The sequence below is a fragment of the Calypte anna genome, chromosome 2 (genome assembly GCF_003957555.1).
Source record: "Calypte anna isolate BGI_N300 chromosome 2, bCalAnn1_v1.p, whole genome shotgun sequence".
NCBI lineage: Eukaryota > Metazoa > Chordata > Aves > Apodiformes > Trochilidae > Calypte > Calypte anna.
The window spans coordinates 25,633,398-25,697,710 of NC_044245.1; the positions used below are offsets into that span (position 1 = coordinate 25,633,398).

The 64,313-nt window shown below is 47.1% G+C and overlaps 2 protein-coding genes across 2 annotated transcripts; one reads left to right on the forward strand and one right to left on the reverse strand.

Moving 5' to 3' along the window:
* Window positions 1-19,977: 19,977 nt before the first annotated feature.
* Window positions 19,978-23,493, forward strand: DLX6 (distal-less homeobox 6). Its single transcript, XM_030445598.1, has 3 exons — window positions 19,978-20,338; window positions 21,297-21,490; window positions 23,242-23,493. Exons 1-3 carry the CDS (start codon window positions 19,978-19,980, stop codon window positions 23,491-23,493), a joined length of 807 nt encoding a protein of 268 aa, XP_030301458.1.
* Window positions 23,494-32,304: 8,811 nt separating this feature from the next.
* On the reverse strand, window positions 32,305-35,021 carry DLX5 (distal-less homeobox 5). Its single transcript, XM_008494159.2, has 3 exons — window positions 34,596-35,021; window positions 33,233-33,417; window positions 32,305-32,994 (listed from the first exon to the last, which is right to left on the reverse strand). The coding sequence occupies exons 1-3, from the start codon at window positions 34,948-34,950 to the stop codon at window positions 32,662-32,664; spliced, it is 873 nt and encodes a 290-aa protein (XP_008492381.1). The 5' UTR covers window positions 34,951-35,021; the 3' UTR covers window positions 32,305-32,661.
* Between the last annotated feature and the right edge of the window lie 29,292 nt (window positions 35,022-64,313).

The following is a 64,313-nucleotide window of genomic DNA, read 5'->3' on the forward strand; positions in this document are numbered from 1 at the left end:
GCAAAGAACAGTTTCCCTAGAGCTAATGCACATGAAGTCAGCAGACATAAAAACATGGAACTAAATCTATGTGGTAAAACTTATGTACAGCCCTTCTGCAAGAAGCAGTTTATTCTTACAACCTAGTGGTGGCTGAGGACCGTCTTCTTCATCCTCTGAGACATAACTTTGCTGACCCTGAGAGGCAGACTCCTCTTTATGGTAGCAGATACCTGCCTTTTGCTCCAGGAGCAATTTTTTTTTTTTTTTTTAAATCCTTTTCCAGTGCTCTCAAGAAGGTCCTGTGTCAGCCTTAACTCACACAGACACAAACCTGTGTGGTCTGCCAACTAAGAGATAGAAAACTGGACCAAAACACAGCTGTAACAGTAGCAAGTGTGTGTATGTATAGTGTGAAATAAATTGTATGCTATTGTACTATTAAGCTACTGTTTCTGTACTGAAGTCTTCATAATAATAGCACTTTGGATAATAAAAAAACATCTTACTGAGGGAAATTAACTAGTGAAAGTGGGCTCAGGATAGACCTTTGTCCCTATTCTGAGGTCAGAGCTTACAATCTCAGAAGCTGACTGCTGAGTTCTGTTTTTCTCCACTGACAAATTAGCTCATCTCTCCCTCTATGTCTCGTGTTATTTATTTTACTTGTACGCAGACTTCAGATAAGATCAGTCCATCAGTATGTTGGACTCTGTACAAACAGGGAGTGAGAGCATCTCCACTACACAGTTTATGATCTGGACAGGGAAGGGAGAAGAGGGAAGTAAAGGTTCCTCCCTTTTTACATGGGGAACAAATTCTCTGATCCCCAGAGATATTTAAGTGCTTTGGTGATTTGGATCTAATAGGTCAGACTCGTGACCACAGTAAAATACCTTCAAGCATCAGCTGATCTGCCATCTCCATGCATATCTTCTTCCTGCACAGTAAGGATGAAGTAACTAGACCTGTTTCATTACAGGTTAAATCAGCACTGCCACTGTATGCCCAACATTGCTAACAAAAACCTATTCCTGCTAAGTGACCTGCACTGGGGAGCTGGTGAAGATTAAAAACAATCTAGCAAAAAAAGAAAACTGAAAAACCTCCTGTATTTTAAGCCAGATTAGTTGCCTTCTTAGGGATACAATCTGATGGCAGCAGAGTTGGTTGCACTGCCTTAATTTGCTGGCCTCAATACACTTTGAACCACATCAGCTTGTGTTTGCTCTGGGTAAAAGTGCACACAAGGACAGTGACTGCTGTTCAAATGAGACACAATAGCTTGTTAAATTGTCATAAACTGATCATGTCTGAGTCCCAGATGGCTTACCCGATGTCACCCAGCAGTTTGAGACACACCCAGCAACTGAACATCTCCGGAGTCCAGCCTGGTATCAAATACAATGGCACTTTCCCTCTCTAATTGTGACCAATTGTCACTGTCTTCTGGTGGGTGTAACCAGGAGAAAATGGACATGGGGGTAAACTGGGACTGTCCTGTGAGCCCTTCCAGTTTCAGCTGAGGCGTGATGGCAAGGCTTCATCAGGAAAAGCCTATGGTTCCACTAGGTCATGTCTCTCTGAAGGCAATAAACAACTGGCTATTGTTGAGTAACTCAGAAAGAAAATTTTGTGATCCATGTAGGTGTTGCTCCAGACAACATGTTTCAGGGAGACTGAGCATCTGTTACAGAACTAAAAAGCATTTTTGGCACTATAAAATCTTGCTCAACTCAACACCTTCCTTTCCTGTGCACTGGAGTGCCAGAGTGCTATGGCTAGTATCTGAAAAGCAACATGGGAGATGTAAAAATGAAATAGGAGGGCAGAGGGATCCAGTGTTGGAGGAACACGCTTTCCACAAGCCATGTAAACCCTAATTAATAGACAAAGGGCTCTATTCTTTGCCTGCATTTAACTCCCCCGTTTTGCTTCTCTTCCCTTCAGCTGTACTCCTTTTTCCCCTCCAGTTTGCAGTAGCATGTACAGGGTCTGATGAAAGCCCACACAAATCAATGGCAACACTCCCATTTACTTCAATGGGCTTTGTAAGAAGCAAAAAGAGAAGAGAATAGGTGATTATTTTTTCTTTCCAAATGACGAGCCTCCCCCAGTAAAACAATCCATACAGTAATCATAAGTGCTTTATATTGTGCAGTGCATGGGCATAATTACTTCAGCCCTCTAAACAGTTAGCAGCAGTTGGTCTCCCTAATGCCTGGAAAATTATTTTAAATAGACTTCATATCTACGAAGCAGGATTTTTTTTTAGATTGTAAATACCTAGGGTCAGCTCTCAGCAGTTGTTACCAGTGTCTTTGCACTGACTTAAAAACCGATAGTCAATTTGCACATATAAAACAACTGGTCCAAACCAGCACCTCCTGCACAGTCAAAATTATTGTGATATCCATGAGCAGTTCTCTCCAAGCCATAAATATAGGGTCAACCCTGCTGCTGCCCTTCAGCCAATTATCCAGGCATGATCTTGATTAATGACTCACCTGACTTTCCTTTGGATTCAAGCAGACTATCATTCTGTACCTCTACCAAATCCCCATCTACCCTTCTCTACAACAAAGCATGAAAAGATGCCTCCACCTCTTGCTTCACTGATGTAAAACTTTACTGTGAAGACTAAAGATCCCAAGTATATTTAAAACATTTCCCTCATCACTGCCTGCAAGTTTATCTGCTTAACCAAGGGCTATGATACAGAGGAGGGCAGGGAATTTGTCACTAATAAGTGTACTAGCATGCTCTGGACATCTAAACCATGTTTGTTCTGAAAAGCTGCACACTTTTTGACAACATTTAGACAAGAATGGTCCAACTGTATTGAAGTTCAGGTCTTATGCAAATGCTTTTATTTGAAATGGTGTATGGAATATTATGTTTCTAATCCTTCCACTAAAATATGATTTGTGGTTGTTCTTCAGAACATCTGCCTGATTAAACATCCTTAAAAAACATACATGTGATTGTAATAAAGAAAAATAAAAAGGTTTCTTTTAATAGTAATTAAGTAGCAATTAAGCATAATTATTACAATTTGTATCTAATTTATAATATCTGTAGAATGAACAGATGTAATTTGTCCTTCAATAGTCAACAGTGCTTGGCTTAAGCAGAGCCACCTTACAATTCCCTTCTCATTTACAACAGAAAAGGACACTGTGGATGGTGAGCCAAGGGGTGGGAACATTCAGCTGTGGGGTAGGAACTGCTCAGTCATCTGGAAGCATGTGAAAATACCTGTACAGACAACTTAAGGTTTTCCTACTGTCTTCAGCAGAGGAATCTTCCCTTCAAGTCAACTGATAAAAATCTTCAGGTTTTTAACCTCAAGTAGGAGGAGTTGCCACTTTTGTGTAGCTGGTACAATAACAGTTCTGTGTTGCAATCAACCTTTGCAAAATGTGCTTTTCTCTGTACATGCATTTTTCTATAAAATATTAATAAAATTAATTAAAAAGTAATTTTCATGTGGTGGTTGGGGGAATTCATTAAAAAGCTAGGAAAATCTACATAGTTTACTGATGTACTGAGTAACTCACAGAGAAAAAAAAAGTTTTGATCACAAATTCTAGGCTAGTTTTCTTTAACTCCACAGTTTTTAAATAACTAGGAATCATCATGGGCATGATCTTGACCTACCTGGAGGCAGCCATCTGGCTGCTTTCTGCCCTTAATGCTTTTAAATAAAGCTATTATGGAATTTTATCTGTTGTCTGACCTTCCTTAAGGTCCATCTGAGCCATACATGACTTGATTGTAAAAAATTAGTCTTTACATGCAGCTGATTACCACAGAGCTGTGTTTGGAATGTTAGGTAATGAGTGTCTATAGAAGAACCTGAGAAAGGTCTCTAGAATAACCCAGTATAAAGCAGATACCTTTACAGACCAGAAGCTTTACTATTTGTATAACAATGGCAAATTACTACAACAGGCCTCTTGCAAAGGTGACCTCACAGATCTGGTTCAAGGAGAAGTAAAAACAACTTTTAATGGATCCAGAGTGTCCTTTAAGCTCTCAAGGCTAAATGAACATGCCCTGCCCTTACCTTGATGCCATACCAGACTAAGAGTTGATGCCCCAAGCATTTCTGCCACTTGAGGAAGAGGATGGCCAAAGCAAGCTGCAAGCATGCACAGCAGGAGCTGCAGCGAACTGGTGTGCTAGTATTCTACCTGCCAAGCCTGAATCTAGTATTGCTTGGGACTTGGAAAGGCAAAAGAACCTGTTGAGGTATTAAAATTTAGCTTGTTCCAGCTAGCATTACTTTGGGGAACCAAACAGACCTGTAGTTTTCTCAGTGACAGAAGCCTCACATAGTTTCTGGGATGTGTGAGGAATTCATGGATTTCTTATTCCCTGTGGGAACAATGGAAGTCTGTGAAAAGATTGTTATACAGCAGAAGCCTTATGGTTTTAAACTGAAGTTGATGGTTTCCTGATGGAATGTACCATTAAAACCTAGTCATTTGAAAGTGGTAGTAAGGAGACAGATGCATATTCAAATGTTTATCTCTTTAATTTTCCAACACCTAATCTCTTAAACGAGTATAATCAGAAGAGGCATTCTAATTCTCTTGTGGGGAAGAGAAGGCGCCAGAGATCAAGTGATAACCAGGCTGTGTCTCAAGCCATTCTCATGAGACTTTGACTGTGTATGAATCCAAATTGGAGAGAAGAGTTTTTTTAGCTACTATGTCTGCCAGAATTCAAGCAGCAGACACACTTCTGCTCTCATGGCACAAGCCCTAACTATGGACAACCTAAGTTTCAAAAAAAAAACCAAAAAACCAAACTTCTCTGAAGTCATATTTGAGTGTTTTGCTTTGGTTTACATACAGATCCAGATCTTTCTCACACATGGATACCTCGAAGCTAAAAGAACAATAGGATTGTGAAGTTAGTCACTCAAAAGGCAAAAAAAGTGCCAGACATGAGGCTACATATGCAATCCAAATTCAGTTTTTTATGTGAGGTCATGATTAGGCATGTTTTAATTACATGGCCACATACACTTTTTCTACAGGACAAAGTGTGAGCTTGACTTATTAGAGAAGCAAAGACTAATATCATCTGTTGTGCTGGACAGTCCTGGGGAAAGACAGAATCACCAGGTCTGCATGGGTCAAACAACCCAGCTCTGCCTTGGATGTTGAAGGTGGAAGGCTGTGAAATGCCCAGCTGCCATCTCAACAGGTTTCTTCCCTCCACCTTGCCAGTAACCTCCTGCACAGACACAGAGGTAGCAGGCTAGGAGTGCAGCAGCGTGGCTAAACACCACCAAGAGAATTGCTGACAAACAGGGGCAGCTTGCAGCCAAGGTTGCTCCCTAGCCTATGACCCGTTTTGTTTTCAGTAGGAATCTGGTTCACATTACAAGTACAGTACTAACAGAGTTGAGGTGGGTTTTGGCTTTGGTGGGGTTTTTTTGGGTCGTTCTGGGATTTGCTGGCAGTTCCATGGCTTTTGTCACCTCTTCCCTAAATATTTCTTTGTTCAGCTTTGTGCCTTTGAAACTTTATACCCAGGTCTAGTTATCTTGGCTGTTCTAGCCCTCTGAACAAAGTAGTGACTATCTTCTAATAAAGTGTGGACTACTCACTTAGGCCTGGAGTTTTCTTAAAAAAAAAAAAAAAAAACGACCCCCAGATAATTGTTACAACTCTTATCATCTGCTGCCTGAAATTAAGCTAGCAACTGCAGCAGCTATTACAGATATTTGGGTTGACTTCTACAATCACTTCAATGTGCAGGCGCTGGCTTCCTTAAGCCCAAATCGAATCACAACATTAAGGATGGCAGGGGGTGGGAAGGCAAGAAAGAGGCTCTCATCTCCTAGATAACAGCAGGAGACTGGGCCAGAGCGGCTTTCATCTCTCCTCTAGAATCATCATTTATCCCTTTCTGTTGCCAGCAAGGCACCTGGCAAGGGAAGCCCGGACTCCCCCGACGGAGCTCCCCAGCAAAGCGCTCCTCTCCCTGGCGGGGCCGGCCTGGCCGGAGCGACCCAATTTGCGCTGGGATCGCCCATCAGGCATCGAAGCGGAACCCGTGTCGGTCCCCGGCGCTTGCACCAGGCACGACAAAACTCGGGGAGCCGATGGCAAACAGGCTGCAGAGACCTGAGGAGGCTTCTGTCAAAGGCGGAGAGCAGCCGCGGGCGGGGGAGGCGGCACTTTCCCCGGCGTGGCGGGTTTCCGCCGCCCGCCAGGCGCCAGGCCCGCGGGGCCCGGGAAGTCCCCCCCAGGTGCGCCGCTCCCGGAGGCCCCGCAGCCGCTCCCGCCTGCTCCCCGGCAGGACGGCTCCGTGCCGCCGCCCGGGGCTCGCCTGCGGACACCGCGCCCCCGCCGGGGCCGGGCTGCCTCCGGAGCGCGGCGGGGGAACCGGGGAGGGGGTCCTCCCGTCTCCCCTCGTTTCTTCAGCCCGGACCTGCGGGGCCCGCGCTGCCGCTGCCCCCGGAGCGCCCCGCCAGGGCATCCCGCCGCGAGGGCCCCTGCCCGCCCCCCCCGGCGCTCAGGTGTCTGCGGACAGGTGTCCGTGCCCCCGGGCCACCCCGCGGCAGGGAGGGCGGGGGGCTGCCGGGGCAGCTCCCTTCGGCGGGTGGAAGAGCTGGGCCTCGGTTCCCCGCGTTCAGCCTAATCTAATAGCAGCAGTGATTAAACTTCGTTATTATTTGCGCGCTGATCTTTTCGGCTGATGGGAGATTTAAAAATCGATAGTAAAGTCGCATGCCTGACTGCTTGGGCACTTATGGAAAAGCTGTTGGGCAAGGCCAATAAATCAATCCTCCTCTTTCTTCCTCTGTCCTGTTTCTTTTCTGCCTCCAGGATTTTCTTCTTTGCAGAAGGGAGCCACATCTAACAAGGTGCCACTATCAAACACATCATACTTGAAGCCAACGTGCTAATTATAGATTAATAAGAGGTAAAGCTCAGTTGAAATGGCACAGTGAAAAAAATCCAAGCCGATCAAATTTAGAACGTCATCAAATGTATTATGGTCTCTTAAAATCCTGTGTTTAAGAGGATGCCGCATAATCTTTCTAAACCCCATGATTCATGAGCATCAGCCTTTGCTGGGAGAAGTGAAGTTAGAATTCATTTAAAGTTATTTTGTGGTAACCGGGCTCTCAGACCTCTGAGAGTTTTTACAGCCCCAGCCGAGGTATGTCCAATATTTCCAGCCTGACACAGCAGAAGCCTGCAGACGGAACGAGTAAATGAACTGGAAGTGTTTAACAGGCTTCACACGTCTCATTTATTTGGATTTGAACTGAGGAGCTAAGCTGAGCCTGGAATCACTAGCGAAGGAAGAGCATAATTACTTGTCATTATATTCATTCCGATTTATAAATAATGTTTCTGGCTTTATTTTATTCAATGCTTAATTTAAAAATAATGATTAAAAATTAGCCCTTGGGCTACGTTCTGGATTATAGCCAGATGCTTTATTGCTTCTCCTTGGGACTCTGGAAATATCTAAATGGACTGGGAGGGAAAAATTAAGATTTTTTCCCACTCGATTAGCTATGCAGGAAGGACAGTGCCATGTCTCAAGCATTTCAGTTTTTAATTCTTCTGAAACAACAAGTTGTTTCACCAGAATCAACACGTAAATGTTGGGAGAAATTGCACTTGCTGAAAAGGTGATGGTGCGTGTCTTTGGTGTCCTCTCTGCCTCGCAGGGAGAAGATCCCACAGCACTGCATTGCTGGGTCTGTCTGCATACACACACACAGGTAAGGAAATCGTAGGTGGCTGCATATCTGCACACACAGGTAAATTTCTCTAATATGTTTATATGTTCAGTGGCTGTAACAGCAGCAAAATAAGTGTTCCCTGATTTAGAGCACTTCACAGGTACTGCAAACACTGATGAACCAAAATCCTTATGTAGAAAATGAATAGTTCCCTTACATATACACACATACACACCCCCACAAAAGAGAAAGGAGGAAAAACAGAGAGAGAAAGAAAGGAGAGGAAAGGGGAACTCGATTTATTCTCATTTGTTTATCTCTAGATTTTTTTCCCCCCTTTCTGCGAATTCATTTGAATAGCTTTCAAGCTGCAAAATGGAAATGTGGCTCCTGCCCTCTATTTCAGCAGCAGCGTCCTGGCAACAGAGCAATTTTCTATCATCAAGGATAAATGGCATCGAACAGAACATTCTGATAAAAAAGAAAAAAAAAAAAAAAGCTTTAGCCCAAGAAGCCCATGATTGCTGCCCTTCCTGTCTGTCATCCCTTTACAAAATCCTCTCCTCCAAACCTGAGCTGCATGCTGTCAGAGCTAATAATGTCTTCTAAAGAAAAGGGGAAGAAACAGCATTCATGCACAATGTTCCCATTTATTACATAGAGTGCTTATTTTAAAATTGCAAATATCTTTGTTTGGTTCACTGCAAATTAAAACCAAGATGTAGGAAGTTACACGATGCAACAATTATTCATGTCACAGCAGAGCATCAGACCCTGTTATCACGCTTTCTATTGGTTAATATATGTTTGTGTGCGTGTGAGTGTGCATGCGTTGTGTGTATGTGTGTAACACAGGGAATATCTCATCTTGTGAAAATAAAAGCCACTTCAGGTAAGTCTGTGTTTCCTTGTTTTAGAGCAATGGGGGGGGGGCAAAAGCCATTACTGTTATGCAGTAGGAAGAGGCTGTGCATGTGCTGTCTGTGTGGTTCCGTGAGGGGTCAAATGCGTCTTACCCACAAGAAGCCTGCCAGGGGAGGATGCCCAGGGCTCGGGGTATCTCCCGGTGCACCCTCTGCCCGAGCTCCCACTTCTCGCCCCAGCAGCACCCCTGCGAACTCCCCCCCAGGGCTGGTGCATTCACCCAGGGTGCCCTCGCTGTCTGGCTATGAAAGGGCCCTCCGAAATACACGAACCTCTTATCTTCAGCTTTCAGAGATTATTCCGGGGAGGGGGCATTGCAGTGGACGGAGCTGTGGCGAGGATCCCCCCCCCCCGCCCTGCCCAAGGGACCGCGACGCCGTGAGGTGACACAGGCCGAGGAGAAGCAGAGGAGGGCATGGCCCGCCACTGCCCGAGCGGCGGGGAGGCAACACCGGAACCTGCCGCTCAACCGAAGGGCCGGGAGTGGAGGGAAGGACCCAGGGCCGCCGCCGGCTGCCCGCACCCCGGCACCTGCACCGGTGAGGAACAGCCCTACCGGGAAGGTTAAGAAGAACCCGTTAGGCGGGCTGACTTCACCGGGGGCTTCGCCCTGTATTGGGGCTTTTCCTAGCGCAGAGGCGCAAGGCCTCGGCTGGCAGATCCAGGGCCTCTCTCTCCCGCAGGAGGGGCACGGGCAGTGCGGGGAGCGCTTCGCCCCCGCCCGCCGCTACCGCACCTCGCGCGCGGCCGTCAGGGCCGGTAAGGCCTCGGAGGCCCGGTGCCGCGCGCATGCCCCGCGCCGCAGTCACGTGCCTCGCGGTACCGGCGGTAAGGGCGGTGAGCAGGGCCCGCTGGGCCCCCGCCGAGGGAACCGGGCGCGGGAGGAGGCAGCGCTGACCGGGGAGTCCCGGCCAAAGGCCCGGCCGCGCCGTCCGGAGACCCGGCCCCTAGGAGCCTGGTGGGTGTCCCTCCCGGGGGACACCCGAGCAGAGCTCTCGTCATCGCCTTCAAGAGGGAGGCCGCGGGCTGCCGGGGGCCTCCCGGGCGGCTGCCACTGCCCTCGACGTGCGCACAGGGACAGGGACACGGCACCTCGGCAGCTGCAGCCGCAATTCTGCTTCCCTCGGAGAGGCTTACCCGGGCACGGCCAAGCAACCCTCCCCAATGAACGGAAACACCCTCAAATCACCCATTTTAAAAGCTGGCGTCGTGGGCTATGCCACGGTGCTGATATTCCTCCTTTCCTTTTCCTCACACACATGGGCTACGATAGCACTGACTGGGCACTGAGGATTGGGGCAGCACAACCGGTCCCGACCCAGTTTAATGGGAACTCTTGAAGTTTAGATCAGCGTCCCGACAACTTGTATAACACTTATTTCATGCACGGGCCACAGACCACCCGACGGAAAAAAAAAAAACAAAACAAACAAACAAAAACCTATGAACACAAGAAGTATGTGTGTTCTTTTTTATCCCTCCATATGCATATAAAATTAAGCGAACCCTTCAAAGTTTATTTCAAAGGCGGTGAAGTCCATGAAAGACTTCTTGCCCTATTATAGCCGAAAGCTGCAGGCAGACCATTTGATTTATTTTTATTTTTCAAAGGAATGGAGAAAGTCATCCGATTAGTAGTGGTATTATTATAATCTCCATTCTCAAACCTTGAAAGACCCTTGTAAACAATCGGCTCCTTCTCCAGCCCGGTTCCCACCGCCGTTTAGTAATGACTGGAAGATTAATGAGGTTTTTTTTAGCAACACCTGTCTTTTCAAGCTGTCGACACAACCAATTAATACTTTTAATTACTGCTACAAGGAGACTAACCAGAACCTTTCTGATTTGATTTGGCCGCTGAATTTTACCCCCTCTGAAGCGAAGCAGCCCCGACGAGAGGGCAAGTTGACCGGGTCGAGGAGGGGGGGTTAGAATTGGGAGAGGTGGGTTTACTGTGACTGTATTTTGCTTCAGGATGAAAGGTGGGATTATTTGTTCGGAGGAAAAATTTTGTTTCTGTTTATTTCGCTTTAATTTTTCCCTCGCCTTTGGAAATATTTTGCCATCTCTTTCGAGCAGAAGAAAATAGAAACGCTGGCTAAGAGGACCCCAAACCACACGAGTCTCCCGGCTCCCCGAAAACTGTCTGTCCGGGGACGTCGGGGGAAAGGATGGAGAGAGAGAGCAGGCTTTTAGACGAAAGTTACAAAGGGGGAATTAGTGCGAGGGCAGGCGACCCGTCTCTCACCTAGTTTAGGGCACTTTTTAGGAGTTATTTCAACGAAAGAGCGAGCGCCCCGCCGGCAGCACTCGAACACCGCAGAGTGGGACTGCGAGCTCACCTCAGGGCTGAGCTATTCCCGTCCTGCACCCCCATCGCCTCCGGGAACCCTGGTCTTCATTTGAGTAATTGAGTTAAGCAGAAGCTGGGGCAACAACTAGATCAGAAAGTGTATTCTTCGTTCAAACTGCACGGGTGCTACCAGAAGCTCACAGGCGGCCGTGAGGGTGCCGGAAGGGCGTGATGCCCGCAGACCCACGAACCCTTTTTTAGCCATGGGGTGCGGGGGTCTAAGTGCCCGCTCCCAGAGACCAGACGGAAGTACTTGGAAATGGGGCTTCCCAGGGTCCTCGATCTTCTCCCAGAGGGATTGCACAGGACGGGATCAAATCTTTCCCGCACGCGCGCCTTCCCAAGGCAAGGTGAGGTGGGCAGCAGCGTGAGGAAATCAAGCGGGAGTACATGGCTCTGGATGCTTAACCCTGGCCTGTCCTCTGCGTGCTTTCCCCTCTCCCCTCTCTTTCGGTCAGTTCCTCTGACCGAAAGTGGGGAGCTGGAGAGCAGAAAGCGGTGGTCTTTGGGTTAATCAGGCACCTCTCCTCCTAGTAAAGCACCCCGTGTCTGCTCTCCTTTGTGTTACCTCTTGTGCTGCCCAGGCCTGGCAGAGTTATGCCGTAAAGGCGATGTCCCACATTAAAACAATATGAATTCGCGGACAGATCTTGAAATATCTTGAATATGAATGAGGTATGTGGTCGTAGGACTGCTTTTAAGCTGTACTTCTCCGAATATGGCTTTAATTAAATGTCTTCCGGCTCTAAAAGATTACATGTTGTTCAAAATATACCCTAGCATGAAATTTACTTCCACGATACGAAATTAGGTTACTTATAAATGTCTTCATTTAAAAAAGAAAATCGCTTCTCTTCGTTCTGGTTTCTGTTTTGCTGAACAGAGAGCTCCAACGAAGAAAGAGGGTTGGATAATATATTTATAGAAGCACGTGTAACAAAACCTGCCAGAAGCAGAGTGGGTGAAGGCTGCTTGCTCAAATGCAGACAATTCACAAAACAGGCAAGTTAATCCAGATCTGATTTGTTTCAGATCCAGCTGTCAGAACTTCAGGATACCTCCCGTGTCTCACGCTGCAGATATCTAAAGTGCTCTTACCTCCTCCCCCACTTTGTCCTTCCCTCCTGTATGTATTCCCCGCGAAGGATGCTCGAGGGAGGAGGAGGAGTGGGAGAGGGGTCAGGGCAAACAGGTGGAGAAAGGTGACGATCTCCACTCGCGAAAAATAAAAAATTATTATGGGCGGGTTGGAGGTAGAGGATAGCTTGGTGGTGAGGCTAGGACCAGTTAATCGGGCAAAGCAGTTTCACTTCTCCAGTGAAATCGCTCTCGGTGTCCACAGCTTTCCTGCTCCGGACGGTGGATGCAGGCGGAATTCACATTGCTGGAGGCGATGCTCAGTTTGTTTCTTTTTACGTCCTCAGATACGGGACCTCACTTAGCTGAGTTTCTATAGCGAGATCAGATAATGGATCCCTCTGGATTACCTTTCTAAATTAACTTTTAGACTTGTTTTTATAGTCCGTTGAGACCCTGACAAAAGAGACTGTATCTAAGATACAGATACGAGATAAACATATAAAGCAATCTCATTACACGGGAATGAGTGAAGAACTCTCCGTGCAACCTTCTCTAGATAACAAGGCTACCTGAAGAAACAAGTAAAACCGAGATATTTACTTCTTTTCCTATTAAATAAACCTCAACAACTGCATTGACTTTGCTCACTGTTTACTACATTTCCATTCAATATTCGGGTAAATGCATCCCTAAAGGTAGAGTAAATAATTGCACTGATCTCAACAGGGGAAATGTGTAGGCATTTCAAGTGTGCTAAAAATAAACGGAGGCGAAACAGACTGAAGAGACAGGACATCGCGCTCGTTTTCCGTAATTAAAGCTTCTACTTTAGCCCGCCGGAATGCGAGGCATGCCGAGCGCAGCCGGGGTGACACGTTCCCCGCGGCTGTCACGGGGACAGGACGCGAGTGGCCGTGGGGAGGCGGGCACCTACCGCGGCTGGGCTGGCCAGGGCTCGGCGCGGCTCTGGGCTCGGGGGAAAAACCGGCCGCTACCGCAGGAGAAATTGCAGCCTCTCTGCTGACTTAAAAAAGCCTCGAGTTTTCATTCGCCTCTGAGCCTTTCCAAGATGGGTACTTAAGAGCGGTGGGGGTTTTTGCGTGTTTTTTCTTTTAATTGGATGGCGGCGTCTTCTGCTACCACGAGAGAGTGTTTTAGGGTTTTTTTAATTGTTGTTGTTGTTTCTTTCATTTGAAAAGAAAACAAAACAACAGAAGTCCCCGCTAAAGTCAACATCTCTGCTTCAGCAGCACCCGAGCAGACAAGGGCGCCTGCCAAGGAAAAACCTCACTCACAGAAGGAGAGAGGTCTGCAAATCAAGGCTGCATGCCGGGAGGCTCCCCCCCGACCCACGGAGGGGAAAGTTGCCCCACGCCGGTCTCACATAAGGCTACGGATGATGGGCGAAGGAGGCAAACCCACCCTCTCAGACTCTCCGCGGGGATCCCGCATGCTGGGGCCAGGCTCACCGTGTGGGCAGAGCTGGAGAGACCTGTCCCCGGGGTTTCGGTGGATGCGCACCGGGCCAGGTGCGGGGAGTGGCAGTCGGACAGGTCCTCCACGGAGGTCCTGTCCACTAGCCAGGTGGCCACTCACCTGAAGCCTAACACTGTTCTAAAGCAGATAAATCCACATGCTAACACCCCCTTACACACACGCACCCCGTCTGGGAAAACAACCAACGACAACAACAGGACAAAACATTAACCAAACATAAAGCCCCAGCCCCCGACCCTCTGCAGAGCCACACACTGAATAAATCTGGCTGTAAGGTTTTAATTACAGCGAAGGCTTCTGTACAAATCTGTACAAGAGACAGTGGCTCGTTCCCTCTGGATCTTTCCCCTTCTGATTCCTCCTATTTTGACCCACGGTACAACATAGAGAGCGGCGTGTGTGATCCATCTGCGAAGCCGGGCTAAGGTTTTTACCCCCCCTCCGCTTCCCTGCCACTTCCTTCACACTCGCGGTATGGAAAGCCATTGACGCCTGCTTGTCTGTTATAATGTTAGTGGGCTGAAACCCAGAGGAGGCTCCGCTCGGCTCTCGCTCTCGCACTTGCAGCGCTCAAATTCCCCAGCCTCTTCGTAAAATAGCTTCCTTTCAGCCTAAGGAAGAGACCTCCTTTTGCGGGAGCCTTTTCTCACTGCTCAACTGCTATCAAGACAATGACACTATGATATGCTGGCAGAAAGAAAGAAGGCCTTATGTTTTGGGGTGAACAGGCCTGAGAAAAAGGGGGGGGAAATGCCATCAGCGGATGCGAGGCGAGATACTGTTTTGTAACCTCTTTGGGAGCTGTAAATAACGCGGGCATGGCCGCGCTGCAGGAGCAGGATGGCGGGGCAGCCGAGCGGAGCCGTGCCCAGCCCCGTTGCGGCCGTGCACAACCGCATGGTGCGGCGTGGAGCCCCGCGGACACCTGCGCAGCCCCACGGCCCTCCGGGGCAGGGACGCAGGTTCAGCAGCCGCCGAAACCGCGCTCCAGGCGGCGAGAGTCCCGTGTCTCTGCGGAGGGAGCCGGTCCGCAAAAATAGTGTTGGAGAGGATCGACGCCAGCGGGAATATTCTGTCTTTCCACTTCTCTTGAGATTTTTCTATCACGACTCTGCAGGAGACCCCTACTCTCTCCCGAACTTCTTTCGATTGCTTCGTGCATTCCATTCTATCACTAAAAAACCAAGGGAACCCACAGTAACCTTTTATTTCCCCCGCCCCCTCACTTCTCTGCCCCTTTAAAGAAATCCTATTGCAAGATCCACTTCATGCACGTAAGATTGGGCTTCCCGCGGAAAAAACACACGCACTAGCATCATTCCTGAAGTGAGCTTCTTTCGGATTTTCCCAGCCACCCTAGTCGAGATGGGACAAGAAAACATTTTCCCGGACTCTGGCGTGAACTGGGTAGCAGGGGATATGTACTCCCAGAGAGCAGCCCTCAGCCCCTGCGCACTTCTGCGGGCAGGAACCACCCCAACGAGAGCATTCTGGGGGATCCTCGCCTGATGAGCACCATCAGCTATCACACCCCCCCAACAACCCAACAAACAAGCTAAACAACAAGAGAGGGACTCTTCTGGCAGACCCCACCCGGGAAAACACCAGAGCAAGACTTCCCGAGAAGAAGGGGATGAGAAACGGAACGAGAATGTTTGTTTTCCCCTGTTGTTGTTGAACGCATGAATGAATGCATGAATGAATGGAACAGAAGGTGCTCGGAGGCATATAGGAAGCCTCTGGCCGCTTATATTAACTTCCTATTATACCCTAAAAATAGAACATGGTTTCCTGTTGCTCGTCAGCTCCTTCCAAATGTTGTGTCTGTTGTGTGACATCTTTCAGCTCATAAATTTGACTTTAAGCCACGCACACAGGCTTTGGTCTTTTAAAAGTACAGTCCGCAAACATCATTAAAGCGACGCGGTTTAAGGTGACACGGAGGACCAGCAGCACCAAGTCACCCAGTCCTGGGGAGTGGGGAACCCGGTGCGCGGTGCCACGCTCTCCGCCCTTCACAGAGGAGCACCGGAGGAGTGGGGGATGTGTTCGGGAGCGTGTGAAGGCCGCACTACCCCAGCGGCTCTCAGCCACTTTAGGGAAGGAGAAGGGCTGGCCCTGATCCTGCTCTGGGTTCAAAGGCCTCTGCACTTCATGAGAGAGAGTGCGACTTGAGGAGCGCATCTCCAGGGAAGAGTAAACAGGGGAATGACAAAGGGTGACGCATGGCTGAGGGTGCGCGGGCAGGGCGCGGTGTTCCCCGCGGTCCGGAGTATCCTTATCACCCTCGGTCAGAGCCTCGGCTTCTAGGAACTCGTGTTTGGCCGCGGTAGGAGCGGAGAAGCCAGGAAGTGGGGTGGCAGGGCTTGAGCTCCTCATGCCTTTCCCTGGGAAGGGATAAGTGCTCTCAGGCAGAGGTGCAGGGGCTCCAGCCCCAGGGCAATCCCTGCCGCCCCCTAACTTACACCCTTGTCCACCTGGTTGCCTGCCCAGCCCTGCACTTCTCTTGTCCATCTTCCCCCGTGGGCTTCCACCCCCGGAGCCCCACGCCCCTCTTGTGGCTGCTGCCTGCTCGTTTTCAGAGGCAATTCAATGCGAGTGGCCTAGGAGGTAAGGGCGTCCTCCCCCTCTCTTTTTTCGTGAGTCACCCACTCTGGAAATGAGTATCCCACTGTTCCGCTGCATCCGGAGCTATTGATTCAGGTCTAATTTCCTCAGAAGGAGGCGGTATCGGAGCTCTGTTGCACAACAGCCGGAGCCAGGGAGGGCCAGTGCCCGGCAGGGCAGAGCCCCGGTGGGCACGGACCTCCCGGCCGCCCTGGCACCTGCCGCACCGCTGCCACACAGCGGGCCCGGGCCGTGCCTGCCCCTCGGCGAAGAAATACACCCATAGGTGCTTCCTCTAACAGTGCACGACTCGGGTTCCTGTTGCCCCACCGACCACCGGCCCCCTTTGCCCTCCGATCCCCGGTGCGGGTAAAGCAAGGGGGATCAAGGTGGAGGGCAACAGGGCGCAGAGCAGCTCCATTGAGCAGGACCGGAGCCGTCCCGAGCCGTGCCGGGCAGCCGGGCCACATTACCCGCCGTACCCGAGCCCCGCCGCCCCCCCTCAACTACCTCCCTCCCTTTAGGTGCGGATCCTTTCTGCCAGAGGCCACGAGGAAAAGGGATATGGATGGGGATAAAAACAAAACAAAACAAAACAAAACAATAAATATTGACAAGCGGCGTGACTCCTTTGCAGCTGAGTCATTAACATCGACCAATCACCTGCAACTCCATACCGAGAGATTTGCCTAATTAAATTGGGGAAAATTATCGGTGTGAGGCTGGATGGAGTCAACTGTCCTGACGACAGACGAGGATGTCTGAGCACCGCGGGGAAGAGCAGCGCCGTGTGCGCAGCGCTTCCCTTTTGCTGGCGCCCACCGACGGCTCACTGGAGGCTCCCGCATCCCCGCTCACCCCGTCCCGCACTCTCTGCATGTCCCGTGGGTGCGACACCCTCTGGCCCCGCCACAGTTCGTCCCTCAGCCAGGCTAAGCAAGGGACGAATATGTAACTCCTTTTGCTGCTTATCGAAAGGAGCAGCTCCTGAGGGCTCTACCTGCCTTTTCTTCTTTTTCACTTCATGCTGCCTGAGTCAGACGCCTTATTCTCCTCGCTAAGGCAGCATCTAGGTATTATTTCAAACTGATCTCTCTTGCCCAACTTTCCCCTTTTCCCAGATTATGAGGCACGAATTATTTCGAAATAAGAAAGCACCGTGTTGCAAACACTCCCCAGCCCATTTTCTGCCACCTTTTGTTATGCATGTTCGTGCTACTAGAGAAAATGCTAGTATGTGCACCTGCGAAAAACCTCGTTCATGATGTTAACATGAGCTGGAGGGTATAAAGCAATAAAACTGCCAAATGTACCTGTTCCTTTTGAGTACATTACCTACACCTATGAATAAAGACTCTCAGTAGGAATTCCTTCTCTTCCCCCTTCTCTGTATTTTTATTCATTGTAGATTTGTAAACGCCTGGATCGGGTTACCCTTTCGCGTGTTAAAGTGGAACTCTTGTTAAAGCAGGAGAACAAGACAAGACACTTACAACTGCATTCAGAGTTACTGAACCGGCTCCAGAGGCTCAAGAACTGAAACAACGATGAGAGGGGATAAGGGGGCATAAAACATCCCAGACGCGCAGGAAAAAAAGATTCCCCCAGCCCCAATCCCACTAAAATAAGTCATCTGAATTATTAGCTCCGAAAGTCTGTGGGTTATGTTCTGTCACCGATCGAGCACCGCTTCGCATCCCCCTGTCCCTCCCCCCTCCGTGGACAGTGCGATGCTCAAAGAGGGGGCTCGCATCCCCCGGCTTCCCAGACCTCATGACACAGCTGGGGAAAAGCAAACCCCAAAAATAAATGAAGAGCGAGGGGAAGAAATCTCAGAGTGAAAAGTAAAACCCGTCTAAATAATTCCAAAGAAGACGCTTTAAGGGGAAAAAAATGGAAAAGAAAAAAAAAAAGAAAAAATCCTAAACCAACCCAAAACCAAGCAGCCAACCAAAACAACAGTAAAACCCAAAACAACAACAACCAAACTACCAAACTGCAAAATCTAGAAACCAGTCCCCAGGCTTTGAGAGGCAGTGTCACGACCTGTGCTGGGTCTGGGGATGTCTCTGGGCTGTGCGGGGTTTTGCGAGCCGCGGCAGCTGGTGCCGGTGTTGGTTTTCAAAGCCCGAAGCCTTCAGACCGTGTCCCCATCTAGAGCAACTTTCGGATTTCTCTAGGCTTAGCGAGTTCCGCCGGGTCCTTCCTACCTCAGTCCTCTCCGGTGGGATCTGCCTCTGGAGCTCATGTTTAGCTGGGCGCGAGGAGACTTAAGCGAAGGAAAGGGGTAAAAAAAAGAGAGGGAGTGAGAGAGAGAGGGGAGAGAGAGGAGAGGGGAGAGAGAGATCTTCCGCCGTGCTGGATCAAACTTAATATCTTTCCCCAGTCCATCTTTGAAAGAGAAGTGGTAATACCACCTGGATGTTCGGATATAAATCCCCTTGCAAATAATAAATGGATTAATAATAACAAGGTATGAAGTTCTTTTTATAGAAAAAATGAGAGAATTGAAACTAAATGCGGCAGTTAGACAACCATTTTGATAAGAGGATAATTGAGGCGACACTGGTGTATAATTAGAGGATAATTTATGCTATATCCACTTTTATTCCACCTCCCAAAATAAACCCAGTCCATAATCATTACAGGCAAATTGTTCTGAATTTTATAGCAGCAATTTGAACAAAGTACTGCAGTTAATCATGGGAGATTTTTGTGTATTCCTGATTAGAAGTCTAATTGCCTCCTTCCAGAAAGTAAAAATAACTGTAAAACGACTCTATTTTTATCATTAACAATGTTGACAATAAAATAAAATCAACTGGAATTGTAATCTAAAGACAAATTTAGGGCGCAGGCACTTTTATTTTTTTCCTTGGGTCGTTTATATCCTAATCAAGCTTTTGCCAAAACCGCCAACCGCACGTAGCCATTTGCATATATTTGAAAGCGATTACGGGAGCTGATGCTTTCAGCGGGGAAAAATGCGCTGCGCGTCTCTTCACCGCAGCGAAAATACCGCGCAAAGGGGGGGGGGCTGTGTGTGTGTGTGTGTGTGTGGAATGGAGGGGGTCATGTGGTGGGGGCATGCGTGATAAGGGCTGCGAGGGGGGTGGGAGGAAGAGGGGGGGGGTGGAGGTAGGTGCTCCCCTTTCCCCCACCCGCGGCTCCGCGTCTCTCGCGCGGGTGGGGAAAATGGGGCTGTGGGGGGGGGGGCAGAGGAGGGGGGCGGGGGCGGGCAGCGCGCGCGCTGCCGGCACGGCGGGGCGGTGACGTCATGGGGTTGAGTGACCAATGAGGGAGGCGCTGCCCTCCGGAGACGAAGCATTCGACTTGTGCGCGTCCCTGCCCTTCAAGTCGAAGAGCCGGAGCCCCAACTTTCCCCGGCTCCCACCTTAAACCCCCACCCCCCAACACGCCCGGCCCTCCCCGCCCTTCTTCCCCTCCTCCTTCCCCCCCAAAAAAACACCCACCCCACGCGCCGGGGGGATGAAGGGAAAGAGCGGCGCAAAAAAGCGGCGGGAGTAGCCCGCCCTCCCCCTCCACACACCGCCCTCCCCTTCCTCCCCTCCCTCAGTGAACGAGGCCCCTCGCACAACGGCTCCTTGGAGAGGAGGGGGGGGGAAGGAAAAAAAAAAAAAAAGCGGAAAAGAAAAAAAAAAGAAAAAAAAAAAAAAAAGAAAAGAAATTAAATTAAATCACCGCCGCCTCTCCAGCGGTGCCGCGGCGGGTAAGGGGAGCGGCGGTGGCTGGGCAGAGAGGAGGCAGAGCGCGGGGGGCGAGCCGGGGAGCGCCGCGCTCTCCCTCCCAAACTTTGATGATGACCATGACTACGATGGCTGACGGGCTGGACGCGCAAGACTCCTCCAAATCCGCCTTCATGGAGTTCGGGCAGCAGCAGCCACCGCCACCACAGCCGCCGCCGCCGCCCCACTCCCAGCAGAGCTCGCCGGCCATGGCCGGCGCCCACTACCCGCTGCACTGCCTGCACTCCGCCGCCGGCTCTCACCCGCACCACCAGCATCACCACCACAGCTCGCCCTACTCCGGCACCGCCGGCTCCTACAACCACCGCTCGCTGGCCGCATATCCCTACGTGAGCCACTCGCAGCATAGCCCTTACCTCCAGTCCTACCACAACAGCAGCGCGGCCAGCCAGACGCGGGCGGACGATGCAGGTGAGCCGGCACCGCTTCCCTAACCCGCCGCCACCCTCCCTCCGTTCCCGGGCCTCTCCCCGGCCACCCCCGGGCATCTGCATCACTACCCACGCCGTGGCTTCCCGCTCCCGCCGAGGGAGATGCTGACCCTGTGGTGCGCGGGAATGCGGGGAAAGAAGGAGGGGTTGATTCTTCCCGCATCTCCTCCGCGGGCCTACAGCTCCGGTACCGGGCGGAGGGGCCGCCGCGCTCCCCCCTCCGGTACCGCGGCGCTGGGCACCGGCGCCTCCCCGCTCGGCCGGCGGTCAGGGAGCTGCGCCGGGCACTCCTTTGTTACGGCGGGACCGGCTTCAGGCAAAATTCCTGCTAACACCTGAGGAGTGAAAGTTTCCAGGCGAGCGGGTCGCATTCCGCTAGGGGCCCGTCTGATTTATGGGCTTTTTTTGGTTTTTGGGGTTTTTTTGCAAGGAGCTGCTCATTTTTACGTATTCATCCGGAGGGGCACGAGGGGGAAGACGGGGGGGCGAGAGGGGAGGAGAACGGGGGGAGAAAAGCATTGTTAAAAGTCTCGGGCGGGTGATTCACTGACCACCAAACTGGCGACGCGAAGTCAATTAGCTGAGCAAAATCTGGATGGCCCTGGAACCAGGCATCCCTTCACGGAGCCAGCGTTGCACTCTATTTGATTTTTATATAAATATATATATATGTTATGAGTCGTCCCCCTCCCCCGCTCCCCCAGGGAAAGGCATCGTGCCCACTGTGCCCGGGCAGTTGTTTTTCCTCCCAGCAGCTGCCAAGCATCAGCGTGTGTCGCGGCGTGGCTTTAAGGAGCCGGAGCCTGTGTATGCCGCGGTGGTGTTGGACCGGCGTCGGGGCAGGCTACTGCTGGCTTTGGAGAAGCCGTGGCAGCCAAAGCGCTCGCATTTAAACAGCTAAGGAGGGTGATGTTTCAGCTATGTTATTTTGCTTGCAGATCAGCAAAAAACCACAGTGATTGAAAACGGTGAAATCAGATTCAATGGAAAAGGCAAAAAAATTCGGAAGCCTCGAACCATTTACTCTAGTCTACAACTCCAGGCTTTAAATCATCGCTTTCAGCAGACTCAGTATCTGGCGCTTCCAGAGAGAGCTGAACTGGCAGCTTCATTAGGACTGACCCAGACACAGGTAATTACTGGGAATCACAAATCGCTGAAATCCTGCGCTTGCAATAAAGGCCAAGCACAGTGCGATGCTCCCTAGGCGTTTTGGCCTCTATACGGGAAATGGTAGAAAAGGTAACGCACACGTTCCCCGTCTATCTGTGACAGGACTTAATCTAATGCACGACAGAGACCGGTCTGCCGCAGAAAGAGACGAACGCGCCCTTTCCTCAGCCATCTGGCGAGCAAACTCTCCCTTTTGATGCCACACAAAACATTTCAAAATTGCCTGTATTTTCGGATAATTCCAGCACCGAGACGCAATTGCCCAATTGTGAAAAGGAGAACAAAAGAAACACAAGGAATCTCTGGGCCTGAGGTAGAGCTAAAAGCAAAGCAAAGCTGCCGCGTAGCAACCTATAGCTAGAGAGGAAGCAGGAACACGTTAGGAAATACCTGTAAAATCAATAGTTAATTCATCCTGGATGACTAACGCAAATGCAGTGGTTACCCTTGGGCAAAATGTACGAAAGGTGATAATAGATCTGAAGATCAAAGCCAGCCGTGTACAAAATTATAGCAGGTTAAGCCATAGTTAAGTGTGGTTGGAGTAGCTGTGCCATTCTGCTAATTTAAGCTTGAAAGACACATGAGGCATTACAGGCTTCCCAGGCTGGGGTTTGCGGAGAAGTGCATGGTTAGATGAGATCAATTCGGGTAAAATGTAATCATGTGAATTTATGAGCTTAACAAATAACTTCAGGATTTTATCACTGTCACTGGTAATAGTCGCTTCCAGCCAGAGTTTTTTAAATACTCAGCAAACATTAATCATGGGAATAGACCTGATGGCTGTACAAATGCGATCTAGTATCCTTAGCATGCATGTTCTGTCTCTTCTTTGCTGTCTTGCCTTCTCTCTGGCACGCATAGACTTTTACGGGCCCTATCCTGAGCATTCAGCCAGACTAACACCCCTGCTTATCCCTAACATTACATCTGCAAGGTTCAGTACGCATGTGGGAGTTGTTTTATTTATTGGTTTGATTTTGAGAGATATGTGTGTATGCCATATATATATATATAATGCCTATAGTATTTTGAACTGCCACAGTGAGCCCGATCCTTGCACAATTCCTTGAGTGCAGAGTTCCTCCTCGGGAGTTCTGATGAATTAGGAGCAGGATGAGACCCAAAGCAGTCCTGATAGCCAATTACTCTCTGAGAAAGAGATTTTCCTTTTTAAAAAAACAGCTTTAAAAATAAAGCTACAGTCCGGGTTCCATAGTGCATCCTACCCCATCACATCAGCAAGGACTGCTTGATCATGTATGTTTTTGGATGCAGTTTCCCTGTGAGATGCCCTTTGTCTATTGGCTCCTGTCTCCTGGCACAAAATCATATGATTGCCCGTGTTTGACAACAGTTAGCCCAAATGATCAAATGACCCTCCAAAATACTGAATGAGGCATGAAAGCAGAAGAGCTGAGAGCGTATATTCGGTTCCAGTTCAATCAATCTGGCCTGCCCGGGGAAAACAATATTCCTGGTAAAATCTTGCATCCCTTTTGCTTTCCAGCTCCTCTTCTCCTCTCCTGTTCTCTCCACCTTCATCCAGACCCCGAGAGCAGCCCTAGCTACCCCTCCTTCACTATCCCCAACTCCACACTCGGCTGGCATGAGCTCTCCAGACCTTCTCCAGAGCAAAAACCATGTCCCTCGGGGTCTCCCCTGCCGTGCCCTGGGTGCTAATATCTTCTGCTTTTTGGTTTACAGGTGAAGATCTGGTTTCAGAACAAGCGCTCCAAATTCAAGAAGCTGCTGAAGCAGGGCAGCAACCCTCACGAGAGCGACCCTCTGCCCGGCTCTGCTGCCCTCTCCCCTCGCTCTCCGGCTCTGCCTCCAGTCTGGGACGTTTCGGCTTCTGCCAAGGGAGTCAATATGCCTCCCAACAGCTACATGCCTGGCTATTCTCACTGGTATTCTTCTCCACATCAAGACACAATGCAGAGACCACAAATGATGTGAATTGTCCAAGAGAAATAATATCCCAAGAACGCCTCGTCTCGACATGGCAAAAAGTTCCCCTGCTTTGCCAAGCCGTGCCAGCTAACAGGCTCTGTGTGAACTTGTAGATGCGGCAAAGAGACAGTGGCTTCTTTTTTTTTTTTTTTTTTTTTTTTTTTTTTTTTTAGTAACCTCAGCGATTGATCTTGAACAGAAAGACACAATTTTCATTCTGGCGCACAGAAGACACTTCTCTTTAGGATATTTTCCTTCGGACTCCAAGGCACCAGCCTCTTTCTCTGTGGAGTATAAGTCAAAACAAACTTTTTACAGACCTTGCCCACAAGAAGAACCTGAATCTACCGTGGCAGCAGTTTTTACTTGTTTAATGAGCTAAAGACATTACATGATGAAAGAGAGACTAGTCAAAACTCCTTCATTTTTATTCACCTAATCTGGTCTGGGGAAAAGAATTAAAAGAGAGAAGAAGGGATTAAAAAAAAAAAAAAAAAAAAAAAAGAAGAAGAAGAAGAAAAGAAAAAGAAAAAAATAAAAGAAGAGGGGGGATAAAGGAGAACTGGTTGAAAAATTAAAATATACTGTAAGATTAGAACATTACCACGAAGCAAACCTGCATGCTTTCTCAAAATGCAATGGGCTGCGGCTCCGAAGAAACCACCGTCTCTCCCGCGAAGAGCCCCCTAACCCGCACCCGCACACACCCGCACACAGCCAGACAGACTCCCGGAGACGAGCAGGAAAGACAGAACGAGGGATCTGCGGCAAGACCCGCCGCCGCGGTCCGGGAAGGAAAGTTCAGTGCTGCCTCACGGCAGTGTCACCCCCGGAGCTAGAGGGACCTTTCCCCCGAGCAACCTTTCTGTATATATTGTTGAATTTTAGTTGTACATATACTTTGTATGTTTTTGTCTTCTTTCATATATAGAGTAAAAGCCACAAAACGCCCGCCTGGCTCGCATTTTCTCCGCCTTAGAGAATGCCCACCTCCTCCCAAACTGCACCCCCCACACTTCGAGTTCAGCCCGGGACAGCTGGACGCTGTCCCCTCGGCTGCCTGCACGCACGGACACAGCTACCTGAACATGCATCTGCCAGCAAAGACAGAAAAGATGGGGTGGAGGGGGGGGGGAAGGAAGGGGGGGTGAAGGAGTAGCTGGTGGTTTGGTTAATCTTAAGGCTACGACTAAGACAGGAGATACAGCGACCGCAAAGATAAGCCTGGAAGAAGTTTCTAGTCACCCGGCTATTTCTGCTTCGATTTCACTGTTCCGCTGCTCAGCTAAACTGAGCTTTCTCGCCGAGGCAAAGCTCAGAGCCCAGCCTTTCTTCCCAAAGGTCGGAGAGTCCAAATTATTAAGAAAGGAGGCGCCCTCCTTTGTTTTTAAAGAGCAGACAATGCAAGCTGAGGAATGTTTTGCAAAGCTCTGAGAGGTGCCCAGGCACACAACACGCTGTCCAGCCAGCTCCAGACTCACCAGCTTGTGGAAAACACAGCAACTACTGACAATGAAAAGCCCTTTCCTCATCCAAGCTGGGTGCCCCATACTGCGAGAATTAATGGCTAGAGACCTGGGCATCCTTCAAATTATGAACCTTGAAACCACTGAGCCATTTATCAGAAGTCAATAGAGATCCTCAGAGTGCTCCATATAATGACAGCTACATACAGTCGTGCAAAAGGACAGTCACTATAATTAGACACAAAGCAAAGACTACTTACCAATACACCAGTTTTTTGGGGGGTGTTTTTTTGTTTTGTTTTTTTTTGAGCAACTTCCACGCTCAGTCAGTCTTCAGAGTGGTTTAAAACCGATCAGTCTTGTCATTTTCTACCATTCGTATTGTTACATTAGGAAAAATGTTTTCTTTTCTTTTTTTCCCCTTCCCACTGTGAAACTTTGGGTTCAGAGCTCCCCAGGATCAATTCTGAACAAAGCCTCCAGCTGCAGTGCCATCCAATTTGAAGCAGACATTGGGGACAATTTAAGGTTTTTATCCACAAGAAGGTTTTTTTCCATTCTCTTAAATGCAGCCATAATTAGAGTAATTTTTCATGTAGCCCGCTGATTACAGCGTTTTTACCGTCAAAGATAATTACCTGTAATTTTCTTCCACTTTTAATACTAAAAAGCCATCTTTATTTAGATTCAGGAACAGGAAAGGCGAAACAAAAGAGGAAAATTATTCTGTTATTCATACACAAATTGCAGAGACGTAGGGCCTAAAATTGAAAATTAACCAAAATTATAATGCTGAAAAGAATGGAAGAGGCTTCAGAAGTACAGCTGGTAGTGGGGCTCACTGAATTATTCAAATGACACTGGAGAGAAAGCTACCATACATTTAAACCAACATCACTCGTGTGTGTGTGCATCCTTCAGAAAAACGTGCTGTACATCCCCCGAGCTGGCCCTTTGCAGGCTCACCCTCGCCCCCGCAGAAGGGCGATGGGTGCCCAGGTGAGCGAGTCCCGAGCCCAGGGAGCCCAGCCCAGCCCCGCCGAGCCCGACTTGCAAGGTCCCGGCCCCCGCCCCCCCCGGCCCCCGCAGCTGACTTAACCCTTTCGTTACAGCCCCCTAGTGGGGACGGCGACGGGCGGTCACCTCCCCTCCCTGTTCCCCTGCACTGGCGTGCCCGAGGGGGCAGGAGAGGGTGCTCGCTGCTCCCCGTGGGCTTTCGGGGGCTCGTCCTCAACTGCATGCCCCGCCAGTGCTGGCGTGGGTGCCGGCACGGTAAGCCTCTCGCTGCACCGTGCCCTTCTCCCCACGAGTGGTCTCTCAGGTAGGCTTAAATAAAGCGCAGGCAACAAGCAAGCAAGCACGCCAGCCAGCAAATAAATTATGATAATTAAAAAAACCCAACTAACTAAAAAAAAAAAAAAAACCAAACCAAAGGAACACAACACCAAAAAAACACCAAAACAAACCAAAAACAACAAAAAGCTCCACCCGATGACTGGAGGGAGTGAGAGAAGGTGCAGGAGGCTGGCCTTCCCTAAAGCGGGGTGGGGGCGAACGGCAGCAGCCATGGCAGCGCCCGCTTCCTACCCGCGCGGCCGCCGCCCCGGGAGACTCCTGTGAGACAGCGTCATCTATGGATGGAGCGGGGCAGCTCCCCCCCACAGCAGACCGACCTGCCGGGCCGCCGCCACCGCCACCGGGGCCACCCTGAGGTCGCCGGGCTCTGCCGCCCCGGGTCTGCAGGGACAAGGGCCGCGGAAAGGCGCGATGCCACCGCCCGCTGCGGGAACGGGCGTCCGGGACTGTCCCCGGGGCTCGCATGAATTCTCCGCTGGTTTCCGAGCTCCACGCCACCCCTCCAGGACCTCCCCCGCCGCATCCTCAGCACCAGCCGCTGCCCCCGGCAGCACCGGTTGGAAAAGGGGGCACGGAGATGTCAGGGGCCGGCCCGGTGTAGAAAACCACCGGCGCACGAACGACCGCGAAAGGGCTGGAACGAGCGAACTGGAGCGTGCCTGGAAAGGGAAGGCGCGAAGCAGTCACAAAGCCACCCCAAACCCAAACGAGCCCCAAAACTTACCCCCTGTGACAATCTGCTAAGCAATGATCGGGGTCTAGATATCTATACTGAGCAGAAGCAGTGGAGAATATTTTTCTGAGTCTCAGGGCAGAAGCTCTTTCTCTAGATTCTTGGTTGAGTGAGCACATCCAGGTGTGAAATTGTTTGCACACCCCAGCACCTCTTATATTGCCAGCAAAATTAGCTGTTATTACTGTCACTGTTTAGTGATGGTTAGCTTGATAAAAAAAACTGCTGTAATCAAGACCTGGCGCATCTTTGCAAATTACAGATAATTGTAAACGTCCAGATTATGATAATAGCATCCTAATCCAGCCTGCAATATAATTATTACAGAGTGTTACATCTGAAACTGTCCAGTAGGGCTAATTCAGCCATTATTTAGACCCTATTTTTGCACTGCAAATGGGTTGCTGAGTTGAAAATGTACGATTGTAATTTCACAGGGCACTCAATGAGTAATGGTATAGGGAGAGAAAAATACAAAAGTGAAATGTGAACAGTAGCGATCAAATCAAACTCTGAAGGACAAAAGACTGTTTGATTCATAGGGAATGAGAAGAGCGGGAATTAAGAAAATAGCAAATCAGTGGTCTGCAGCGTTACGTGTCCAAATCTCAACGAGTGCGAGCCTGATGTGCAGGCAGGGGCTGATGCTTCGGGCTCCCGCCTGCATCAATCCGCCTCTCAGCTCGGTTCTTCCCAGCAGTCCCTCCACGGTACTCGGAGGATGCCCGGGCTCCTCACCCATCCCCAAAAGCGTTGTCTCCCTTGTCGTGTGCCTCCTCTCAGGTGACTGAACGTCACTATCGGGCAAGAAGCCTTGGGAGCCTCGTAACCAGGCGGAGGAGAGTGAAGGGGTGTGAGATGCAGGATGCGGGACACCGGGGATAGGCACCCTCAGCGAGAACCTGCGGCGCCCGCGGCCTTCTGCGCTCCCACATACCCGCTGGACCAGACGTCAGGGGTCCTTAAGGAAATTATCACAGAACCGACTCAATTGTAATTAATTAAACAAAAGAGCCTGGCTAACAGGACTACCTGCAGCTAGTGAGGTTAACTCATTGGGCTAGTTCGCTTTCGACTCCTGATTAGCTTTCATTAACCCTGGCCACGATACACACAAACCTGTTTCATTTTTAATGGGCCAAATCATCAAAGCGCGGTTGTTGCCCCGCCGGCAGGTACCGGCAGGGTTCGGATGCGAGAGGGGGGGCAGCAGCCTGAGGGAGAGGTGCCGGCCCCGGCCCTTGCTGGCTTTCCCCGGCTGCAGCCGCGCCAGGCAGCCCGCAGCCTTCCTCTGCTCTCTTTTCTCCACGGGAATTAATAAAAATAATGTGAAGAAAGGGAAAGGAAAACTCGATGGATACTGCGAGGCTAAAGCCCCATAAAACGCGTTATATGGTGCATATAGAGGAGACTGTAAAGATTTCCTGGGATGGAGGGCCAGCTCCGCGGTCAGGCAGACGATGCCGCTGCAGAGCATGGAGTCAGTTCAGGATCCGGCCCAGAGAGGCTCTCTGATCCCTGATGCAAAGCCCAAGCTGAGGTTTAGGCAACCTCTCCGCGACTGCCGAGGGGCAGGCAGCAGCGGGAGGAGGGCAAGGAGCCATCCCCAAGCTCCTTCCTCCCTGCCAAGTGCTGAATCAGTCGCAGCTTCTGACCGGCCCCGGCTCCCCGGACCTCACCTGGAGGCAAGAAAGAAGGCGAGGAGGCCTGGGAGGGGTCGTGTCCATGGGAGGGTGTTCACGCAGATACCGGGGGCGTTGGTGCGTGTCGGGATTTATCGGGTGTTTATAAGCATTTGCTTATCCCCCCAAACCGCATGTAAAAAGACGCATCGCTGAACAAAGAGCAGAAACGTTTAATTGATGTAACACAGATTCTCCCTAAAAACAAACAAACAAAAAACCCAAACAAACAAACAAACAAACAAGAACAATAGAGAGAGTGAAATGGAGGCTTAGCGTAAACTGCGCGGTTCCTATTTTCACGGCTCTTGCCTAAGCTATAAAACAGGTTATTACGTTACTGCAGGCAGCCGCTCGAACAACCGAAAGCAAGAAATGGGGCTTGTCCCCCCTCGCCCCGACTTTGCTGAAGCCATAGATCTCCTTTCCGTAATCCATAACAGAACCACCTAAAGTATGTCAGTCGTCCAAATTGCGTGGTACTGAAATCTTTAATCGGTGCCACATGCGCGATGCACGTTTGGGATCCAACGCTGCTGGCGGCGGAGCGGGCAGCGCCCGCAGGCCCGCGCAGGCAGAGCGCGCTGCGGGGAAAGGAATTTCTGGGGGAGACCGACGGGACCGAGAGGGCGACAGAAAATCCTGACGAGCTGGCGGCCTTGACACGGTGACAGGTTGGAGGAGGTGTTTTTTGGTTTTTTGTGTTTTTTTTTTTTTTCTTTCTGGGGTTTTTTGGGGGTTTTGGGTTTTTTTTGTTTTTCTCCCCTGGGAGGAAAGGGAGGGAAACTGAGGGCGAGAAGGCAGCGCTCTCCAGGACGGACGCTCGCCCTCTCCGAGAGATGAGATGTCCGGCCAGGGAGCAGCGGGGGACCCTTTGGGGGCCGGAGAAAGGTATTCTCCACTGTCCTCAGCTGGAGGTGGCGGGCAGTCAAGGGCGTCTGTGTCAGGGGGTGTGAGCCCCATCCTGGGGCGAGGGCATTTAGACTGGGGGGCGGAGGGAGTCTGCTGTGGGTGGGAGAGCCCCAGGGATGCTGGCTGTGTCAGGAGCTCTAGAGCTGAGGCAGCTGGGGCTTCAGGCGACTCTGTGTGTGTGCCTGTGTGTCTTGTCTGTGTATGTGTCAGGCCCTGTGGCTCAGCCCTGGAGCCGCTCGGCACCCACAGGAATGTGGCTCCTTTCGGCTCCCCGAGCTGCCCCAGCTCCACATGTAAGTGGCCGCCAGGAAAAGAGAAGGGAGGGAAAAAGGCGGGGGTAGGGGGGTAGGAGAAAAAAAAAAAAGGCCCCGAGCCAGCAGTCCACCGAACTCAAACCCAGCATCAGACAAAGGACAGTTCATCCCATCCCTTTCCCGAAGAGGCAAGGGGGGAGGCCCGGACAAGCCAAGATCCCTCCGGCCCCGCCATAGCCCCGGGGGTGTGCCCGGGAGGGGAGAGGCGCCGAGGTGTGCCTGCCTGTGTGTACAGGGACAAGGGGCACAGGAGCACCCCCCCGCCCAGGGCTCTCACGAAGAGGCGGGCGGCTCTAGATCTCGGGTGTTCATTGGGGCCGGGGCCCGGCGACGATGAGCCCCGGCGAGGGGCATTTCCTAACCGGGTTTACCCTCTCCGGGGAAAGTGTGCCAGGCTCTCCTAGACCTGCGCAACACCACCCTGATCTTGGAGGAGGAGAAATTAAGCAAGCAAGAGGGACCAGCATGGAAACCGAGCCGAGCTGTCTCGGAGCAGGGAGCCGTGCCAGAGCCCAGACTGCTCGGCCAAGCCGGCAGAGTGAATTTCTATCCTTGCCCCGCATCCTGCCTGCCGGCATCCCGCCTCCTCGGAACTGTTCCTGCGCTGTCCGCCCGAGCTTCCCTGGCCCCTGCAGGTTACCGCAACCAAACAGGCCCGCGGCATCTCCTCAAAGAAAAGGGTGGATGAACCAACCTGGGAAATAGAATTCCACCTTTTGTGTCCAAGCCTTTCTGCAAAGGGGAGACCTCGGGAAGGGTATAATCTTTAATTGCAGGTTGAAAAAAAAAAAAAAAAAAAGCTTGTCTGGAGGTAAACGAGAAAAGAACGGAAGAAAATTAGAAAGCCGGGGGGTTGTTTGTTTGTTTGTTTGTTTTGCACAGGGTGGAAGTTAGCAGAAGAGACAAAGCCGAGCTTTTCGGCAGCCCCACAGTCCGGGAAAGTCCTTGAAGCCTGGCAAGTGGAACAAGCAGGACCCAGTTCCTAGAGCCGCTGAGAGGAGGCGAGGGGTGGCGGGGCAGCGGCGGCAGGGCGGCCAGATACCCGGCAGCGGGCAGGGGTGTGCAGTCGGCGGACCCCGCCGCCCTGTCTCCGGCACCCACGCACCGCTCCCCGGCGTGCAGGGAGAAGCTTTACCGAACAAACTGGTCTATTGTACTGCAAGCCATTTACCAACCCCCAAACCTGTTACAAAACAGCAACCCCGGGTTTCTTTCTTGGGGGAGAAACACACGCACACTCCCGCACAGGAGCTAAACATGGCAGGAGGGAGCAGAGGCAGAAGAAAGGAGGGGGAGGGCAGCGGGTAGGAAAACTGGAGACAGGTAAGTGCGCCCCAGGCCAGGAGCGTGCCTTTTCAGGCCTCCTCTCCCGGCCCTACCAGCGTTCTCCCTGCCATCCTCGGGTGACAAGGGGTAATTTTCTATCTCGGGGATCCTTCAAGAGACGCCTTTGTCAGTCACCCCCGCCGCCTACCTCGCACGGCCATGAATTCCCTGCGTAGCTCCCAGGTCACCACCTGACAGCTTGGGGGGTGGGAGGAGTGGAGGGGCTGCGGGAATGCGCGCCTCCGTGGCGGTCCACCAGGAAAACCCGGTGCCTCTGCCGGGAGCGAGGCCCAAGCCACGCACCAGGCCGGTGCTCCGTACCCGTGGGCAGCGCCAGGACCCTACTGGTGCCGTGACCCCGGCCGCGCCCCGGTGCACCGGGAAGCGCTAGTGATGGCTGCGCCGCCGGCTTTTTTCCCCCTAAATCATGTAGATAGGCATTAAAAAAAAAAAAAAATTACCTCAGCGAAATCCCTCCTTCAGCCGGAGCCGCCGCAGGCTTTCACCAGGAGCAAGGGGAGCGGGCCCCCCATTTTATCCTTTTTCTCATATTTAGTGACTCCCTTTGACGGAAACGTAATTTCTATAATTAGCCGAGCGCACACGAGCGACTGATGGGCACTGAGTGTGCAGCTCTCGACGCTAATTGCTCTCAGGAAAGGATTCAGAGAGGCTTAAGGCGAGAGATTTGTATTCTAGAGTCAGGATGGGCAGCTTTCTCTTCAGCTTTTACCACTGATAAAAGTGATAAAAAAGCGATAAGGTGTACGAGGTCTTGGAAAAGCCTCTTTTCCAGCGGGGAGGGAGCATCGCCACCCCTCGGTTCACCCGTGGGGATCTACAGTGGTCAGGTCTTGCCAACATGGATGGGCTGTGGTGGCCCATCTCGGCCTGGTGAAAGAATGTGAATGTCCGGGATTGGGCCCGTAAAAAAAATCCTCACTCACTCTCTGCAAGCAAATTGGCATTGTTATTATTTTTTCCCCTTCTTATTAGGAGAAGAAGGGGTAATTTAAAAACATTTCTCGTGGTCGAAATAATTTTATTTTATTCAGAATATACAGTTTAATTCCTCTATCTACAATTATTTACAGGGTTAAAATAACATTGAAAAAAAGTCTCTGGAAAAGTTGAGGTCATAGATTTCAAGGCACCATTGATAGTGTCCACAGCTGAGCCAAAAAATGTCCGTATTGTATAAAAAAGGGTTTCCTTTGAAATGCAATAAGTTACATGCATAAGCTTTACACATTTTAATTTTTGTGTTTGTTTCTTTTCCCTTTAAAAAATTCCCCATATGCATTCCTTTCGTTATTATTCCTTAACAGTAAAACATGGGAGTCCATGGAACGAAAAAAAAAAAAAAAAAAAAAAAAAGTCAGACTCTAATAAATTGTCCCAGAGGCCAGCGCTAACGGGTGCTGTAGGGAGCCGTGGGGTTGGAGGTGGGAGTTGATGGAGTTGGCAGCTGGGTACCAGGAACCAGAGCTCTCCAGGTAGCTGGATGCAGGGGACGGGTTGGAGTTTGGAGGGTGAGCGTGTGCGTGGCCGTGGTGGCTGAGGGAGCGGGATGAGCCTTGAGGTTCCCAAACCGCAGGCGACTGTGGAGAGTTGCAGGCCATGGGGTCGCTGGAGCTGGGGCTGTGCTCCGGAGGCATCTCCCCGTTCTTCATGATCTTCTTGATCTTGGATCTTTTATTCTGAAACCAAATTTTCACCTGGGAGGAAAAGAGAGCAGAGGAAAGGGGGAGGGGGGAGGGAAACCGACACCATTAATGCCTGCCTGGCAAAGCGGAGATCCGCGCCTGCGAGGGACCCACTCCCCGCCACCCTCCCAGCCCCTCCGCGGGGCCCTTCCCGACGTGCCGAGGGGAACCCGGAACTATGCGCCCCGCTGGGCCGAGCCAGGCTGCGCCGGGGCAGACCTAGTAGAACCGAGCGGAGAGAGCGCGGTACCTGTGTCTGCGTGAGCCCCAAGGAGGCGGCCAGCTCTGCCCGCTCGGGCAGTGCGAGATACTGGGTCTTCTGAAACCTCCTTTGCAACGCCGCCAGCTGAAAGCTGGAATAAATAGTCCGGGGTTTGCGCACTTTCTTTGGTTTGCCGTTCACCATCCTCACCTCGGGCTCCGCCACCTCCTTCTCTGCACGGACGCGAGAGAGACACAGACGTTAAGGCACGGGACACGGCTCCGCTCCGTGCCGCGCAGCCTGCGCCGCGGGCGGCAGCGTCCCGCCCGCAGGCCGGGCAGGGCAGATCAGCGGCGCCGTCCCGACGAGCCCCTGCGGCTCCTCCGAGGCTCCCGCCGGCGGCGGCGGCCCCGCGCACCCTCCGCCGGCTCCCCGCAGCGAGTCAGGAGGCCCCGCTCTCTCCTCGCCGGGGCTCGGCCACCCCCGGCCCTCCTCCGCCTACCACGACCGCCCCGGGCATCCTCCGCGGAGGGCGGCGGCACCGAGCGCGCAGAGCTGCGCGGGCGGGAGAGCGGGGCATGCGCGCCTGCCGCGGGAATTAGGATTACTGGTGTCCTGCTGGGAAGAGGCCGGCCCGGAGCAGAAACCTACTCAGGGCACTGACCGCTTCCCCCGCACACCCACGCCTCCCCGCCCGCCGCCGGCGGAGTGTACCCAAGAGCTGCCGCGGCCACACTCGTCCCCGCCAAGCCCTAGCCGCAGCGCTTGTCTACAGGCTGGCTTTATTATCCCCCCCTGTCCTCTCCTTTTTTTAATTTTTATTCTCCCCCCCACCCCATCCAAGAACTTAAAAGAAGTAAATAGAAAGCGCTAAAACCTCGTCTCTTTCTGGTAAAAAAGCCTCCCGGCTTTTCAGACCCTCCACGGCTGGCCTCCCCCTCTCCCAGTCTCCTCCCCCGCCCCTCAAGCACAGGGAAACTTTCTTTGCCACCGCGAACCTGAGTTTGAGGCGCGCAACAACAGTCGGCAATTTTTTCCCCTCTTCCTGCAGGGAGAAGGAGGAGGGAGGCAGCAGTGGGGGCCCGAGGGCAGCTGACCAACGTTTGATCATCAAAACACTAGTCCTAGGATTTGTGTTTTAGATCGTGCGGGCTGGTCAACTGGTCAGGAAAACTAGATACAGCTTTCTTTCTTTCTTTTTTTTTTTTTTTTTTTTTTAAACTGTCTTTAATTTTTTCCCCCCTTTTTTTTTTTTTTTTTTTTTTTTTTTTTTTTTTAAATTTATTTTTATTATTTCCCCTCGTGGTTTGGGGAAAGCTGCATCCCCACGCTCCACGGGACAGGGCTCTGCCAGGGCGCCCTTTCCCATCCCTCCCAGCCTCCCCGCACTTCCCCGGACCCCGTCTCTCACCTGGCTGGCTGGCGGAACTCTGTACGCGGTTGTAAGCCCCGCTGTACTGGTGGTAGGGGCTGGCGTAACTGTAGTCTGCATAGGCTTTGGCAGGATAGTTCCCAGCAGATCCATTCATGCCGTGGTACTGATACTGATAAGGGTTGAGCGCTTTGCCGTAGGAAGCCGAGGTAGGCGAGCAGTAGCCGTGCGGGGCTCCCCCCGCCGGGCTGTAGTAGTCGGAATCTGTAGCCGAGGACTCGGGTAAAGTGGGAGATTCCTGGGACGGGTGGTGCATGGCTGCGGCCGTCTGGAAAGGAGTTTGGAAGTCGCTGGATCTGATGTTGGGGACCCTTCTGTCAAATACTCCTGTCATAGCTCGGAGCCGACGGCTGTCTGGGGCTGGCTGCTGGGGCTGCTCGGGTCTAAGCAGACATGTCTGGGGGAGGAGGCTGCGGCGCGGTGTCTGTCTCCGGCAGACTGCTGGCTGGGGCGCAGCATAGGCTTGGTTAAATCCTTAATTGCGCTCTTACGCACAGCAGGGTGGATCGGGTTCCATTGGCCAGAGCAATCGGGAGCAGCGACACCCTAACTCGTCCAACTAGTTTAGCACAACAAAGCTTTGGCTTAAAAAAAAAAAAAAAGGAAAAAAAAAAAAAAAAAAAAAAAAAGGAAAAAAAGAGTCCCATTCAAGCTCTTTTTAAAGAGAATACCAACACCAATCTCCCAGCCGGAGCGTCGCGATCGTGAGTTTTCCAGCTCCCCGCTCTGAGCCACCCCATGAGACTGCAAGGGGGCTCGTCCAGACCCACCGCCCCGCGTGTACATAGCCCGGTGCCCCCGCACCTCCCACCGGCAGGGCTCCGCAGCCACGCCGCTCCGGTTTACCGTCCGGTCCATCTTGGCTACATTGATGGCTTGGGAGCAACACACCGGGCGCTCCCGGTTCTCTGCGCGATCCTTGATCTGGTGGCGATAACTAGTAGCGTCGAACCGGGGTACTTACACTCGGGTTGACCTCTCTCCCCATTGGGGGGTACACTGTCCAGGATCTCTACGTTAAATAAAGTAAATCACACTATTCTCTGCCCACCCCCCCTCCCTCCCCCAATAAATAAATAAAAAACAAACGACACCCCCCCCCCCCAAACAGCAACAACAAATCAAACCCCAAATCACACAAAACCCAAAACAAACCGGAACACCAAAACAAAAAATCGCTCGATTTTTTGTTACATCATTTCCTGCGTCGAAGACCCTTGCACGACCCGGAGCCAGGAGGGAGCCTCCCGGGGGGATGCCCTGCCTTGGGGGAGCTGGTAGCAGCATTCCGGCCTAGGGGTACCCACTTCACTGGTTTTCCAAAAGGTAGCCTGGCTGTGGCACGGTGCTCGTGTCCTCGCAGAGCCAGTAGCCCTCCTAGTGGGCCCATGGCCACTCTGCCCCCTGCTTGGCCTTACTGCCCTGTGGGGTTGCTTATCATAGGGTCCGGCTCCGGTCAATAGTCATATGCCCATCACGCGTGGGCACGACCACTGAGAGGTCGCAGAAGAGCTTCTCTACATGGATGCCATCGCAAGAACCCACTTCTTGACTGACCCGACACCAGGAGCGGCTGGTATTGTGCAGAAGTGCCCACCCCCACCCATGTAGCACCCCACCAGCAGCACCCTTCTTTGCCAGCACCTGTTTTTCCGCGGCTGCTAGCGCGCCCGGGTACCATGCGATGGGCTCGGCTGATGGGCCGGGTCGAACTACAAGCTGGTGATGCCCGTCCCTGTTGATTTTACAGCGTTGCAAAAATGGATCAGATTTTACTAGACACTAAGGAAAACAAATAAAAGGTTCTTTTCAGTGTCCTGGAGTTGTAGATTTTTCTGAAGTTGTTTACTCTCCAGATTTAGCCTGTTTGCTCACCAAAGATCTTCTAGCCAGCTGGGTAACACTTGTAACACAGCCGCGCATGTTGTACTTGAACTTATTGTTTCCTTTGGAAATGTCCACAGCTCATATAAAATCACATTAAACAAATCCCTAAGCATTTAATTATACGAATCACTTACTTAAATCCATTGGAAATCTCTTTCTCCCGTCTTTATTTTTTCTAAGGAGAGGAACCGGAGAGGGATATATGATTACGACTGGGGAGAGGGGAAGTAAGTTTATTAAAGACCCCAATTTGCATCCAGTTGGAAGGGACGGTAGCGATTTTAAAGAGATGAGGGGGGGAAAGCAGGGGGAGCCCATTTGTGTCATAAATTCCAGGGCACTGCACTTCAACACGTCCGGGCAGGAAGGTGCCTTTTGGAGGAAAAAATCAGGAGCGGACCCGGGCGCTGGTATCGCACCCAAACCCGGCAGAGTGCAGAGCTGCGGCGGGTCCCTGCCAAGCCGTCCTGACAAGTTATTTTTTGCAGCTCTCCGGGGAAATCTGTATCGGTTTCCTGCAGCAGAGAAAGTTTGCTCTCGTTTTATACAGAGGCGAGGCAAGGCAGGAACAAAAAAAAAAAAAAAAAAAAAAAAAAGGAAAAAAAAAAAAAGAGACAGAAATCCACCAGATACAACCGCAAACCCCCCAAGCTGATTTTTTTGAAGGCATCCGCAGCCGTTGCAGTTCTTGCGAGGATTACCGAGCCGAAGGCATATAAATCCGCCTGTTTGCGGGTTTCCCGTCCCCCGTCTTCCCAGCCCGAACCCGATTTTCTTGACTTTCTGCTGTTTTTTTCCCCCAGCGGTTTTTATTTAACACATCCGGTGGGGAGCGAGAGTTTCAGAGGGAGCCGGAGTCTGTTTTCTATTTCACAATACGGTCATTGTTTACGGGCACATGTCCGCCACGACGGCTGAGCGGCCGCCCAGGGCCTCCGTGTCCAGCCCCGGCCTTTTCGGGCCCGAACCCAGCTCACTCGCCGACGCGGTGTGAAGGGGGTGGGGGTCGTGGTCGCCGCCGGTCCCGGCGCGGGGGCGCCGCGGCCGCGGCCACGTCGGAAGTGCGCAGCTACGGTGCCTGTGGCAAGAGCGCCACGCCGTGGCCACACCGGCGAAGCGCAGCCGCGTTACCTGCCCCCCACCCCTCCCCGCCAGCTCGTCCCGTCCCGTCCCGTCCCGTCCCGTCCCGTCCCGTCCCGTCCCGTCCCGCCACCCCCGCCGGGGCCAGACTGAGAGGCGGCGGCGGCCGCGGAGCCGGGCGGCCCCGCCAGCGCTGTCCCCGCAGGGCACAGCGAGAGGGGTGCGGGAGCCGCCGGGCCGGCGGCCGCTGACGGACAACGCGGCGATTGTTCCCGCCCGCGCCGGGGACCTGCGGCGGAGGCAGCGCTGTGGCCCCCGACCGAGCCCCGCGGCGGCACGGACCGCTCTGTGTCCCCGGCTGCCGCCCCACCCCGGTCCGGATCGGGAGCGTCCCCCGGTCCGAACCATCGGCGCTAGGCCTGTCTGGAGACCGGGGGCTTTTTCAGGGGGCTCTCTGTCCTCTGCCGCTCGGAAGGGCTTTGTTTCCAACTAACAACGAAATATTTCTGATGAAGCCTCTCAGACTTTTGGATGAAATCGTGCAATTGTTCAGAGAAAATCCTTCACTTTCTGGATAAAATATTCTCGTTCGGGCATCGAGTTTTTGGTGGAAACTTTATTTCCATGGAAATTGCTGGCAGAGAATGAAAGGAATTTTTTTCCTTTCTTTAAAAAAACTCCAACAAAACAACACAACAAAACTCAAACAGCTCTCCACAGTGGAAACATGGTTTAACTCTTGTTTGACAGCATCAGGAAATGGTGATTTCCAAACATCTTCAACAACTGAGGGCTTTCCTCATTCTTCAGCTCATCATTTTAGGCTTGGGACTTCTTTACCTAGGGAGTATTTTCAGAATGAAGAGGCAAAGGGCCTGAAAATCCTTGTGTTCTTGCCCTGGGCAAAAAGAAAATAAATTACATTTTCTTCAAAGTAAAAATCTTGTCATGTTCTGTATGGATAGAAACTAGAGGGAATCCAGTGGTGACAGCTAGAGAACTACGTAGAAGGGTGTTCAAAGGGCAGTGATAAAAGGATAAAAAATGCAAGAAAGGATTTTGGAAAAAAACAACAAACAAACAGTTGGGAGCAAGAGAGGAGAAATAAGCCTGACAGATAACCCAGAAAAAGACTCTAGGAATTTTTGGACAGGTGTCCACAGCTTTCTGCTGAGCCTACCAGCTCGAGGTACACTTGGCTCAGGGAAAGGAAAATTGGCATTCCTACACCCAGGCATGGTGTGCTCTGCTCTGGAGAACTTAGGTCCCTCAAAAAAAAAAAAAAACAAAAAAACAAAAAAAGAGGTCAGCGTTCATGTTCATGAAAACATGTGTGACCTTGGGATGGAAGCCTACCTGGTCTCCCAAACACTGTGGTAGGCTTGTTTTTGCCTTCCATCCTGCAGTGTTTACTAGGCTCTGGTTGTCTCCCATCGCTGGAAGAGCTTTTTCTCTTCCAGTAACTCGCATGTGCCCAGGAAAAACTGGGCCTCTAGTTAATGAAGTGAACCTGTCACTTCGGCATTTCCACCCTGATGGACTCACTGTTGGGTTGGCCGCAGCCTGGGCTCTGCTGGTCTGGCTCTCCTGGCCTCTCAATTGCACTGTGCATAAAAACCATGACGTACAATGTTAAGAATTATAATTTGCCTTTTAGGGCAGATCGTGGCTGTCTCTTTTACTTGCCAAAGGGCTGACACAAGGAGCTTACACTTGTGCCTCTTTCCCCCAGATTCCGCAGACATGATTGAAAGGAGGGGCCAGCACTAATGTATTTACTTGCCTGAAGATGCAAGGCTCCTACCTGCAGCTCCCCCTTCCTTCCTCTATTGGGGTGCACCTGCCAGGGTCACTGAGGGGTTGCTTAATTCTTGCTGAATCACAACCTTCCCAAGGCAAGACATTGCCTGGCAGTCACAGATCCAGCCATGGACTGCCCCTTCAGAATGGGAAATTCTTAGTGAACTTACCCATTCCCTTCCCTCCTGGAGCTCTGTTTGCATGAGGTCATGAGGCAGACAGGGCACGTGTGTTGTTCTTTGATTCAAGGGCTCCGTGTGGATGTGACTACCTTCATAAAAAAGGAGACCTGCTCTGGGATGGACAGGATGTTCAAGGAAAATGTCATCCATGTGTTTCTTCCCATTTTCAGCCCCTCAACATTGATTGTGCTGTAACACCAGCTTTTCTCTGAGATCATGGACCAGACCATCAGAAAACCCATTTTTTCTCCCAACTGAGTTCTTCTTCTGTTTGTCTTCTCCCGGGGTAGCTGGGCTATGTTATGTATGTGCTTTGACTGATGTGATGCCCAGTGATTTCCAAGAAAGACAAGACACAAGTGGATGGAACCATCTTAAGACCAATCTTAAACCATCTTAAGCTGGTTTGCTGCTGGATCATGGCTCCCCACGCTGTTGCCTGAGGTTTCCACAAAAGATGTTTGAGCACAGACCTGGAGCCCCATAGGCAAAGCTGCCACTGGAGATACTGCTTTGATGCAGACATGAGCCAGCACCACCAGAGAGCTGGGTGTAAAAGCTGTCTTTGCCAGAAACACTGAGAAAAATATTTGCACTAGCTGCCCTTGCAGCTTGGCTGTGGTGGACACTGCTGTTGCAGCTGTGGTGGTGCCAGCATGAAGGGAAGGGCCTCTGACCAAGAGCAGAGAAAGAAAGGACCTCAGCTGTGGCAGCAGGAGGGGCAGGAGGGAATGACTTCAGGAAATCCAGTATCCTGGATGAGTGGGCAGCTGGGCTGGATGACTGTAATGATCTTTTCAGGCCTTAAAATTTATTACTGTAGCTTTTAGCCCTGAGTAGCCAAAGGCAGTTACTCAAGGAAGAGGGTTGATTAATCTCAAGTAGGGCCGTTCACTCTGCTTTTTCTCTCCCGCCTGTCACATCTCCTTCAGCTGTAACTCACTTCTCAGCCTTTCAGATAGGAGCAGGGTCGCTGCCTCTCTGCAGGACTTCAGATGTGAGATAAATCCCTTTGCATCCCAATGCCGCAGGAATGCTTTCCCAGATCTCTGACATCCCTGTTAAAAGATGACCGGTCAAAGAATTTGAGGCTCTTCAAGCCCTTTGGTGTGTTTTCAGCAGAGCAGAGCCAGGCAGGGCTGCTGGTGGAGGGGCTTGAGGAAGCCAGCTCACAGGGGCCCTCTCGTGCAACTCAGATTTTCCCCAACAAACCTTGAGAATTAACTTTGCAGTTTTCCTTTTGCTCTTTTACTAATGACCTAATAGGTCATTATCCTACAGAGGGCAGCCAAACTTTTATGATTTAGATCTTGAAGGATTTGTGGATGACAGCAGTGTTAGGACAAACTCTCCGAAACTCCTGTTTAGCTAACAGTAAGTTTAGTGTAAGGTTCACATGCCTTTGCAATCAGCTTGGCTTAGGCAACATTAAAGCACACAAATCATTGCAGAAATGAAACACAGAAAATTAGGCTGCTGGAGTAGTGAATACAAGAAGTGACATTCAGCAAGGGGCCAGGACATGTTGCAGGTTAAAGATCAAAATAGCAAAAGCACATCTCTTGCTATGTGATTCTGCTCACCTTATTTATGTTACAGGGGCTGTCTGTCTTCCCTATTAATCTCATCAATGTGTACTCACCAACAGCATGTACACTATCTAACAGTAGATAGAGGCTATAAAATGACTCAATAACTTGAGTCTGTCATGAAACCCACTTCAGTTCCTTAGTTATATTTTAGTCTTATTATTACTAATTTAAAAATAAATATATGCTAGGCTTTCCCTGTGTTTGCAATTACAGGGCTACATTATTTTATTTTCTGCTTTAGTCTTTATGTCCTTCAATAAAATGTATGTTGCCATAATCCAGACTTGGTCTCCTAAAAGTTTCCTGTGCAGCACAGGGGAAACCTTCTCCTCCTGCAGGGAAGCTGGATGTCACTGGCTGTGTTGTCAGTGCTGTCTCTTCAAGGGTCTCTGTAAGGTCACCATCATATTCATAAGCATAGAGGAAAAGACTTTTCTTCTTTTTCTGGTCTCCATGTTTGAATTACATCTTTGTCCTTGAAAGAGGCCCTGCCACAAGAAACATCAAGATACTCTGCTTGAAGATTCATTTTACATTCCTGTTAAGATCTTCATTTATTGGGAAAATGGAGGTTATTTTCTTCTTCAGCTCAGATTTCTTCATCACAATGTTCTCTAGTCAGTGACTGAAAAATAGCTCTTGGAGTTGTAGCATTTGTACTTCTGTGCCTGCTAGTTCTCTCATTATTAGGAAAATGCCTTTGTTTGGGAATGAGAAATAAGGTGGTTTTCTTAGGAGACTTTGAGGCAGGCAGGTATTTTGAGGTGAATTTACCACCTGGGTGAATACCTACTGAGGGAAAAGAATTTTCATTAAAGATATTTAGCTGAAAATACATTTGGGGTAGGAATAAGGTCTTTCTTTCTTTCTTTCTTTCTTTCTTTCTTTCTTTCTTTCTTTCTTTCTTTTCTTTCTTTCTTTCTTTCTTTCTTTCTTTCTTTCTTTCTTTCTTTCTTTTCTTTCTTTCTTTCTTTCTTTTTCTTTCTTTCTTTCTTTCTTTCTTTCTTTCTTTCTTTCTTTCTTTCTTTCTTTCTTTCTTTCTTTCTTTCTTTCTTTCTTTCTTTCTTTCTTTCTTTCTTTTTCTTTCTTTCTTTCTTTCTTTCTTTCTTTCTTTCTTTCTTTCTTTCTTTCTTTCTTTCTTTCTTTCTTTCTTTCTTTCTTTCTTTCTTTCTTTCTTTCTTTCTTTCTTTCTCTTCTTTTCTCTCTCTCTCTCTGTAAATTAACCTTTGCAAAAAACCTTCCCTTCCCCATGAAGGTGCCTCCCTTTCCAAGTGAGATCTTTGGACCAAGCAGAGGCTGAACAAATCATGCAGACATGAAGAATATTAGGTTGTATGGCTCATGCTATGCAAGAAATCAGAGCAAATGATTACTGTGATCCCTTATGGCCTTAAAATCTGTATATTTTCAGCAATATTTTTGTCCATTTAATTAAAAAATTTCCACTTTTTTTTCTCATGTGCTACCAAATAAACTACTCATGGATAATGTGCCATCACTTTGATTTAGAATCCCTCTTTGTTAGGAATGTGGGTGCATGATGATACCTGGATTTGGGCTTGTGTTTTCCATCACTTTGAAGGACCAGCCCTACAGCTCTTTACAAAAAGGTGTGCATGACTGCTTCTTCCTTTTTCCCAGTCTCCATAGGGAAGATATGGACCATGAACGTGATCCAAGTCATGCTAGAACCAATAGAAAGGGTCTCCCTTGGCTTCAATGGGGGTAGAGAGAAGTTTTGTGTGCCTATGCCCCCTCCCCTAATACAATACCTGGAACTGCAGAGCTGTAGTTTCTGCCTCAGTCCATCCATTTTGGTACTCATGATTTAGTTTATCTCACCTGCTTCTTTCTTCTCCATCTCACTTTGCTGGAGGATTCTGTTGGGTTGAGAATCTAGGCATGAAATCTTTTCTTCAGAAAAGAAGAAAATTACTGATTTTAGGCAGATCAGAAGTCCTTGTCCTGCTTGCTGTTGCTCTTTGCCTCAATGTATTTACAGTCTGGAGAAGGTATGGATGGACTGGAGAGGAGAGAAAACCATCACTCCAAAGCCTGTCCTCAGCCTTTTCTCTGTGTTATACAAGAGATGACAATTATCATCTCTGGCTTTGGAAAAAAAGCTAGATAAAATGGAGAGATTATGAAGGGAGGCAGTCATATTACAACAATTCTGGGCAGTGAAATAATAGTTGGGGTTGGAGTGAAAGAATGGTACAATGTGATCCAAAAGCTGGTGTCAGTGTGAGTCTTTCCAGCCCCAGTTAAAAGAACTTTATGCAGCCCTTTGTGTGCTTACCCATCGTGATATGAAATATTCCACGGACCAAAGTGGCTACAATATCATTAGTGTTATCTCACATAGGATTTCAGGAGAGATTGCTTGGGGTTTTGTTTGCAGGCAGGTAGAGGATCTCTATCAAAATCTGGTTCTTTTGGGGAAATAAAAAGTGATGGAGAACAGTTGCAGCTCAAATGGAGCAGAGTTCCTTATTGAGGGCTTCACATCTAATCTTTTCCCACTGCCTTCAGAAAGTAATAAAGTGTTACAAAAATAGTGACAATCACATATTTCTGCACATTTTGTTTTTATAATTGTAATATTATAGTGCTGTTTACTCAACCAATACAAGCCTGGTGCTCTCAGCAAATACTTACAATGTGTGCGCTCCAAATTTATTGTTTGCAAAGCAGACTTTACACCCCACAGATGAAAACACTTCAGCCTCATTTAAATAGGAAAGAAAAGAGATTGCATTACCCTATTTCTTTGCAAGCAGAAAAAAAAAAAAGGCATTGTCCTCTGTCAGAGTTCAGATTTCATTTTCTTCAAATGAAGCTGCAGTGGTTAGATTTACAAAACCTCTATTCTTGTTTCTTTTTTCTTTTTTTTTTTTTTCCACAGATCTGCAAATTTCCTATCTTTAAAGTGCTTGCAAAGAGTCAAAAAGAAAACAATAGCGACACAAATCTTCAAGCCAAAAGTTCCAAGCTGGCATAAAAAATTGCAAGAACAAGATTTGAACACTTCTCAATACCAGTGCAACCACAAGATTACTTTTAAATTCCTTTTCTCTGAAATTCTGTATTTTATTTATCAGGACAAAACAGAGCGCAAAGCAGGAAAGACTTTTGTGAAGATGTTCTTCGACTCTTTAAAGCTCTGTCTGAAGACATATGGACTATAATAGGAACACACAGACAAAATTATTATTGTCTTTTACATTTTGGCATTTTTGCAAACTTCCATAATTGTGTCATTTTAGTAGGTTAAAACAAACAGTAAGAAAACAGAAAATACTTCTTCCACAGCTGTGTTTATTACCTTAAATGTACTTTTTTCTCAAACAGGCAACCAGTCTGAGATAAGAGGTTTCCCTGCTGTGTAGCACAGCATAATCAGAAGCACACACAGCACCCACCTGGAGTATTCCAGCTCACAAGAGCAGTGGAAAATTAAAGCAACAGAATGGAAAAGTCAATAGGTTTTTTTTCAGTGAGGCACATTTGACATAGTAATAGAGTTACTTATAAAATATCTGAAGAAGTAGAGAAGATGTTGGAGAGTTTCTTTGAGTGAAAATCTTGTTTGTACAGAGAAAAAAAAGAAGACTATTTGACCTTCCTTAAAGAAACCAAAATTTTAGTTGAGTGGCTCTAAAATATATTCCCATTCGACTATAATGTGAAACATGATTTTCCACTTTTATTTTGGCTGCTTTGGGAAGCATATTTTACACCAATGAAAGCTTAATGAGCTATTCATAGTTAAATGGAAATATTTTCTTAAAATTGCAAATATCCAAAGAATGTTATTTAGTTGAAATTAGCAGCACCTTGGAGATTTCCTGGGGAGTTTTAATCTGCTTGAATATTTATTTAGAAATTAAACTGAATTTTTTCTTACCACAATTTCTGTAGCAGAAATAGATTAAGAAATCATTAGGGGAAAATATCTTTCTCTTGAAATTAGCAATCTTGATTTCTAATTTTCAGCCATTTCTGCTATGAGGTTACCACTTTTCAAAAAGTTCAGGAGTTTTAGGCAGGATTTTCTTGAACTCTATCAGATATTTTTAAAACTTATATTAAATGATCACTTGGAAACTATCCTGAATGATATAGAAATCATACATTCTGAAAAAATTTTCAGGTCCTATAAAACATACATTTTTCTCAATCTGAAATTAAATAATTTATTTCAGGTCTGAGTGTTTCTTTAAGGTCTTTGGTTCTATATGAAGCAAATGAAAGAGAATTTGTAATCACAGAATGAAAATATGTTGTAAAACATCAGAATGGACTTTTTAGACTTTGATACTATTTTATCTTTATTTTTTTTCCCTATTATTTATTTATTTATCTATTTATTTTTCTGTAGAGACAGTTGCAGGTAAAAACCTCTCAAATCAAGCTGCGTAGTATTTTTGAGTAACCCAATTTACAGTTTTGGTTAAAGGAAAACTTTGGCTAGGAAAATGTCATCAGAATGTATTTTGTTGTTCAAATCAAACACTGGCAAGTAGTGTAAGCCCCTACAGCAGATAGATAGGCTCTTAGAAAAAGTCCTCTCACCAGCTGAAATTTTAGGCAACCTCTTTTGTCTTGTTTGAAGGTTCTACCCATGAACATCAGACACAATCTAGCTTCATTAACGTGGTCTTTGTCTTATTCTAGCTGCATAAAATCCAGATCTCAAGTCTAGGCCAGCACCCTCAGCTTCCAATACTGAGATGGAGAGCAATGAACGTGTCTTGAGAAGAGGTCAGTCTCTCCTAGGAGTGGCAGCTCTGTCACCTACATACCTGCTCCTACCAAGAATGCCAAACTTTAGATTTAGGACACTTGTGATCACTGATACAAGCACCTCAAGTGGTATTAATTTGACTTTCCAGAGTACTTTTTTCCAGACCATCTATATTATAGTCTGAGTATCTAGTTATGTAACTGCATATAATCTAGGCTCTTTTCCCAGACAACTTTCAACAAGACAAGAGGGCATGGTCTTAAGTTGTGCCAGGGGAAGTTTAGGTTAGATATTAGAAAGGATTTCTTTACCGAGAGGGTGATCAGGCATTGGAATGGGCTGCCCAGGGAAGTAGTGGATTCTCCGTCCCTGGTGATATTTAGAAAGAGACTGGATGTGGCACTCAGTGCCATGGTCTAGCAACCGCAACGGTGGTTCAAGCGTTGGACTCGATGATCTCTGAGGTCCCTTCCAACCCAGCCAATTCTATGATTCTATGATTCTAGATCCCTGAGAGCCAGCAGATGAAGGAAGCTGAACTCCATATGCTCATATGCCATGAGCTTAATGTTTGATTCTTCACACTGCTAGGTAACCAAAGCATCCCCTGGCATGGGTCACAATAAGGGGGGGTTCAATAGGTGGAGTAAAGAGAAAGAACAGCAAGCAAAACAAAGGCAACCAGCCAACACCTCCCACGGGCAGATGGATGACCAGCCAGTCACTGAATATGACCACATTAGAAGCCAGCTCCCCACTCCTACTTCTTCTTGCCTCCCTTTTTGTTGCTGAGCATGATGTTACATGGCAGGGAGGTGAGCAAGGTACAGATCCTTCTTCAAAGGGTGTGGGGATTTGGAGGCATTTGTAACCATTACAGAGTACAAAAATAGATACAGGGATATATTTGTCCTGCCTGTGATGCTTAGAGAGTCTTTTCTGTAGAACGCTGTGACAGACATTGGGATGTGGGTAACTGGATGAGAGATGTTTTCTTTTTCCTTCTCTCAAAAGAAATATGACCATTTATTTAAGTGAACAATGCAATGAACATTCCTACTCAATTTCAGAACAAACCCAGAATTGCAACTACTTAAAACCACTTTCTGCAACACAATTCACTGTTCTGCTCACAGAGGTATTTATAGAGGAAATTAGCACAACTTCTTGATAAATCTGTTGGATTAAAAAGTGGTGCTGCAGACAAATGCCATTTGCCTTTTAAGTGGTTTGAGCATTTCTGTCATAACAAACATTGTCCCTGAATTGTGGTACCCTTTCCTCTCACAAGTTTTTGAGTGGTGCTGGAACACACTCTGATATGATTCCCTTTCATTTCTGACACCTTTATGTCATTTTAAGGATTTGTGCTGACAGTGTTTCATTTTGACATCATTATAGCATCTCAACTGGCTTTCCACACTGAGCACACCAAGAGTTTTGTGATGATACTATAGTAAGAACAGTCAGAATGCAAAATAACCCTGCTGAAGAGCAATTATTATGCAGGAAAATGGTCAGGTTTCCTTGCTTAAATTTTCAGCTGTTGCAAACTTTGATATTTTGTTTCTTTTAAAAATGGCCAAGAGATTTGTGGTCTGGATGAAGCTACTTTGAGGCTGGAGGATGAAGATCCTGGTGGGAACACAGCCTGCTATTATGGCAGAGGTGGTCAGAGCACTCACCAAGAGTCAGGAGTCAGTCCATCATCCTTGGCTTCTCAGAATTCAAATGCCCAGGGGCCTCAAGTCCCCCCACAGGCAGCAGAAGGAACCAAAGGAGGCTTCAAAGAGGGTTTGATCTGTCAGTGTTAGACCCATCTCTTAAGACATGATGAGATTTTATTGGAATGTGGGGGACCCAACTGCAGAGGGAGCTTAGAGATATGAATTAGCCTCCCTGCCTAACTTTTAGGCACCAGAGGGGTAAAGATAGGCAACTGGAGAAAAATATCACTGTAAGGAAAAAAACTCACCAAACCAACCCCCCAACACACCTCCTTTTGTGCCTTTCAGTGCATAAATTCATGGCTGTGCAGGCTAGGGTGAGAAGTGTGTAAGCTTCCTCTGAGGTGTGCAGAGGAATCCCAGGTGACAAGCTCACTGCTCTAAGCAAGGAAAGAAATGCAAATTCAGGTACAATTACCTTTAAATTAAATAGTATTAGGGTAGTGCAAGCTCTAAATACAGCAGACCTTAGACTTCTCAAAATCATTATTCAGAAAGCCTTCATTCATCTAAGTCTTAACACAGGCTCTACTTACATCATCAAACACTTTTTTTTTATTTTTTTAACTGGAACATTTGTATTGGCAAGGACACATCCTGGCAAGGGCATGCTTAGGAAGTGAGATAGTTCAGTATTTTTACAGTGATCCTTTTCTTTAGTTACTCTATCTGGTACAATAAGTAGTGTCAGTCATCTCCTCGTGATCTTTTGCAGAAGTGGGAATTTTCTAGTGTCTGTAGCTTGTAAGTGCCTTACTAACCTTGATAACATTTTTCCTCAGGTGAAACAAGATAATGAATAGCGTTATCTCTCTTGTTTGAGATGGAAAAATGAGACAGAGGAGACTTTCTGGAGTCCAGATTAAAATTAGCTCTTTGGGCTCCCACATCCATCCCACCATCTTACATGCCACTGTCTCCACCCATGTGTGGATGTCCTCAGGCAGATAGAAAAACAGGGCTCTGTTTTCTTCTCCTTTACATTTTGTGTTTGGCAGTGCTACACTGTAATGAAGGAGTAGGTTGCCTGAGACTATCCTGCACCTGAAAGCAGGAAGTTCCTGATGGATTTTCAGCCAGCAAAATCCTCAGTAAAATGTGGCAGTAAGCCCTGGCTGCTTGGGATGGGGAGCTGGAGTGAGAGGAATTAGGTGGGCAAAGCAGTGAGCTGGCACTACAGTTTTTCAGGATAGGGGCAGCATGTTTCTTATTCCATATTTACAGCTCAGCTGGTGTGAATCAAAAGAATTACCTGAGGACAATTATAAATTTTCTTATTCCAAGGGGAAATCCCAGGTAAATGTGAAAGTCTGGAGACAAAGCACTGGGAGCTGAGCAGGCAGAGCCCAGTGGCATCTGAGCAGTGCAGAGTTTCCTCCACATGCACTGGAGACCAAGCAACAGTAGGATTTATCACATGGATGTGGAGTGGTGTGAGAAACATGGGCAATATCACCCCTAGCTAGACCCAGGAAGAGTGTCAGGATTCTATTTTGTCACATAATCATTTTTTTTTGTAAGGGATGACATTGGAATATTGTTAAATATTAAACTAAATTCTGCACTGCTGATGGCTTATACTTTTGCATGAGTTTATGTCTCATGCTAGGAAACTGCTGTGGTACCTTTGGGTCCCTATTGAGCATCCTCCTGCTCATCCAAGTGGAAGGGTTTAGAGGTCTAATCAGCCAATGGAGTCCTCTGTGACAGGGTCCAAGTACCTACAGCATGTGTCTCATATCCTAACCTGGAAACAGTTACAGTTCCCATCTGTGGCTGTGGATGTCCCACCACTGGAAGTGTTCAAGGTCAGGTTGAAAGGGGTTCTGAGCAACATGATCTAGTGAGATATCCCTGTCCACAGCAGGGGGTTGGGTGTGGTGATCTTTAAAGGTCCTTTCTCACCCAAACCAGTCTTTGATTCCTCCTTATGTAAAAGTCTCCCAGGCCAGTGAGGGGTTTTGACATCTTTCCTCATAGCTCCCATAGACATTGCAAGTGAAGAATATAATTTATCACAGCATCATCTCAGGTTATTCCTGAGCTAGTGAAGTTTGAGCAGAGAGAGAGAGAGAGACTTATGAGGTGGAGCTTGTCCTATAAAACCCAAGCCCATGCCTTGCAGTTGCCTCACCCCAACACAGATGTGCTGTGCCCAGCCGCCAGAAAACCTGATTCATGGCTTCATCCACAGCCCTTTGCCAGCAAGCAAAAGATTTCCATTGACTTCACTCAGTTTTGTGGCTGGCCCCTGGGACTCAAAACATCTTGCAAAAAGCCAGTTTTCTGCTGAATCTGTCAAGGGTCTCCTGTGTTGTTAGAGCCAGTGGAGCCTTGTTGGTTACTGCCAACAAGGAATTTGGCCCCATGTGCCATTTTCAGCATGGATGTTGCAAGCTGACTTCACTCTGTTCATCTTGTCCTTCTTCTTTAATTTGGGAAATGAGCTGTGATTGAGAATGTAACTTTTTAGATATCAAAGCCCGTTTACGTTCATTAAGTTTATGAAACGATGGTTAAAAGTAAAAGCTAAAATCATGTCTCTTGAGTTCTTGCTGATAAACAATATGTCAGACTTTCTGGAAAACCCTACCTCTGGGATGACTGCCAGATGTTTGCTACTCTATTGCTACCATACTTCGACCTCAAATGGAACTTTCTAATTACATCACAAATATTATTATATCATGCAAATTAGGAAGCTGTTACCATACTCCAGGATAAAATAGCTGAAAAATAACAGGCTGCAGACACTTCTCATTACATTCTGAAGGTTTAAAAAGTTCTGAAGTATAAATCCTCAGTTCTGCTTCTTCAAGTATTGAAAAGAACACCTCACAGCAAAGCAAGCTGGTTACTTAAAGAAGCTGGCTAATCCATGAGACATAATTTCTGTCCTCTTCTGTTGGCATCATTTGTTATAGTTTATTAACAATGATTTGTGTCCTGTTGAGTAAGCTGTGTTTGTATAACACCATTGGCAGTATATTAGCTGAGACCAAGGGTATTTTGGCTAGTTAGTCACAGCTAGCAAATGCTTGGAACTTAATTTTCACTCTTTTCTGGCTAAGCATCTTTAACAAATATTTTGCTGCAGGGTAGAAAAAGTCCTAAATAGTCAACAGCATTGTTTGCAGGACTGGACATGCATTTGCTGCCAGATGGGTATGTTTGATGTGTGCTCGCAGTGGAAACACAATGACATCTACTGGCCAAGGCAGATGGCTGTAGGAGCATTTACAGGAGGATCAGAGACAGAAGATTCTTCTCAGAGGAAAGGGGATGCCATCCTTCTGAGAGGCAGGGTGATAAATCAGAAGAACATCCACAATGGAAACTGAAAAACAGAAAATATAAGGTTTTTTAGTTATGGACCACCAAAACACTCACCAAGTCTTCTGATGGTGCAAAGCTTCCTTATTGCCCCCAGTTGTGGCTGTCAGATTAAAAAAAAGGTGACAAAGCAACTTACATCACATGTAACTAGCTGAAATCCACAAAAAAAGAGATCTAAAATGTATTTCCATTGCTTTTGAAAGAGATACATGTAAGCAGGGGTTTCTGATGCCTTAAACCAGCACAGTTCTGATTTCTGCATCACACTGCTATTACTGCATTTTTCTCTTAGCCTGATGCAATCTCTGTAAGTCTTGTGCAGAAAATTATACCTAATCAACCCCAAATGCACAGTGTTCCACAAGTAAGGTATTTCTCTTGCAAATAGTGTTATTAAAAATAAAGAAAGAAGGCAATCAAAACATGTCTGATGCTGAAAATGGGAATGCTGGTGATAGGAAAGAGAATGAACTCCCTACCAGCTCACACTTCTTACATTCAACATGGGTAATTTTGAAGTACCTTGTCTTTCATCAGCTCTGCTCCTCTAATTTTTATTTCTGTTGCCTCAACAAGATGATGCATTTCAGCAGAACTAACACCTCTGAAAAATCATCATACTAGCTTTCTAAAATGGGTAGGCTGTGACATTTTACTCAGTCAGTGGCACTGGAATGGAAATATTTCACAGTTATGGTATCACTGTAGCATCCAGAAGAGGAATATGCTGTGCTGAAAGGAAGACTTTGGCTCCAGTTCATGGAAGCAGATCTGTCCAGAGCTGAGGATACAGCATGGACTAGATCCAGTGCAGGCTTGTATAGGCTTCTAGGTAGTAAGAAGAAAATCTAGGCTGTCCAAAAAGAGCCAATATTGTGCATGGAAGAGAGAGCAGCATTTATGAGCAATATGTTGATAGAAAGCCCTGAATTAAAGGTGTTCACCCAAATCCATGGAGACTTGGGTGCCATGGCATATTATTTTAGCAGAAGTCAAGAATGTGCTCAAAGTGAAGCATCATCTTGTAGGCTCAGTTTATAACATAAGCGAGCAGTCCAAAGCTCTGGACAATTTTGTGTGTTAATCTCTTGCTTGAATTTCATTCCTTAGAGAGCAGAAGAGGGAATGTGAGCGAAGGGGGAGGGAATTGACCCTAATGTCACAACCCCACTGCTCAACAATGGGCTTTTCACAGTGCTGTTTGCAAGGAAGGAAAGGGGAGAGGGGGAGAGGGAGGAGGCAGAAAGAGAAAAGGCAAAACACAGAAAATAACAAAATGTTAAGGTGCTACTAGCTCAGTCTGTGGTTATAAAGATCTAAAAATAGTCTTCCTCATAGCAACAAAACAGAGATCTGTGATAAAAATGATCTGATAGTTAAAATATTATACGAAGTTCTTACCAGACCGAATCCAGCAGCTGTATCTTTCTGCACATCAGATTTAGACACCCCCTGAAGGGGATGCAGGGATGCTAGCAATGGGACAACTGTGGGCTGGATTTCCCTCCTCAAATAATTCCAGGGTGCCAGAATTGGCGTTTGGTTCCTGACTGGCAGCATTCAGGAGGCAGGACGAAACAGGAATGTGTGTATTTCCAAAGCTGCTTGTTTGGATATAATGTCCTGGGTTGTGGCTCTGAATGGTTATATTGTACTGAGAAAAAAAATCAAGAGCAAGAACATGTCTTCCATATTTTCTGATATGTGTAACTTCTTTAAACAGTGCTATTATGGGATGTGAGCTTTCATGTTTAACACAATGGCACCTAATATTGAATAAAATTTTAAATCAGCTGCAGATTTCTGGGCTGCTGCCCTATGTTAAAACACCATCTGTGACTTCTGAAACTGGTCCTGTATGTTAGTGGCTTTCTTACTGCAGTAACCAATTGAGATGTAGCCTGAAAACTGTAAATGTGACACTCATGTCCCCATTTAGTGCTGGTATAAATTTTCTGCCTTTGACAGTGGCAGGTGGGTGCACATGTCCATGTGTCCACAGGTACATTACAGGACAATTCTGGGTAATAGTCAAAACCTCTCTGGAGTCCATCCACTTATTCTGTCCCCTCAATTGACTTTTACTTACCTTTCCCATTAATTTGGTAACATAGCAACTATTAAGAAAAAAAAGATTTGCTCAGATAATAAAAAGTGGTTTGGTTTTTTTTTTCACCCAAACCCCAAAAATCTGCTGGGTCTCTTGGCCAGCAAAAGGGTGGTCAGTGGCAAACTTCACTCCCGCTCAAAAAAGCATTGCACTGTCTGGGTTATTTGCTTAAAAGGACACTGTGATGTCAAACTGGGACCTAAATATAGTTATTCTAAATACTGTTTTTTCTAGCAAACTGAAAGCTCGTGGCGATATTTCTATGTTTATCATTTCTACTGGATTCAGGGGATTTTGGTATATCTTTATTAAAAATAAACTTCTTCCACTCAGCAAATACATGCCAGATAATGCAGCGTTATGCTTGGGCATGGGAGTCAGGGAGAGAAAATGATGAAAAATTCATTACTTAAACCTGAAAAGGATTAACCCACTTTGTCCCAGTTTGAAGAGGAAGCTAAATACTCGAAAAATTCTTGAAAAATACTCAGTAAGTCTTAGAAAATCATAGAATCATAGAATGTTTTGGGTTGGAAGTGACCCTTACAGTTCTTTTAGTCCAACTCCTTTGCAGTGAGCAGAGACATCTGCAATCAGATCAGGTTGCTCAGAGTCCCATCCCACCTGACCCTGTTTGCCAGGCTGGGGCTGGTACCACCCCTCTGGGCAAACAGCTCCAGAGCTTCACCAACCTCACTGCAAAAATGTCTTCCTCATGCCTAGTATAAATCTACTCCCTTTTAGCTTAAAACCATTCCCCCTGTCCTATTACCACAGGTAAAAGGTTTGTTCCTGTCTTTCTTTTAAGATTCTTGATGTTTCAAAAAGCCTCAATAAGATCTCCCCAGAGCCTTCTCCAGGATGAACAATCCCAACTCTCTCAACCTTGCTTCACAGGATTGTTCTTCACAATTCCAATTCCCTTATCATTTTCGTGGCCCTTCTTGGGACAGGTTCCAGCAGCTCCATGTCTTTTCTGTGCTAAGGACCACCAGAACTGGGCTCATTGCTCCAGGTGAGTAAAGGGTGAGAATCCCCTCCCTTGACTTTCTGGTCATTCTTCTTTTGATGCAGCCCAGGTTATGACGACCTTTCTGGGCTGCAAATGCACATTTCTGGTTCTGGTCCAGCTTTTCATTCACCAGTACCCCAAGCCCTTTTCTGCAGGGCTGTTCTCAATGCCTCCATCCCCCAGCTATCAGGGATTGCCCCAAACCCTGTGCAGAACATTGCATTTGGCCTCGTTGAACCTCATGAGGTTCACACAAACCCACTTCTCAAGCTTGTCCAGGTCCCTCTGGATGGCATCCCATCCCTCACACGTTAACCTCCCCACACAGCTCAACATGGGTATAAAATAAAGGTGAAAGGGTTAAACATCCTAGTTAAAACCCCCCCCAGATTGAAGAACATTTGTCCACAGGTGTGCCAGGTCTCTGAGTTAAACAGAGTGGGCAGGGGTCTTTTACATCAATTTTTGTTTCTTTGTTCTCAATGCAGAGGACAGCTTGCATATGTGGATGTACAGAGATGTGTCTTCTTCACATACCTGTACAGAGATGAATGAGACATCTCTGCACCTGAAGAGCTGCAGTCTCCTCCCAGGCACATCTCTCGAGCTACATGGAGTTACCTTTGAGTGCTCACTCTGAGACACCCTGGAAGAGTCTGCTTTTTGGGATCACACAGCATGTGCCCTCTTTAGGTCACTTGACTCAGACACCAGAAGTGATGAATATGTTTTTTCCAGCCTTACTTCTGTCAAGGCCAAAGACTGGACTACAAAGCTGAACATGGGGACTCCCCAGGAGAGGGGTAAAGCCAGGAGAGGGAGGTGAAGGTGCTGAGGCAGCTCTGCTCTTGCTTTAACATCTTCTTTTTTCTGGGTAAAACTCTTAATTTTCTTTATCAAGCAGGCAAAAAGGAGACACATGCCCACTGAGGAAGGCATGACTACTAGGTAGTGAATGGACAAACTGTTGAATGGGTAAGCAGCATAACCATGCTGATTATTCTTAGCTTCTTTCCGTCCTCATATCCTTTTAAATGTGCTTTTTCACCCTGTGGCCATGCTCAGCTGCCTTCTAGTCCTGCAGTGTGGCACAGTGCTGAGATTTCACTTACTTCCACCTGAATAAAAAACTTCCTTTTTGCTAAATGAGCAAATGCAAACAGCCATCTTTGGCCCTTTCCCATCCCTCTGCACCCTGAGAAGACAATCCAGAAAGTGGAATAGGATGCATATAAAATATCCTTAAACCTGTGAGCATCTCCAGGTAGGTGGTGTTCAAATGACTTTTGAATGTTTCAGCATATCTTCAGTTCTCTTTGATTCTTCTGAGGTTATATGGGTGGTTACTGGCAGAATTATACAAATACAGTCTTCACAGCTCAGCAGTCCTCGGATCCAGATTTGGAGCTCAATGTGGGTGGCATAGGAGTTAATGCCAATAAGAAGGCTAGGACAGGGTTGTTACTCACAGAAACTAAATGACTCAGTATAGAGCCTTTGCATGCTGAAATTAAAGAGCCAGAAGAATATTTTCTAACTACTAAAGTGTAAGGGGGAAACCTCTTTTTTCCTTGGTAATGTTATTTTCCCTTTTTAACAGATCTCTCGATTTTGCCTGAAGACATATTTCTGTTACTCAACAAAGTAACAACTCAGAGACAATCAGTATCTTTGAAGTCTTTTGCTGCTGGTTGCTTTTGCAACAGCTTTTGCTGTGGGAAGGCTTTTTGTCTCATTTTAGGGTTAAGGCTTCAGACCTCAATAATTGCATGTTCCCTCAGCCTCTGCAGTGTATATAGAAACATTTTACTAAACTTCCCATAGACTTTACATTCCTCTAGTACAGTAACTTATCACATAATGAGGCATTGTCCAAAAAGTTTTTAATAAAAGCCATCACATTGATACAGTGGGGATTAATACAAAGTTGTGCAAACCTTAAAAACAATATGACCCATTGGCTAAGGCACTGAATTGAGAGGCAAGAAAACATTAAGCTGTTGTACCATCTCTGCCACTGCCTTACTGAATGCTACGTCTGCAGGATGTCTCAGTTTCCTAAGTTTCCCAGATGTTGAATGGAGATGTAGTATTCATGGGAAAACTTAATGGAGCTGAAGGTACATTTTGAAATGCAAACATGCAAAGCAATCAGTGAGTGTCAAGTACACTTGCACAGGGTCCAGTTTATATTGTGGAAAGAAAGTACTGGGATGAATCTTTCACTGTATTAAAAACCTTAAAAAAAAATTATTACAAAGTGAATCAGGGAAATATGGTTTTGGTACATTACTTCAGACCTCTAGAATAACAAAACAATTTTGTGTGCATTTCTTCTTATGTATGGGCATACATATGTGTGCTTGCAGGGGTACGTAGATATGTGTATTTCAATACATTTGTATAAAAATAGGTATACACAGATATATGAACATGCCACTGGTGTGACATCCCTATGACATATCTAGTCTTTTGCTTGTACAGCAGCACATGTACCATACAGACAAGTGTGGAGCAGGAATCAAAAGCATTTACTGACAACAAGAAAAATGATTTGTGTTCTAGAATCAGAAAATTATTTTTAAACGTTGTTTTACTGTTTTTCTAATCAATCAGTGGTGTTAGATATTTCTGAACTGCATTTTTTGCCAAATTTCTGTACTCTCAGTTTGGTCAGCTGAAGATCTGAGCCCAGGATCAGACTTTAATATATATATGTATTCCACGGGATTTATACCTTCTTATTTCTCTGAGCTGTTTGTGAAAAAAACAGAATCAAAAATTGCTACAGTTCCAGAAGGAGAAAGGACCCCAAATTTGCATCATAAACTGTCTTGAAATCATTGGCATGACTGAGTTTTCAGAACAAACATCATATGCCCGTGGTTGTAAGAGCATATTAAGTGCAATTGCCCTGGGAAGGCTGAAAAGAAGGGGTATTATCTGAAGACCTGCTAGACCAACTGACTTCAGACCTGCATGGGTAATGCCTCTGGCTGTGATGAGGTATGAAAGTTTTCAAAACATGTTAGAGATGCCTGTGGATTTTAGAGTGCTTTGAAATCCAGGTCTTAAATGAGAAGTTTTGCTCGCAGGGCATACCTTTGAAAATGGAGTGCAGGAAGACAGTAAATGAGTCAGAGCAAAGCCCTCTGGAAGCTGTGAAGAGCACGATTTTGATATATGGAGTGGAACAACAAGAGATACAATTCTTGTCCTTTTGAAGAATTTCTGAAGTGATACTGATACTGATCCCCTCCAGTACAGCTTGTGGTATACTTGCACTCCTCCATGCATAAAAATTAAAATATGATCCCTCAGATGCAGTAAGACTTGCCAGATCCTAATGCTGAGTTATTTTTTAAAGGTGAGCTTCATTATGGGAAGCCATTTCTTAAACAGCCTGATATTTGGAATACAGACTGGGATTCTGCAGTTTCTTAGCAAGATGCAGAAAAAGGTTGAATTTTAGAGCTCACAGAAATAACAGCTGTCCTACAGAATTCTGCTTCACCAGAAGTATATTGCACCATTAAATGCTTTTTTTCAAGACTCACTGTCAAGGATTTTAAAACAGGCATTATTTTTCAACTGTAATAATGAAGTAAAAAATGTTATAATTTATATGTGATTTAAAAAATTAGAGAAACAAAACAGGAGAACAAATGATGCTATGGCACTTTGTAGGTGGCTACTTCCCTTCAGTGGAAAGTTTTCCATCTTGTTTCTTTTGAAGAGATTGTGACCATCCTACAATCTAACACTGACTGACTCAGTTGATCACTGGCTTTTGCAGTTGAAGGGGTTTGTGCTTTCTATAGCACCTGGAACTGCTACCATTCCATAGCATACATTATCTAAAGATAAAGACAAATCTCATAGAAGTAAAACACAAATCAGTGAGGAGTTTGTGATTGCTAACTTACTTGTTTTTCAGACTAAAAATTATTCCTGTGGCTCCTTGTAAATAACTTTTGTTTTGGTTTAGAAGTGCAAAGCCATAATTCACAAAGCAAACAGCAATAACTCATTATTATAAACCATAACTCATAGATGTGATCATTTCAATACTAAGAAATGCAGCATGTCTTTTGATCACTACCAATCTTGCCTTCAGGTGGTTTGGGAAGGGGGCGGAGGAGGAATTGATGAACACTGATAGTGCTGTTGGATGAAACAGGTTTAAGGAACCTCACGTATTTATGGTAAAGCTGAGTTTTTTTCATGTGGTATCCTATAGTTCCATCCTGAATCTGCACCATTAATACATGATGTTATATCAAGAAACCACAAAGGAAAATCCTGACTACCAAGAAATGTAACCCCAAATATTACCAGATCCAGTGAATAATGAACCTGGGATGATTAACCACCCAGGTACTCCCCAGCCTGCAGTGTGGTGATGAGTTTCATGGTAGGGAACACAACAATAGACATGAATAGTTACAGAAATACAACATTTCACATTGGATTTGTTTTCCTGATTGATTGCAAAATCAGAAACTGGATAGGGACAAGAGATGCCTGTCCAGTGCTTCACATTAAAGGCAGTGACAAGTGTTTTAATGCAAGTCCAGTTTTGTATTCCAGTATTAATATAGCTGGCCAGTATATCAGATTACCCTGTACAGATTGATTCAGAAGGCTATTAAAGGGTTAGGAGCCTGAGGGGGGAAATGTGCTTTGCTGATAGCATATTGTGTATGCCAAACTGATAAATGATGTTGGATTATGTGTGCTTAACTTTCAACAGCAGACTCCAATCTGGATTCATGACATGCTAACAGTTTCATAGCAAAGCCTTCAACCTGAAAACCTGTAGCCTCTGAGGAAGGTTAAAGAAGAAACCTTTCATCTCAAAGGACGACAAAATTAATGTTTGTCTTTGCATTTTGTGGCTCAGCTCTGATTTCTGCTCTGAAGCCTGCAGCTGCATCTCTCATGACCAGTGCAGCCAACAGCTTCGTTCCTCTCCCAGTGGGAGGGTGTGGGCTCCCACACCAGCATGACCTAGAGGGCTCATGCCACACCAGTGGCATGGAGTCTGTCATCCATATATCTTTAAAAAAGCCAAGACAGTGTTTTCAATTGATCTGTGATTGGTTTACTTGGTGGAGGGAGGGAGAAAGAGAAAGTTCCTTCCCAGTCCCCTTTGCCATAGTCCTGCTGCCAAAACTGAAGCAGCCACACAGCGAGCTGAGGAAACTTTTAAAACTTAATTAAGGAAGAAAGCAAACAAAATAGTACTATAGTGTGTTTACTTAGAGCTGCAATGCTGCCAGATAAACCACACAGCTTGCATTTGTAAGCTATATTTTTCATATAAAACATATTTAATTAAAACAGGAGACAGGACAACAAGCTTTCTTCTAACTTCACTTAAACACATGTTTATGTTATGTTTTAAATTCCCCTTGGATTAATGTGAAGCTGAGCTAAAAGCTTATAAGTGCTGTAGCCTAGCTGGTTTCATTCCCTGAGTTTAGACTTCAGAGCTCAATGCCATATCATCAGGAGCTCCCAAGATCCACAAATGTCATTATTCAGAAGGGGCTCACTTGTGCTCCCCTCCTGATGTGCCAAGGCTTAGCTATGGTTTTGCATTCACACACATACCTTCTTTTTTGTAGCTTTTCAAAATATTAATTTGTTTAGTTTTGTCATCTTCTCCCTTGCCCTGTTCCCCCCCTTCTCTGTTACAACCATCAACATAATTTCTGTGCTCCTTTTGTGTTCTTCTGGAAGGAATTTTAATGGATTTGTGGAATAATCTTTGCATGGCTTTAGGTTTTACAACAACTTATGAAGCAGACCAGGAAAACAAAGCTTTACCCATGAGTGGTGCACACTTCATATTATATTTGAAATGACAAAAGATGCTCTTTCAAAATGTGCTTATGTGAATTAACAGGAGAGTATTGCATCTTTTATAGAATTTTAATGTCGTTGAAAAAGAACAGCACATCTGGCAGAGTAACCAAGTGCATTAGTTTTTACCAAAGAGATTGTTCCTAAAAGGAGAAGGCACTCAGTAATTCTAAATATTTACATTCTCAATTTCTGTTTGAATTTTCAAAAGCAGAAAAATTCTTTTGGAATATAGGTAATCTTTCGGATGTTTGCATTGAACATTATAATAATAATAGCTTAAGGACAAAAAAAGATTTCCGTCTTACAGTCTGATTAGGCACCACTGGCTATAAATGACAGTGTAGAATTTTTCCCCTAAAAATACCTTGCCTGACATTACACTGAGTTTTAATGCTTCTAATCATTCTGCTCAAAATTTTAACTTTGGATCCGTTCACAGAGGTGAACTCCTCAAGAACATTTCAGCTGAATAGTGGATATTTCTGAAAATGAGACTGGAAGGAAGCCTTACAAGTTTTTTCACAATCCTTTTCTCTTTCACAGCCACTTATCTGAGAAGTGCTGTTGCCTCTGTGCTTCAAAACCTGGCACTGGAGCAAGAAGAGGAGAGGTGCAGAGAGGAAGGTGAAGAGATGGTGAGCAGGAGGGTCCGTGCATGGGCCTGGCACAGCTCTGGCGGGGAGATGCCTACATCTGCCTCACTGCAAAGCTTTGCTCACACATGTTCAAGCAGCAACTTGAGAGAGTTTGGCAGCTAAAATCTCTGAGGATTTTCAATGCACTTGGCATCTTTCTAGTCTGCAGGAAGTAAGCATCCTCAGGAATTCCTTCTTTTGACTGTCAAAGAAATGTGTTTTGGATGATCCAGATCATGTGCTTCAGATGAAAGAACAAAAATCTGGCAGCCTCTCCCTTCCAAAATCATCATGGACTTTATTTCTTTCATGAGAAATACTTCCTATTCTTCAGTTTCATTCTACTATGAGATGCATACACGAGTACCCGAAACCATGCTATTGAGTTACACCATACAGCAAATATTGTGACATTTTTTTGCTTCCCTGAAATAAAGCTATTGAATGAAAGTGCTGCTCTCACTACCATACCCTGCTGACCAGCCTGTGGGCTGACCAAGCCCAACCTGTGAGAAGAACACTGGTCTCACCTGGGCCAGACAGATGTTGTCTCTACAGCCAACAGCAAACAAGGCTGGGATCTTCATACCAGCCTTGGAGAAAGAGCTGGTTCATTTTTTAACAGCATTCAGGCATAACAGATTGTATATCTGATTTTTGGGTGGATTTTGAACCCAAACTAGGACTAATTTTCCTCCTCTTGAATCAAGGGCAAAGCTCTACTCCACTTCAACGGAGGCAGAAGCATCCTGTGAATCTCCAATTACCCACAGTTTTTTCTAAGTTGTTAATGAAACTATTCATTTTGCAGTTGTTTCCCACAAAGAAGGGATAATTCCATGTCTTTTTAGTTTACAAGGCACGCTGGAAGATGCCACAGAATATTTAGCAGGCAATTTGTGCTGTCATAACAGATCTCTGGCTTGGCTTCTGAATCAGAAAAGTCTGTCTTGGTCTGGAATAGTATGCAAAAAGGAACTGTCTTGAATCTATTTGCATATTTAGAGAGTTTATTAAAAATTTCATAGTTCTGAAGAGATGGAATTTTTTTGTGATCTGCACAATGAAAAAACAGGAAACATGGGACAGGATTGTATGCTTTTTTATATAGCTGGAAATTAGACTGTACTTCAACTTTAAGCCACAGTTTAGAGAAGAAAATTGCAGATTATCCTGCTTTTTTCTTTTCTTTTTTTTAATATTTTTTTTCTCTTACTTCTTTCTTTTTTACTTATTTATTTTTTCAAAGGATGACAATACAACTTAGCTTTGTCAGGACTACCAACTATTCTAGAAAGGAACATCACATCATTGCATTCTATATTTAATAATCTATTTTGATTCACAAAAAGAGCTGCTCTCAGGATGCTCTTGATAATTTAAAAAATTACAGCAATTATAACAGCTCAATAAATACTTCATCTTCATCTTCTTTAGTCAACACAGTACTGATAAAAGAAAAAAATAAACATGGATATGTTCCTCCAGTCTTTCTACATTTGGTGTTAGCACTGTAGCAAGCAACACAGCCACTCTCGCAGATTCACAAGGTCAAAATTTATATTGTATTTTTTATTGATTTGCTGCTAGCTCAGAAGGATGGCTAAGTGACCAGAACACACTGCATCTGTGCTGGTGGTACACAGGTTACTTGTGTATACTTGGGAAAAGGCTGAGATGCAACTCACACTGTCCTAGCCCTGTAAATCAAGATTGAATATATTGTCTAAGCCACTCTGCCTGCCTTTGTGCTGCATTATGGCAGAGCTGGTATTGCCTTACCAAATCCAAAGACATGACAGAGCAGGAGTCTGGCACAGAGATACTCCAGGATCTTTGTAGGATGTGCTCTGGTTTTCACAGAACTAATACTGTTGGATATAGAAGAATCTTTTATCAGGTCTCTAACTACATCCTTCTATTGACAGCTGAAAAAATATATGGATTAACTTCCTCCACACTCCCTAATAGTGCAGAGCCCTTGGAGGACTTTGGGATATAAAAATTATTAATGGGCTTATGACTTAGCCTGTTATCAAACAGCTTGCTGATTCTACAGCTCTATCTTCTGCTCCACGGGGAATTCATTGGCAAATTGCTCACTTTTGGGGCAGTGGCTAGGGAAGGTGCAAGGAAGAGGCTCAAGACCTGAAGCAGCCTAGAGGTGCACAGATGCTGCAGGAAGCCTCCTCTTCTGCAGGGCTGGAACCACCTGCCCCAGAGGCAAAATGGCTTTTGGTGTCTGTGGACAGAAAAACAAGGTGTGAAAAATGTTAAAGGGCACAGATCTGTGTAGTGAGACAGGACCAGGTGCCCTGAGTTACTGATGAGTGGGTGTGGGTTCACCTGTGTCTGGCCTCCCTCCTGAGCATGTGCAGGAGCAGGGGGCCAATAAGAGAGCAGCTGACACCCACGGAGAGAGCTCTCACTCTTCAGTAACTCAGGGCACCTGGTCCTGTCTCACTACAGATCTGGACGCTGGATCCTGTGTTTAGTTATATATGTATATTTATATATTTATATACATATATATATGTATAGTTTTATATATATTTAGTTTTAAGTAGGAGTCTTAAGCAGGCCCCTAAAAGAAAAGGACTCCCGAGAAACACACAAGGTGGATGTAGCAAGGAGAAAGCTGTGTGTGTGCAACATAAGTAAGTAGTCATTATATTAAAAAAAAAATAAAAATCAAAATGTTGTAAATTAATGCACCCTTAGATAATTCAGTGGAATTGCACCACTGCAAAAAGAACTAATAAAGCAAATAATTTTTTGAATCTCTATCTTTCAAAAATTTAAACATGTTGAAGGACACAGGTTCATCAAGTCCAGAAATACTTCCACCTCCAGAAAATAGAGTTTGGAAATACAGTGAGACCAATCAATTTGAGGATCAACCTCCCCTATCTGGGCCTGTTTACCCACCCTGAGAGCATTGCAAGCACAAAGAGGACTGGAAACCGCCAGTAAGGAGTGAAACTTTACTTCAGTAACTTTTGTGTTACTGGGAATTTCAGCTTTCCGCCACTAAAAGTGCTTGGGAGAATAAATAAACACCAAGAAATGGTAGCGATCTAAGCAGTCTAGTGTTCTCTTTCCTCTGATGCTCACACATGACTCGGGCTTTTGACAAGGCAGTACATTTTAATGACATTTCTGAGTATCCTGGGAAAGCTTAGCATGCACTGGGCCTATGGAAATGTTTTCTTCTTGTTTTGGGGTGCCAGTGAATTGAGTGGCTGGAAGGAACTTCGCTGGAAGCTGTGATGAGGCAGGACTTTAAGCCACCGCTTGATTTTCAGACTCTTTGATTTTTTCAAAATATCCACGGCTGTTGACATTTGAAAATTTTTCCACGTGGGTGGGTTGGATGTGATGTTAAACAGCTGAAAAAACTTCGTAGAGTTGCAGCTTGGGCTATAGGCAGGATGTAACTAAAAGCAGGAGCTTTGTGGTGACAATTTGATAGCACAAAGCCCCGAGCAGCCCCACAGAGGCAGTAAGATTTCTCACTGCATCTCCTTTTGTCTCTCACCCATGCTTAAAAGTGCAGATTTAAGCTGCCTTTTAAGGTTGCCTTTGGTGGAGTAATTATTTTGCACCAAATTCTACCCATGTATAAAGTGCACATCTCTTTCTTCTTGGGGTGAAAACAGACCTAAAAAACAACTATTTTTATCATGATTCCTGCTGTGCCCACACATCTTTTTGAAAC

Coding starts and splice junctions, on each gene's coding strand:
- DLX6 (XM_030445598.1), top strand. CDS start 19,978: ATGATGACCATGACTACGATGGCTGACGGGCTGGACGCGCAAGACTCC. Junction 20,339..21,296: donor GACGCGGGCGGACGATGCAG/GTGAGCCGGCAC, acceptor TTTTGCTTGCAG/ATCAGCAAAAAACCACAGTG. Junction 21,491..23,241: donor TAGGACTGACCCAGACACAG/GTAATTACTGGG, acceptor TTTGGTTTACAG/GTGAAGATCTGGTTTCAGAA.
- DLX5 (XM_008494159.2), bottom strand. CDS start 34,950: ATGACAGGAGTATTTGACAGAAGGGTCCCCAACATCAGATCCAGCGAC. Junction 33,418..34,595: donor GAGTTCCGCCAGCCAGCCAG/GTGAGAGACGGG, acceptor GCGTCCGTGCAG/AGAAGGAGGTGGCGGAGCCC. Junction 32,995..33,232: donor TGGGGCTCACGCAGACACAG/GTACCGCGCTCT, acceptor TTTTCCTCCCAG/GTGAAAATTTGGTTTCAGAA.